General features: G+C 44.7%; 1 protein-coding gene across 4 annotated transcripts; it reads right to left on the reverse strand.

Moving 5' to 3' along the window:
- Positions 1–30,640: 30,640 nt before the first annotated feature.
- Positions 30,641–58,330, reverse strand: LOC135555598 (cdc42-interacting protein 4 homolog). 4 transcript variants are annotated; one of them, XM_064988176.1, is made up of 16 exons: positions 58,053–58,330; positions 47,547–47,662; positions 46,366–46,422; positions 45,753–45,900; positions 45,212–45,274; positions 44,436–44,540; positions 44,114–44,242; positions 41,907–42,053; positions 41,530–41,727; positions 39,430–39,600; positions 35,710–35,739; positions 34,759–34,868; positions 34,425–34,557; positions 32,805–32,914; positions 32,570–32,706; positions 30,641–32,466 (listed from the first exon to the last, which is right to left on the reverse strand). In XM_064988176.1, the coding sequence occupies exons 1-16, from the start codon at positions 58,074–58,076 to the stop codon at positions 32,315–32,317; spliced, it is 1,830 nt and encodes a 609-aa protein (XP_064844248.1). In that variant the 5' UTR covers positions 58,077–58,330; the 3' UTR covers positions 30,641–32,314. The 4 variants fall into 4 exon arrangements, with proteins under 4 accessions (XP_064844248.1, XP_064844250.1, XP_064844249.1 ...); XM_064988178.1 differs by lacking the exon at positions 39,430–39,600; XM_064988177.1 differs by lacking the exon at positions 35,710–35,739.
- Between the last annotated feature and the right edge of the window lie 2,833 nt (positions 58,331–61,163).

Genomic DNA, 61,163 nt, shown 5'->3' on the forward strand with positions numbered 1-61,163 from the left:
CTGACCCCACTACCGTGTTCCCCACCTCTCTGTCGACTCTGACCCCACTACCCTGTTCCCCACCTCTCTGTCGACTCTGACCCCACTACCCTGTTCCCCACCTCTGTCGACTCTGACCCCACTACCCTGTTCCCCACCTCTCTGTCGACTCCGACCCCACTACCCTGTTCCCCACCTCTCTGTCGACTCTGACCCCACTACCCTGTTCCCCACCTCTCTGTCGACGCTGACCTCACTACCCTGTTCCCCACCTCTCTGTCCACTCTGACCCCACTACCCTGTTCCCCACCTCTCTGTCGACTCTGACCCCACTACCCTGTTCCCCACCTCTCTGTCGACGCTGACCCCACTACCCTGTTCCCCACCTCTCTGTCAACTCTGACCCCACTACCCTGTTCCCCACCTCTCTGTCGACTCTGACCCCACTACCCTGTTCCCCACCTCTGTCGACTCTGACCCCACTACCCTGTTCCCCACCTCTCTGTCGACTCTGACCCCACTACCCTGTTCCCCACTTCTCTGTCGACTCTGACCCCACTACCCTGTTCCCCACCTCTCTGTCGACTCTGACCCCACTACCCTGTTCCCCACCTCTGTCGACTCTGACCCCACTACCCTGTTCCCCACCGCTCTGTCGACTCTGACCCCACTACCCTGTTCCCCACCTCTCTGTCGACTCTGACCCCACTACCCTGTTCCCCACCTCTCTGTCGACTCTGACCCCACTACCCTGTTCCCCACCTCTCTGTCGACTCTGACCCCACTACCCTGTTCCCCACCTCTCTGTCGACTCTGACCCCACTACCCTGTTCCCCACCTCTCTGTCGACGCTGACCCCACTACCCTGTTCCCCACCCCTCTGTCGACTCTGACCCCACTACCCTGTTCCCCACCTCTCTGTCGACGCTGACCTCACTACCCTGTTCCCCACCTCTGTCGACTCTGACCCCACTACCCTGTTCCCCACCTCCCTGTCGACTCTGACCCCACTACCCTGTTCCCCACCTCTCTGTCGACTCTGACCCCACTACCCTGTTCCCCACCTCTGTCGACTCTGACCCCACTACCCTGTTCCCCACCTCTCTGTCGACCCTGTTCCCCACCTCTCTGTCGACTCTGACCCCACTACCCTGTTCCCCACCTCTGTTGACTCTGACCCCACTACCCTGTTCCCCACCTCTGTCGAGTCTGACCCCACTACCCTGTTCCCCACCTCTCTGTCGACTCTGACCCCACTACCCTGTTCCCCACCTTTCTGTCAACTCTGACCCCACTACCCTGTTCCCCACCTCTCTGTCGACTCTGACCCCACTACCCTGTTCCCCACCTCTGTCGACGCTGACTCATCGCTCCCCTGTTCCCCACCTCGCTCCCCTGTTCCCCACCTCAGCCACCTCAGTCATAAACTGTTCTCTCTACTACCACATGGTGAGCGGTACCGAAGGCCAAGTCTAAGTCTACCCCCAAGTCTAAGTCTACCCCCAAGTCTAAGTCTACCCCCAAGCCATAAGACTCCTGAACAGGTAATGAAATGGCTACCCAGACTATTTGCATTGTGTGCCCCCCAACCCTTTTTATGCTGCTGCTACTCTCTGTTTATGATATATGTATAGTCACTTTAACTATACATTCATGTACATACTACCTCAATTGGCCCGACCAACCAGTGCTCCTGCACATTGGCTAAACAGGCTATCTGCATTGTGTCCCGCCACCCACCAACCCCTCTTTCACGCTACTGCTACCCTCTGTTCATCCTACATGCATAGTCACTTTAACCATATCTACATGTACATACTACCTCAATCAGCCTGACTAACCAGTGTCTGTATGTAGCCTCGCTACTTTTATATCCTGTCTTTTTACTGTTGTTTTATTTATTTACCTACCTATTGTTCACCTAATACCTTTTTGGCACTATTGGTTAGAGCCGGTAAGTAAGCATTGCACTCTAAGGTTGTATTCGGGGAACGTGACAAATAAACTTTGATTTTGATTTGTTCCCTCCCTAACAACAACCCACTTCCCATCACTTCGCTCTGGCCACTGTCCCGTGTCCACAGGGATGGGATGGATGATCAAGTGGCTGCAGTGACAGAGACATGTGTTGTGAAGCTAACAGCACAGTGCGATCACCAAGAAGCAGGTGGGACTAAACGCTGCACTCACAGGTTAGCGAAATGAACTGCCGGGCCATCGACAGAATACAGGCCGTCGCACACTCACAGAAGCACACACCCCTCCCTCTACTCAATGTCTGCATGCAGGTGCACGTGGATACAACTGGTTCCAAGCAGTAGCAGCCCTTTAACTCAATTACATCAAATAAACTGTCATTACAAATGACTGATTGAGGTTCTTTCTGTTCTCTCCCTCTCCTTCTGTATCTCTCTCGCACATTCTCTCACACACACACACACTCTCTCACACATTCTCACACACTGTCAGCCAAATGGCTGACAGGCTGAGGTCGAAACAACAAACAGTGGCCAGTCAGTCCGTCCTTCAGTCTGTCAGTGCAGGTGGGATGAGGTGACGGACGGGTCCCCCTGGGTTGTGTGTGAAAAAGGCTTTGCAGTTGGTTTCTCCTCGTCCTTGATTTGTGTCTGGGGTGACCTTGGGCAAAAGTGTGGGACATCAGCAAACCGGTTAGCAATCATTAGAGCAATAACTATGAAAACATGGGGCCACATGGAGTATTATGTGCTTTGTGTTTACAACCCTCCACCAGAGACCGCAGAGAAACAAAGACACTAAGAGGACATGAGGAGGAAAGGGGAAAACAGGAGAGAACACGGAAGAATACAAAAAGAGGGGGAGCGGGGAGGAATGGAGGGAGAGAGAGAGACAGAGAGTGGGATAGAACATCTGCAGAGACAGCAGGTGGAGAGGGGAACTGGCTCTATGCAGTGGTTGGTAAGTGGGAGAGAGGAGGAGACTGGGGAGGAATACCAAAAAGAGAGGAGTGTGGAGAAGAGGGGAACATAGTGCAGCATACAAGCTAAGAGCAGTGAGGAGAGGAAGAGGAATGTCCATGGTTGTCTTCTACCTCACCATGCATTTCTCCCCCTACTGTTATAACCTTCATCTAAATTCAAACTTTCTATTTCAATTCTCTAAGGCATGAACTTTACCCTCTTCTCCTCTTCCAGCCCACATATCAGCGTGTACAGGAGCAGCTAGCCTGGCGGCAGGTAAGGATGTCTGTTCAGAGTCCAGGTTGATAAGCAGCCAGGGCCGGAGGAGGTGGAGGAGGTCACTGCATTGAGACATACCGCTGATCAACTCCATTTCCTCAAGGACACATCCCAGTACTGCAATCTGAGCATTTCATATATCAGCGAACTGCTCTAGGCCCTTTATCTCACCAGGGGAAGAGGGGAGAGGAGGGGGAGTGGTGGGGAGGGGAGAGGGAGAGAGGAGGGGGAGGGGGAGAGCGGGGGGGAGGGGGAGTGGTGGGAGGGGAGAGGGAGAGAGGAGGGGGAGAGCAGGGGGAGAGCAGGGGGAGGAGGGGGAGGAGGAGAGAGGAGGGGGACTGGGGGAGAGGATGGGAGGGGAGGGGGAGAAGGGGAGAGCAAGGATCTGCAATGGGCTGGAAAATCTTAATTTCCTGTTTCTGCGATTGTAACCACTGATTAAACTCCTGCGTCACTTCAAGAGAGAACAAATCGGGAGGGTCTGGGAACATCAGAGAACACTTTCACAAACAGATTCAGCAAATATTGAACACCAACACTAACAAACTAACACTGCAGGGACAGGAGCTCTGTGAAGGAGAGGAATACACACAGTGGCTCCCAGTCCCATTCATTATTCAGTCTGATTGGTTTGAATTTGACTTTCAGAGGAACAGCAGCAGTAAACACAGACCCACACCGAGTTTCAAACAATGTTATGCCACAGACTGTCAGAGGAGAGAACTCTGGGAGAATGAGGCAGAGAGAGACAGAGAGAGAGACAGAGAGAGAGAGAGAGAGAGAGAGAGAGACAGAGACAGAGAGAGAGAGATGAGACAGCAGAGACAGAGAGACAGAGACAGAGACAGAGACAGAGACAGAGACAGAGACAGAGACAGAGACAGAGACAGAGACAGAGAGAGAGAGAGACAGAGATGGCACTCCATGACTAAGAGAGAGACAGAGAGAGAGAGAGAGAGAGAGAGAGAGAGAGAGCGATGGCAATGACAGGAGAGCAGGACCCCTGTGGTTACCCGTCATCCAGGAACAAAATGACAGATTTATCGTCCTGGCCTACTTGCAGCAAACACAGCCAAGCATTTCCTTGTTATTTTAACGGCTCCGGTTAAATTTTTAATGCAGGCATATGGTCACACGAAATTCAACCCTCTTGCTCTCTTTCTCTTTTACTGTACACACAATTTCAGTCTCCGCCTCCCCCTCTATCTCTCTGTCCCTCTCTTTTTTTTCCTTTTTTTTCTTTTCTCTCTAAAAGTTGCTCATGTAGAGCTGCTGCTAGTGCCACGCTTGCTCCGGCTCTCCCTCCCTGACGCTCGAGGGCGTCAGGCTGCCCTACATTACGCACTCCTGCCACCATCATTACGCACACCTGCTTCCCTCGTCACGCGCATCAGCGATTATTGGACTCACCTGGACTCAATCCCCGTGTTATTACCTCCCCTATATCTGTCTGTTCCCCAACTCCGCTCCCCACTTCTGCATTCATTGTAATATGTCCTTGTCTTACCCAGTTCTGATGCTGTTCCTGTCCTGTTCCATGTCTGTGCTACATTAAATGTTCAACTCTCCGTACCTGCTTCTCATCTCCAGCTTCGGTTCTGACAGCTATGCTTTGATTAGGCCGTCTGTAGCAGTGGCAGTAGTGTGTTGATCATTCAACTTGTGACTAGCCCATTATCAAGGCCTGGAATGAAAAACAGAACAGTGATGACGGGCCAGATCCTGACAGTTGCAAAGCTGTGGTTTCTAGATTCTAATAAACTTAAACTAAATATACACCAGTTTATATGAACTCTTTAGCAGAAATTGGAGAAACTTTTAAAGCCATGGGACTTCCAATACATAAAGTGCATCACAATTCTTCTAGAGAAAATGGAAGGAAAACATTGACATAGTTGAAAGCTTTCTGATCATTTAGTGGCTGAGCAAGTCAGCGAGAGAGAGAGAGAGAGAGAGAGTAAGAGGCGAGAGCAACACATGGAGTGTATTTGTGTATTTCTCTTCCTGTGGTGCAGACCTGACAAAGAGGAGAAAATCAATGTACAATCCACGTAACTACTTCTACAACTGCTATCAAACTGTACTGCCCATAATAATCACCCAGGTTTTATTGATGCTGCAAATGGAATGCTAATACAACATGAACATTGGTGCAGTCATTTGGTTGATTAAATGAATTAGGTGGATACAGCGGTTTATGAGCTTGTTGCATAATCAATACATTGAGAGTTTTGGCAGCCCACGCAGATGAGCCATGCAAGCCAATGAAGAAGCTCAAATGAAAGTGTGTTTGGATGGAGTGAATGTAGGACTGGGAAAGTGGAGGAGGGGCTAGGAGGGACGGATAAAGAAATGAGTGAATTTTGAAAAGAGGGAAGGTAATTATGAGCGGCCCTGCTGAAGAGAAGAGAGGTTGATGAAATGATTGCAGGGTTTATAGAGGTAGAGAAAGATAAGAGATGGACTCACAGTGAAAGAACCACAGCTCTTTAGGAAATCACTCTTTTCATTCACTAATTTTCTTCTATTCAACAGTTAGACCGCTGGTGCAGGACAACATCGATACTACTCAAGCAAATGGCTAGAATATGTTATCATAAGCATCTTTCTCAAACACACACAGACACACACACACACATTATGATTTGTGATGTTCACCCAACAAAAAGCCAGCTGGGGAGTTGGAAGACATGAGGCCGGTGGTTACTATGGAGATCTTGCATGGATCACTGATAGGATGGCAGGCTCAGGCAGTGGGGTTAGAGGTAATTTTTTATTATATTTCTCAGACAACTGTCATCCCCTTGCTCTGACTCACAGAGTTCACACCACGTCACTCAGTGTGTGTCCATGTGTGTGTGCGTAGGTCAGACAGGAGGGAATTTATGCAGAACTGTGTGTACCTGGTTGCGTGGAGTGTGTGCCTTGTGTAGGAATTGAGAGAGGGAGAAAGAGAAGGAGGGAGGGAGAGGGGGAGAGGGGGAAGGAAAGAGGGGGAGAGAGAGAGAGGGAAGGAAGGAAGGAAGGAAGGAAGAGAGAGAGAGAGAGAAGGAAGGAAGGAAGGAAGGAAGGAAGGAAGGAAGGAAGGAAGGAAGGAAGGAAGGAAGGAAGGAAGGAAGGAAGGAAGGAAGGAAGGAAGGAAGATAGAGACGGAGAGAGAGGCAGCCAGACACACGCAGACATTGTCACTCAGATAGATCCTCTAGAGGTTTATTACCCTGGCAGCAACAACAACTCAGCCATGAGAAAGCAAACATTCTGCACAGGTTTTTCTCCCTTGCCTCACTTCAACATACCTCCTCCTCGCCTTCCCCCTCTTCTTCTCTCTTCCTTCCTCCTACTGCATCCCACCATCTTTCTCCCTCCTCCTACCATCCCTCTCTCCCTCCGTCTTCCTCCCTCATCCTTCCCCTCCCTAGCCTGTAGAGTTTTCTCCCATGATGTCAGTGCTGCTGTAACCCAGTAAGGGTCACTGCTCAGAGGATGAACCACAAACCTCTGTCAGCCTGGCTGACAGGTGACGGGAGAGAGGAGGAGAGAAAGGGAGAGAGGAGGAGAGAGGAGGAGAGAGGAGGAGAGAAAGGGAGAGAGGAGGAGAGAAAGGGAGAGAGGAGGAGAGAAAGGGAGAGAGGAGGAGAGAAAGGGAGAGAGGAGGAGAGAAAGGGAGAGAGGAGGAGAGAGAGAGGGAGAGAGGAGGAGAGAGAGAGGGAGAGAGGAGGAGAGAGAGAGGGTAGAGAGGAGGAGAGAAAGGGAGAGAGAGAGGGAGAGAGGAGGAGAGAAAGGGAGAGAGGGAGAGAGGAGGAGAGAGGAGGAGAGAAAGGGAGAGAGGAGGAGAGAAAGGGAGAGAGGAGGAGAGAAAGGGAGAGAGGAGGAGAGAGAGAGGGAGAGAGGAGGAGAGAGAGAGGGAGAGAGGAGGAGAGAAAGGGAGAGAGGAGGAGAAGAGAGGAGGAGAGAAAGGGAGAGAGGAGGAGAGAAAGGGAGAGAGGAGGAGGAGAGAGAGGGAGAAGACGAGCTAGCGATCCTTCTTGCCCAGCAGGAGATAGAGATAGAGGAGGAAGAAGGGAGTAAGGAGGGAGGAGGGAGGAGGGCAACATGGGGTCTGACAGCGGGTTTTATACTCTGAGGTCTTCACAGAGACAGAGTCTGAGTTCCTACAGTACTGTACACATTAATAGCAGCTTTTTTCTCTGTCACAGCCCTCTGCTTCACTGAAATACTGAACTGACTACAGACATGTGTATGTGTTTAGTGGGTGTACATACCATGCATGAAATATGGTTTACAGACCTTACTAGGCTAAATATGTCTCACATGTTACTTCGGTCATCATGCTAGGGTAGCCTAGTGGTTAAGAGTGTTTGGCCACGTAAACCGGAAGGTTGCAAGTTCAAACCCCCGAGCTGACAAGGTACAAATCTGTCATTCTGCCCCTGAACAGGCAGTTAACCCACTGTTCCTAGGCCGTCATTGAAAATAAGAATTTGTTCTTAATTAACTGACTTGCCTAGTTAAATAAAGGTAAAAAAATATATATATAATTTTTTTTTTGTGTGTTTGTCCATGTGTAAAGGGCGTCACACTGCCTGCTTAGCTCATACCGCTTCCCCCTGAATCAGCTCATACCGAGACTCCAACTATACCCATTTGTAGGAATCTGAAGGTGATATTATCCAAACACTGCCGTGGAGGTGTGAGCTGTGTGAAGTGTGTGAGAACAGTAGACATGACAATGGGAAGGTGTCCCGGTGCTGTGGCTGAGTGAGAGATTGAGGTCGTTCTGCCTCCTGATCTTCATTATGTGTTGGGAGACGGAAGGAAGGAGGCTGTCAAAGCCTGCCACATGCACACGCACACACATACACAAACACACACACACACACACACACACAAATGTTATTATCTATGCATATTCACTTTGATAACTCCACCTACATGTACATATTACCTCAGTTACCTCGACTAACCGGTGACCCCGCACATTGACTCTGTACCAGTACCCCCTGTATATAGTCTCACTATTGTTATTTTACTGCTGCTCTTTAATTACTTGTTACTTTTACTCTTACTCCATTAATTATTATTTTTTTAAACTGCATTGTTGGTTAGGGGCTTGTAAGTAAGCATTTCACTGTAAGGTCTACACCTGTAACGATATTCTTCATGTGATGAGGAGTATGAAAGATCGGACCAAAACGCAGTGTGGTAAGTGTCCATTTTAATTAAATATAACTGAACACTGAATACAAAATAACCAAAGTGAAACAACGAAAATCGAAACAGTGCTGTATGGTAAAACACAGACACAGAAAACAACTACCCACAACCCATAGTGGGAAAACAGGCTGCCTAAGTATGGTTCTCAATCAGAGGCAATGATAACCAGCTGCCTCTGATTGGGAACCATACCAGGCCAAACCCCTAGAAATATAACACACAGAACAAACCATAGAATGCCCACCCCAACTCACGCCCTGACCAAACTACAATAGAGACGTACAAAAGGAACTAAGGTCAGGACGTGATAACACCTGTATTCAGCGCATGTGATGAATAAAATTTGATTTGATTTGACACAAACAAACACACACACAAACACACACACATGCACACACATGCACTCACGCACACCTAAACACACGACAAACCATCTAATCATCCTCTCCCCCACACGGCTGAACACTGAACGGAGACAACATTACTGGGACAGATTCCAATGGAAACAGTTGAATATATAAAGACCTTTTTAATCCTGTTTATCTGACACAGATGTACTGTAGCTATTTGAATTGTCTACATAAACATTTTCCTCTCCACTGCCCCTGGCTGCCATCTCCATGTCATTACTTTGTCATTTGTGTAAAATGCAATGAAGTAATGTGAAGATGGAGGCCTATAAAACATAAGTCCCAATAGGAAGTATTTATTCATCATCTTCTGACCAATGAGTCTGCTGTGTGTAAAGTTGGCGCTCAAAGATTAGCCAGGTCTGGGTCACAGCACAGGGTTGTTCTGGGCTAAAGGGGGAGAAATAAATGATGTGTCAAACTCAGCTTCTGTCCCTGAGGGAGTTCAGAGTGGCAACGCTGTGATTTAAACATGAGCAGCCCCTTACATCTGCTTAGTGTAGTCATTTACATAGAGTCCAGCACTGAGCAGGTCTGAGACCTGTTGGTACCTGCTTTACAGCACCCCAAAGGACTGGTTTACTAGTCGGATACACACTCACTGGTATGGGAGGAACAACTACATTACTGTAGTATCATCAGAACTATGGCAACATGATACACAGTGATTATTTTTTTAAATGTAATATATGCGTCCACGCAAGCACACACAAATGCCCTGAGCCGTGCCGGTCTCCTGTAATGTAGTAATGGATGACAGGTATGCTAGATTTCAGAGTGCCTCCCGGGACGCAGGAAGCTAATTAACCTCCCAGCTGGCCTGTTCCCTCCACGCCGATCAGCAGCTACACACCAATATATATAAATATATCTAAAACACGGGTGTACAGGCTGCCGCTCTTAAAGACAACTTCGTGGAGGATAAAAGACACGCATGGGCTTCAATAGAACTCACTGTTCCTGTTGGGGACAATATAGAACAACATGCAGAACAGCACAAGGGCCCTATCCTGACCTCATTTCCTTTGTGGTTAGCTGATGTGAGGAGACTGATACACACACAATAGGAGAACAGTCCACATTCCATTACTGTCCACCAGCAACGGTCAACACCAAATAAAGATGGGAATGTTAGGAAATATTGTTGGGCCATATATCTTCCTCCTACCTCTTCACTTAGAGAAGCCAGCAAGTGTATCGGCCTGAGACGTTATGGAAAAGAACCTACAGCCGTATCCCCAGCTACAGCACAGAGCATACTGCTCTCCACTTCTACACACATGATTAGAAATCATAGTAGCACCAGTTATTGATGATGCCATTTGTATTTGTGCTCCTGTGAGCAGCTTCCCCCAGCCAGCCAGCTAGCAGCCTATGCCTCCTCGCATGCAGGCAGGTGATTCTAATTGATTCGGCTTATAAATTATAGATAAGAGCTTTCTAATTATTCCGGTTTGTTCCATTCTTTATAGGAACACAATTGAATTGAATGGAAATGGGACATTTCATCAGCAGTTTGAGTTGGGGCGCTTCACCACAGGCACCGAGGAGAATAGGGACACCAACAGAGCCTACCAGAGAATACATGTTTCGGTGAGTACCGGGACGCTGGGCCGGCTCACTGCAACTGATGTGACTTGTGCTAATGTCAGCAGTGGGGATGGAGAAAGGGGAAATAGTCATGTGAAAATGCAAAGGGAGTCTTTATGGGAGTTTGAATGGGGTAAGTGTTTGGCCAATAGGACAGCAAAGCAAGAGCTAACATCAATTTTCCATCTCGTCTCTCATCTCATCTAAAGTTGGTGTTTCTAAATCTCTTAAAAGAATTTGGCAACAGCACGCTGTTTGTTGTGAGTACCAATGCACCTTATTTTAATTACAATTTGGGGCGAACAGAGGGAGAGCAAGGAAGGCAATATGAGTAGCTGTAGCGAGAGGAGTGAGAGAGAGAGAGAGAGAGAGAGAGAGAGAGAGAGAGAGAGAGAGAGAGAGAGAGAGAGAGAGAGAGAGATGGAGAGAGAGAGAGAGGGAGAGAGAGAGAGATGGAGAGAGATGGAGAAAGAGAGAGATAGGAGGGTAAGAGCGCAGCAGCAGCAGCAACAAGTCCAATCAGTCACAGAAGAGAGTAATTTGTCTCAGTCAGAGAGGCACTCATTCAATTATTCTCTAACTGTTTACTTTGGTGGAAACAGAGATGCGCCGGCAAGGCACCTATTGATTAATTCCATTTTTATACGCTGCTAGACTAGGACCAAGCTGGCTTGAATAAACAGTTCACACCTAGACAGTTTGCAACAAGAGAGTGCACTTAGATGTGGACAATATATGAATATATGGCTAGTAGGTGTAGGTTGAAAGTAAATTAGAGACAGAGAGAGAGAGAGAGAGAGAGAGAGAGAGAGAGAGAGGAGAGAGAGAGAGGGAGAGAGAGAGAGAGGGAGAGGGAGAGAATGAGAGAAGGAGAGAGAGAGAGAGTCTGTTTCCTCTGTGTGCATGAGTCATACACTGACTGTACAAAACATTAGGAACACCTTCTCTTTCCATGACAGACTAACCAGGTGAATCCAGGTGAAAGCTATGATGCCTTATTGACGTCACTTGTTAAATCCACTTCAATCAATGTTGATGAAGGGGAGGAGACAGGTTAAAAAAGGATTTTTAAGTCTTAATACAATGGAGACATGGGATTGTGTATGTGTGACATTCAGAGGGTGAATGGGCAAGACAAAATATGTAAGTGCCTCTGAAAGGGGTATGGTAGTAGTTTGTCAAGAACTGCAACACTGCTGTGTTTTTCACGCTAAGTAGTTTCCCGTGTGTATCATGAATGGCGGGGGGTTGTGCAACTCAAAATTAAGAAGGTATTCACAATGTTTAGTATATTCAGTGTCTACAATATTGTAAATGTGCTTTGTCAAGAGGTACATAACGATGCTATCTGTATGTTTATGAGAGAGAGCGAGAGAGAGTTGGGAGATAGAGGGATAGCAAGGGATTGCAGTAAATCGTTAACTTTGAGTACACAGTAAACTGCTGACTCATGTAAAGAACAGGAGCCCAATTACACCCTAGGAATGCCTGGCGCCCCTCCGCCCCTCTGGTGATTGAACTGCTGCTTAGACTTCTCACAGCCATTTGTTATTTCAAGGCTATTTTTTTTAATGTGTACAAACCCAAAGCAAAACGTGGTCGGTTGTGATGCAGAAAGTAGTGCCGTGACAACCGGCATTTACAGTCCAAATTAAGTCCTCGCTCAGGTTGGCAGTTCTGTGTTTTCTTTGTGTTTGTGCCCTTGCATTATCTACAAGCTTTTCCATCACATATTCATCTCTGCAGTAAATAGGTCTCCATCCAAAGCGCCCAACTCGCAAGATATAACAACTGTAATAATTTAGAGGGCCAGCGCTGGGGAAAGACGACAGAAGCCATTTATTGTGAAAATGGGGACTCCGGTATCGAGATCCCTAATAGCAGGAGAAGGGCAGGGAGGAGACTTAAAGAGTAGGAGTGACTGATGACCTAGGAGAAAGGGTTTGTGTCGGGTGAAAAGACCAAAATGTCTGTTTGAGAGAAACATACAAATTGGATATATTTTTGAGACTTTCCAACAGTGGGGAAGCACTTCAGCTAAAAGTGAAGCATAATTAGTAGCAAAAGAGGATTAATTGAGTTTTTATGTTTAGTTTTACAAAGGGGAGTGCTGATTTCAATGGAGAGGCTTCTGTGCTGAGATGTACTGACAGGTTGGAGGGAGTGGAAGCGTAGGAAAGTAGGTTTGTTCCCACATAACCAAAAGGAATAAAGAGAGATAGAGGAGAGGTTGTATGGATATAAAGTGGCCGAATGGGGTATACAGATTGGTCCCACTTTGACACAAACAAAATACTAGTTCTGTATTCATCCACAATGATAACTCCATGCCTGAAATTCAGAAACTGCTAGGGTGTGAAAGCTGTGAGTACGCCCAGATAAGAGCATTGGCTAAAGTAATTTAAGATGGAGAGTAATGTAATCTGTTGAATGGGACAAAGCCTTAACCTAAAACTAATTTCTCCCTCCATGACATTGTGCTTTGTCTGCAGAAAAGAGGATTTGTAGTGAGTTCCCAGACACTAAGAGCTAGTGGCGAAGAGGAGAGTTATAATTCACATCACACCAGATGCCCAGCCCAGTCAACACACACACACACACACACACACACACACACACACACACACACACACACACACACACACACACACACACACACACACACACACACACACACACACACACACACACACACACACACACACACACACACACACACACACAGGCTGAACCTCACATCTCCCCCTTCACCGTTTGCACAAGTGTCCCAAAGCTGAGGGAGTGAAAATTATCAAGGGTGTAGGGGCTAATTAAACCCCCAGATAGACATGAACCAGCAAGGCTGCAGGCTTCAGAGCGAAGTACTATCCTGACATGCACTGCGATATGTTTGGAGTTTATTCAATTACATTTTTTTAAATTGAGAGGCGTGCCTGATTATATTCCACATGTGTTTGTTTATGTCTGATTTCGTGACTTGACACAAATACCTCCCAAATTAAATATTTAACTCTTACTGAGGTTTATATCTTGTAAAACGAGAGGAGGGATTTGTTCATTTGACTTTCATTCTTGTTTTATTATTTAAAAGTGGAACATGAACTGCATCAGTCAGGAGTGTGTCCAGATGTTGATGGGTTTATTGATCTCCTCGCCACTCTCTGGAAGTCACCCTCAGAGTTTCATCAGCAACACGTGACAACGGAGAGCCCTCAGAGCGAGTTGATAGGGGTGAGGGGGTGGTTTGGGTTTCTCAGACACACACCAAGAGGTCCCTTACCTCTGGTCTACCTCCTCATTCATTGCTCTTCAGCTGCTGCTCCATATCAGTGTCTTTAGGACACCCAGTGCAGCTCTAGGCAGTATGGTTACAAGTGGCACAGACCTTGTTAAAAGCCCTTGTTGTATGTTCAGAGACACAGGAACAGTGGAGGAGGTAGGGAGAAGGGAATAGTTAGTTCATCAGTGGGTAGACACAGTCTTCATGATTCACTGACTCAAGACCAGACCACTGAGAACAAGACAGAATGGAAGCAGAACAGAACAGTTAAAGCCAGACCATCAAGGACAACTGGACTATAAGCCTCATACAGTCTAGGCTGTAAGCTGCCTTAAATAAATACTGCTATTATATAATTGTACTTTTCACTACTAAGAATAAATGTGTAATTACATGTATCCACACAGTACAGGGTAATGGAACAATTCTAAGTAGGAAATGAGAAGGATGGCCACATTCATGAACTTGCTAATAACTTCCTGACCTCTCAGCACCAGAAATAACATATACAGTGGTTCTCTCCTTCCTCCATCCCTGAGGAACAGGTGTGTGTGTGTGTGTGTGTGTGTGTGTGTGTGTGTGTGTGTGTGTGTGTGTGTGTGTGTGTGTGTGTGTGTGTGTGTGTGTGTGTGTGTGTGTGTGTGTGTGTGCGTGCGTGCGTGCGTGCGTGCGTGCGTGCGTGTGTGTGTGTGCGTGTGTGTGTGCCTGGAAGTGTAGTGGAAGGTGGACATAAGTTACAGGAAATTTGATCAGAAGTGATGGAATGTTGAATATGAGATGAATCATTAATGATTTAAAGGACTCGAATGAAAGATTCAAATTATTAATAGTAGCTATTGCTGAAAAGTTCTAAGCATGATGAGGAAATATTCAACTTTCATTTGGATTGTGGTATTTGGTAATTAATGTAGTCATCAGGTTTACTGCAGCAGGTATTTGCTTAATGAATATATAGCTGTTTCCAGATGTGCTTAATAATGAAACAATAATGTCACTTCAGGTAGCCCTTTCTGCCAGATTGTAGTCCTAGCCCCGAGGCTTAGCGGACTCACCACCCCTCATACAAAACTGAGCATTAGGCTATGCATATTCTGAGCAGAGGCAATAGCAGCCACATCACTGTGGAAACCAGAATTGGCTGGGAGGGGATCTATCAGCATGGGAGCGGAGGAGGAAAACAAACTCATATGCAAAACAGAGGCGGGCAGAAATAAATATAAAAAGTCACAGCCAGTAAATCTTTGATGAGTCCCAAACTATTCCTCTTTCGGCAGGAAGGCTTTGGGGTATTTTAACCGGTGTGTTGTTGTTGTTGTTGTTTTTTCCATCTTGGTGAAGGCCTGGGTTGATTTACTTTAATAGATGATGAAAATAATGAATAGAAGAGTTTGGAGGCAGAGGAACTGAGGGAACCAGGGGATGTGTAGGGGAGAATTATTATTATTTTACTTCACCTTCATTTAACCAGCTAGTTGAGAACAAGTTCTCATTTACAACTGCGACCTGGCCAAGATAAAGCAAACCAGTGCGACACATACAGCAGAGTTACACATGGAATAAAACATACATACAGTAGAAAAATGTGTCCATATACGATGTGAGCAAATGAGGTGAGATAAGGGAGGTAAAGGCAAAAAAAGGCCATGGTGGAGAAGTAAATACAATATAGCAAGTAAAACACTGGAATGGTAGATTTGCAGTGGAAGATTGTGCAAAGTAGATATAGAAATAATGGGGTGCAAAGGAGCTAAATAAATAAAGAAAATCAATACAGTAGGGGAAGAGGTAGCTGTTTGGGCTAAATTATAGATGGGCTATGTACAGGTGCAGTAATCTGTGAGCTGCTCTGACAGCTGGTGCTTAAAGCTAGTGAGGGAGATAAGTGTTTCCAGTTTCAGAGATGTTTGTAGTTTGTTCCAGTCATTGGCAGCAGAGACCTGGAAGGAGAGGCGGCCAAATCATTCACAGCAGGAGACAGGCGCAAAGTGTTTGATCACGTGGGTCTGCATATCCCCCCCCCCCCCCGAAACATGATGGAACTCATTGGCAAGGTAAAGTGACAGCCATGTTTAATTTCGGTGCAATAACTGAAAATTGAACACAGTGAGAATGGAGAGCGACATGGCTTTTCATCAAGAGCCCCAGACAAATAAACACAGTAGAGCTAATATACTACAGCAAGACTTAGACACATTCCGATTTCTCTGGCAGCTACGTCCCATAAACACTACATGGAATCTTATACAACAATGCGAACTCTAATAAGTATAGAAATGTCATGAATCAATTATTTTGTTCGGAATCTATACAGGACAGAGACTATGCCTTCATATCAGTCAAACAGCATAGGAGATGTTGTCTTTTGCAGTTACAGTATCTTGACAACCAAGGCTTTATCCTCTCATGTACTGTTTCATGTGGGCCAGTATTCCCATAAACCACCAGGTACTGCATATGCCTGTAGCATGAATAAAGACCCCGGTAACACTGACAACAACTCTGTTCCTTATCAAGTCTCATGGATGTACAGTTGCGGATCCTGTCTGCTGTTTAGAGCAACACCCAGATCTATTTTCTGAACCTCGGAACGCAGAGATGAAAGTATGTCAGCTTGTTGACGCAGAACAGTGAGGATAATTATTTATACCCAGGCTCATATGGGACTACTTCACTCAGCAGCTCCGAGCCCCAAATGCAACCGACTCACCCATCTCCCTCCTCCAGTCCAAACAAACATCCTCTCACTCAACCCCCCACCAAACACACAAAGCTCAATCCGCTCGTTGTACTGTAGAACGCCATGGGTCCTTCACTCGTCTTTCAGCAGCCCTGATCTAGTCCTAATATCCGCTCTCCCTCCTTGAAAACATTATTTTTGTCGAGTCAGAATGGGTCTCTCCATCCAACGGGTGTGAGTTACATAAAGCCCAGTGCATTCAGTGGATATGACACAGCTTTGGTGTTTATCCTCGGACAAAGAGGCTGCAGAATAAGAGGGAAATTGAAGTGCTTAGTGGGCCTACTGAGAGGACCCTTAGCCAGGACATAAATGACCTCACTCTGCTCTGAACTAACATGGAGAGAGTTGTCCTGAAATGAGGCGTAATTAGAAGCCACTTCCTTACAGTGCATCTCTAACTGAAATACTAGACATTCTCTGATTTGATGACATATATGAATGTGCTTAACTCGAAAACATGTGGGATTTGATTGGTTGATAAACGGTTGGTGCTGAAAACGTACATGAATTGACTGGAATGTACCATTTTCTGTAAGTCAGAAGCATAAACACTGAGTTGACCACAGTCTAATTTCCTACATGCAGTGAAAGTGCCCAGATATACTGTAGGTCTGTCTGCAGTGCTACAAGGCAGATCACAGCACACACCTGCTGTCCACTCAAAATAATGGTGAGTTTGATGCTTTTCACAGTCCAGCTTGCCAAGAGGTTTGTCTCATATGATCACTTTATGTTCATTAAAAAAACTAAACAGCCGAGACGTTTTGAACAACTGTGGCACTCACTCCCCCATGCAGTCCCTTTTCCCAGAAACAACTTAGGTCTGGGCATCCCTCCATCCCATCCTGACACGCATGCATGCACTCACACACAGAGAGAGACAAGAGACAGACACACACTCACACACAGAGACAAGAGACAGAGACACACACACACACAGAGTCACAGCACACGTCCAGTCACCCGCCACTCTGCTCTACTCCCCTCGCCATCGCTGCCAGACAAACTAGTACTCCCCAGGCGAGAGCTGGCCTGTCTCATCAAACTAGCAAGCAGCAGAAATCTCTGCCCTCTCGTTCCATCTCAGGGAACAACCGGCAGCTAGACAACATCATCTATATCTGCAGAAGATATTTTATGTCACCGCTTCTGCAACCTTTGATGGAACTGTAGCTAAAACAAAAAAATCCCGCCCCAGTGATAATAAAATGATGCTATGTATGTATGACAGGCTGCTTGGGGACTTTAAATGATGGATGGTAGTCTGTGCACTAATTTATGCTAAGCTGGTTCACATGTTTTCTTCAACAGAACAGTAATGGGTCCTCTAGCCCCTGGGTGGTTTGCGTGCATGCATGTACGTGTGCCATTGGAACGGAGGTTACTGTATGACTAGAGGAGAGAGCGTGGAGCGTAGAGGAGCCAAAGGCTGCGTTTACACAGGCAGCCCAATTCTGATACTTTTTTCACTAATTGGTCTTTTGGCCAATCAGATCAGTTCTGACAAAGATCTGATGTGAAAAGATCTGATGTGATCGGTCAAAAGACCAATTAGTGAAAAACAGATTAGAATTGGGCTGCCTGTGTAAACGCAGGCTAAGTGTGTGGCCAATTAGTAATTTCAGCAGCTCTGTGTTAAATTGCCACGGTGCAGAGGTCGGTTTTAAACACTGAAACAATTAAGAGCTTATACCAGGTATGTAGCTCCTCTAATAAGAGGGCAACTGGTAAATCACATGACATCTACATTCTACACAGCATATAATTGCAATTATGCCCCTGGAAAAGAGCAGAGAGACGTCAAACGTTGGCTTGATGAGATAGAGCCGCATGGGAAAACAGACCGTATAGCCTGATCCTCCAGAGACGCGGGTGTCAGGCTCTACTCTACCCTGTCTAGGGTTAGGAAAACACACAGATTCAGGCCCTCCATAAGTGAATTTCTGATGTGATTTCTTCTTCATAGAGTTTTGTTTGATAGCCTTTCATGAGGGAAATCATCCTGCCTGGGGGCAAATGAGCAGAAACAGTACTCTCCCCTATATCCTGTCCAAACACACACATTCTCTTTGGCCCTCTTGATCTATAGTTCTCCTTTTTTACTGTCACCCCATCTCTCATCTCTCCCCCAAATCTCACTGTCTGCTTTCTCGTTCAGTTGAACTTGGTGTCAGAAAAGAACACATTTACCTTCCCGAAAAACATCAGCTCCTCAATTTACACTATATATTCAAAAGTATGTGAATGCAGCTATTTCAGCCACAACCGTTGCTGACAGGTGTATAAAATCGAGCACACAGCCATGCAATCTCCATAGACAAACATTGGCAGTAGAATGGCCCAACGTGGCACTGTCATAGGATGCCACCTTCCCAACAAGTCAGTTCCTCAAATGTATGCCTTGCTAGAGCTTCCCCGGTCAACTGTAAGTGCTGTTATTGTGAAGTGAAAAGGGTAGAGGAGAAACAACGGCTCAGCCGCAAAGTGGTAGACAACACAAGCTCACAGAATGGGACTGCCGAGTGCTGAAGCGCGTAGCTCTTCGGTTGCAACAGTCACTACCGAGTTCCAAACTACCTCTCGAAGCAACATCAGCAAAATAACTATTTGTCGGGAGCTTCATGAAATGGATTTCCATGGCCGAGCAGCCACACACAGGCCTAAAATCACCATGTGCAATGCCAAGCGTTGGCTGGGGTGGTGTAATGCTTGCTGCCATTGGACTGTGGAGGAGTAGAAACGCGTTCTCTGGAGTGATCCATCACGTTTCATCATCTGGCAGTCCGACAGACAAATCTGGGTTTGATGGATGCCAGGAGAACGCTACCAGCCCCAATGAATAGTGCCGACTGTAACGTTTGGTGGAGGAGGAGGATTAATGGTCTGGAGCTGTGGTTCATGGTTCAGGCTAGGTCCTTTTGTTCCAGTGAAGGGAAATCTTAACACTACCTCAACCCCATCGAACGCCTTTGGGATGAATTGGAATGCCGACTACAAGCCAGGCCTAATCGCCAAACATCAGTGCCCAACCTCACTAATGCTCATGTGGCTGAATGGAGGCAAGTCCCAGCAGTAATGTTCCAACATCAGTTGGAAAGCCTTCCCAGAAGAGTGGAGGCTGTTATGGCAGCAAAGGGGGGACCAACTCCATATTAATGCCCATGATGTTGGAATGAGATGTTTAACAAGCAAGTGTCCACATACTTTTGGTCCTGTGGTGTATCTTTCTTAAACACCGCTATGTTGCACTGCAGCTCTTCCCAGTGTGAGGATAGAGGGAGGCGGTAAACGAGATGGATAAGATGGGCAAAGATTTGAGAAAAATATTTAGTTAGAATAAAAAAGTTGGTTCAGCCAACAGTGGTGGAGACACAGGCCTCTCCAGCAGCAGCATGGAGCCAGAGACTTGGACTACTGAGTAAGAGGATGTTGGCCTAAATCCACGTTTAGTGGAAATATGCTGATGTGGATTCTGTATGCGTGTTCTCTGTCTTGTCCGTGTGCCTGGGGACGGCAAGTCCAAAAACATTAAGCTTGTTTAGATAAACAAGCAATTTTGCTAACAAATTGTACATTTAGCACAGTTCTGGAGAAGCTGAAACATATGTTGGGTCAAGCTTAGAGTGATCAGCCAGATGCACCAACTCTCTGTGATGGGTAAAATCTTGACAAAAAAAAGGCAGGGAGAGTTTTGTGCTGAAGCTTGAAGAGCAGTGACTGCAGATAAGGTTTGCTGGATCAGAGTTCTCCAACTCATCTCACCTTGTATCTCTGCTCTCTCCCTCTCTCTGGGACTTCTGCAGCAGGCTTTGCAGCCAAGAATGAAGTCATTTTCTGATGATTCATCTTTCTGTCCCTCTTTTTCTCTGCTTTCTGTTTGAAAGCAGTGGTCCTCCTGGCCCCTGTCACTTAAAATCCGCTCCCTCTCCCTCTCTCTTCCTCCCTCCTGGGTGAATGGCCCCTTCATTCCCTTTCTGCCCTGTCCATGACTGCTGAAGATAGAGCTGGTGAAAAGGAACAGACCAAGCCAGGATGAAGGTTGCTGCCGCGTCTCCCTACCAGGTGCTGACATTTAATCCATGCAAATGTATCACAACTTTGGCCCACCGCAGCACACAATATTGGATGGCAGACGAGTCAAAATTGACTGCAACCACAGACATATTGCGGATGAGAAGCTGTGTGTGTGTGTGTGTGTGTGTGTGTGTGTGTGTGTGTGTGTGTGTGTGTGTGTGTGTGTGTGTGTGTGTGTGTGTGTGTGTGTGTGTGTGTGTGTGTGTGTGTGTGTGTGTGTGTGTGTGTGTGTGTGTGTGTGTGTTCATGTGAGAAGTGGGTGTTTTGTATTTGAATAAAAAATACAGGCGCCTCTTCATAAAGAGCTGATTCTTGTAACTGTAAAAGGAACAAACAATGTGGCCGTGGTTAACCGCGGTACCAAGACACATTTCTGAATCTATTTGAATAGCAGGATGTAATGTCGCAAAGTTCCCTCCATCAGACATTCGTTAGCATATTCTTTGCTGCATTGAGGAGATTGCCAGGAGACCCCTTGGGACTTCCTAAATAGTGCAGCAGGTCACTGTGGAAGCATCTATAATGTATTCATCAAAGGTGACGTCAGCATTAACAGGCAGTAGGACTCCAACAAGAGCGAGGTGTTTATGTACACAGAGCTGGAACTGTCAGGACTAATACAGTACCTCCCACCAAACTTGTCTCAGAGCCTAGGGAGTGTTTTCCCCTCCATCTCTTGAGATAATAAAAACACAGATTATATTAATTTTCTGTCAGGTTCTACCCACACTCTGTGCATCACTATGATTGATTTTCAGCTTATTCGCCACAGTGAGACGATCAGCCCGGGGCTTCAGAGAGGAGGAATGGTTCTACCAACAGATTAATGTCTGTGTGTGTGTGACAGTGTGGATTCTGTCTCTCCCACACAAAGCAATGTTCCGGCTGATGTTGACATTCAAGGTGTCACGCATTCACTGAGAAAAGCTCATAGAAAAGCCCCCCCCCCTGTATATGTGGATACTGCAGGGATAATGCAAAGAGTCAAGAAAGAGGAGGACACATTTCTCTGACAGCCAATTTATCTGACATCATTGAACATGCTTCCTCCCTGGTTGTAGAACCACATTTACAAACAATCCCTGTCATGCTGAAGTTTTATCCGTAATGATTTGAAGCACATGATGGATGCGACTGGTGGTGAGAAAGACATTCACCTGCCCTTTCAAAGTGTGGCTGACTGGGCAGAACTACTGTCTAACTAACTGACCTGTTGCTGCTGCTACAATGCTGTTCAGTCAAGTCTTTATTAACCAGAAGCTGAGTAAAAGTCAACATGGTCTGCCTGATATTCCTGCATAGTCCCGAACAATAATGTATAAAGGCTTCATGAAGTATTCATAAGCACTATAGAGATACCTTCTAAGCAAGGTCATACTTTTGTACATTCATGGTGATAAAAGATCCTTAGTAAGGACTCCCTACAGCTGCTGTTTGCTCTGCTGCATTCATAACAGCACCGATGAAGTCTCAGCTTGGTGAGAAGTGCCAATATTACGGACTGCTTGTTGCCTTTTCCTCCACCTCCCTCCCTCCCTCCCTCCCTCCCTCCCAGGCAGACAACAGTGGGCTCTCTCTCTCAGGCCCGTGGCCCATCAGTCCAACCCAGAGCATAGCTGTGAGGGGCCATCCATCACAAGGCCCGCCCCGTAGCCAGGGGATAGATTTCCGCTTCCCCGGCCCACTCATCAATCACCACGTGCTCCCCTGCATACCCAAGCAGCCCAGAGAGGATAGGGTGGGAAAGACCAGGTAATGTCACAACTACTAGTACGAACCTGCCAGGCAGCTTCCGCTAAGGTGATAAACATATACAGTACATACAGAACGCTGCTTCTGAGGAGACCTCCATGGAAAACGGGATAAACCAGCATCTTAAGAGGACTTGCATTTCTGTACACTGTTCCATTTTTGCTTTGGATTAAATGAATACCAAGTATTTACACTGTCAAACTCCACCACGGTTGGAGATCTTCTCTCTAACTGTCTAAAATGGGATTCTGTGATCAATGCAGTGAGTGAAAACGGGTGGAGCCAACTGACTGATGCAAGGAAGAGAGAGACCTGAGACAGTGCACACTACAGTGGTGATAAGAAAGAAAAGGAGGGAGCTGATGCAACAGGATAGAAAGAGCAAGATATGGGGAATGGGGGCAAAAAACAAAGCTGCTGTGTGGGTGTGTATTGTGGGTTACACCACTTCAGCACATCAACGGTAGTGGAGTGAAAGGGAACATATAAACAGTACTTACTGTATGGAGTATGAGTCCAGCTGCTTCTGGTACTGCTGCTGCTACAGGCACTCTTGCAATTAAAACCTCTAATTAATCAGAGATATTTAAAGAATCCCATTCATCCCCCTCCGCAGGCAGAGCAGGCAGGCAGACAACCAGGCAGGCAGACAGACAGCCAGAGAGCAGGCAGGCAGACGACCAGGCTGGCAGACAGACAACCAGGCAGATAACAAGGCATGCAACACAGAGCAGACAACACAGAGCAGACAACACAGAGCAGACAACACAGAACAGGCAAGAGGGAAAGATTAACTGAATGTTCTCTCTAATTTACCTTCTCTCCCTCCATCCCCCACTTTTTAGTTCTGCTGTTCCCGGTTTTCTTTCAGAGGCCTTGCAGCTGCTTTCAGAATTATTGCATAACGAGAGATTGTATATGCATTTGTTTGAGGAAAGGGCTGGCCCAGAGCATAAAGATGTGGACTATTATAAGCAGAGCAAAGTTTGATGTTTGTTTGTTTACAGTTCCAGCATAGCATTCTCGGAATTGCATAGTGTTCTGGAAATACATTGTGCAATACAGTACATGGTCTCTATGATTGAGAATCCACTGACTGAAGTTCCAACACCACACACAGCTATACCAAAAACCTGAAGCTTTTCTATATTTTCTCCAGTGCCTCTTTCTCCAGGAAAATGGAACTGATGGTGGACCTGGTTGTTGAATCTTTAATCACCAGCGCTGTGCTCGACACAGGCATGATATCTTGTTTTGTTGGAACATTCAGGAATAAAGAGCGAGTGTGATAGAAACAGGCTGATGGTGGCTGACGGAGACAGATTTCTACTGAGGATCAACTTGTTACTCATAATATCTACAGTGTATATACTCCCATGTAGCTCTACATTTACAGTGACTGATCAATAATCAACAGTTATCGGTTGTTTAATGGATACTCGGATATTTAACAGCTACCGACAAAACCACAGGACATCTCAGTTGGGAGTTGAGGTTGTACTCTTCACCTGAATTCAAAAGCTTCCGTTGGGTGTTGCTCCATGATCTGCCCCTGATACAAACACTCCCTATCTACATAATGAATATGAACTGGGTGGGCTGAGATGATTAAATATAAAGCACTAAACCTCTCTCTAAAAGCTTTACTTGTACAAATGTTTTACTTGAACCCTAAATGGTTCTCAAGTAGATTACTAAGAAAAGCTCATCCGTTGTTTAAAAATGGCCTTTTTTATATCTCATTTTCGATTAATTGAAAACTAAAACATTTTCAAAGTATCTCTCTTTTTCAAACAAGCATTGCAGGGCTGGCTACAATTTCAATTTCATCCCCCTGAAAAGATAAAACAAATATTATGGCTGAACTCAAATGTGCTGGTTGATAAAATACCTGTATTTATGGAAAAGGGTATTTTGTTGTTAAATGATATTGTAAATTGGAACGGTAGAGTTATGTCTTTCATGGAGTGATCAGAATTGTACGGGAAGGTCTGCTCAATCCAAGATTACAACCAATTGATTACAGCATTACCCCAAAAATGTAGGAGGCAGGTGGCAGCGGGAGGAGGAAGGGAACTGGTCTGTCTGCCCAATATAAAGGATCAAAGCTGGCGGAGGAATAAGAATAGAAGAAATAGGAAAGTATACCAGTTTCATCTGAGGACCAGGATGTTGAGAGCTGTGCCGTACAGATTGCAAAATAGTTGGGAAGAGATTTTGGGTTCTGATTCCATGGCACAGGGTGTATGAGTCGATATATAAAACGACGCAAGATTCAAGACTTTGTGCTTTTCAGCTAAAATGATTGTACATGATTCTTGTCACCAACAAAATGTTGAATATCTGGGGTGTACAATCATCGCAGTTCTGCAGATTTTATTGTGAGGATACAGAATGAATAGATAATGTCTTCTGTTATTGCCCTCAGGTAGCCTGTTTCTGGTCTCAGGTTCAGGAATGGCTGAAAAAGCATAATAGTAATCTAAAATGGTTGGCAGATCTGGACAGACCTGGTCAATCAATTACTAAAATACTAATACTCTTAGTGAAAGTATTTATCTTCATCTCACAATCTGTGGATTCTATTTGATTAGATAGAGTAAAATTGTATGTTAAACATCACAGGTGTCACGACTGCCGCCGAAGTTGGTCCCTCTCCTTGGTCGAAGCCACCAACCTTCTAGCCATCGCTGATCCACTTTTCATTTTCCATTGGTTTTGTCTTGTCTTCCATCACATCTGGTTCCAATTCCATCAATTACATGTTGTGTATTTAACCCTCTGTTTCCCCCCATGTCCTTGTCCGTAATTGTTTCTTGTAGTGCTTGTGCACGGTATGCTGGTATTACCGGATTTCGTTTAACCCATTTATTGTATTGTTCTGTTGAAGATGGTTTATGGAAATGCCTGTTCTTCCAACAGTCCATCTCCTTCCTAGAGTATCGCATTTCCACCTCAGGGGTGGAGATGGAGAGTGATCGCATTTCAGTCAGGCATAATTGGCCGACTCCCACCACGGTAAAGGAGGTGCAGTGGTTCTTAGGGTTTGCCAACTACTACCGGAGGTTTATCAGGGGTTTTGGTCAGGTAGTGGCTGCCATTACCTCACTGTTGAAGGGGGGCCCGGTGTGCTTGCAGTGGTCAGCTGAGGCAGACAGGGCTTTTGGTCACCTGAGGGCTCTGTTGACCTCGGCTGCCGTGCTGGCCCATCCGGATCCCTCTTTGGCGTTCATAGTGGAGGTGGACGTGTCCGAGGCTGGGATAGGAGCTGTGCTCTCTCAGCGCTCGGGTACACCACCGAAGCTCCGCCCCTGTGCCTTCTTCTCAAAGAAGCTCAGCCCGGCGGAGCAAAACTATGACATGGGGGACCGGGAGCTGTTGGCTGTTGTCAAGACCTTGAAGGCATGGAGACATTGGCTTGAGGGGGCTAGACACCCTTTTCTCATCTGGACTGACCACAGCAATCTGGAGTACATCCGGGCAGCAAGGAGACTGAACCCTCGCCAGGCAAGGTGGGCCATGTTTTTCACCCGTTTTCTGTTCACCCTTTCCTACAGACCAGGCTCCCAGAACGTGAAGGCAGACGCATTGTCTCGGCTGTATGACACAGAGGAGCGGCCCATGGATCCCACTCCCATACTCCCCGCCTCCTGCCTGGTGGCGCCGGTAGTGTGGGAGCTGGACACTGACATTGAGCAGGCGTAACGTGCAGAGCCCGCTCCCGTCCAGTGTCCCGCTGGGCATCTGTACGTCCCGCCTCCTGTTCGTGACTGGTTGGGCCCACACGTCACTCTCCTCTGGTCATCCTGGGATCGGTCAGACAGTGCGCTGTTTGAGCAGGAGGTACTGGTGGCCTACCTTGGCTAAGGACGTGAGGGTTTATGTTTCCTCCTGCTCGGTGTGAGCCCAGTGTAAGGCTCCTAGGCACCTGCCCAGAGGTAAGCTACACCCCTTACTCCTTCCACAGCGGCCTTGGTCGCACCTCTCGGTGGATTTTCTGACTGATCTTCCACCCTCACAGGGTAACACCGCGATCCTGGTCGTTGTGGATCATTTTTCTGTGTCCTGTCGTCTCCTCCCTCTGCCCGGTCTCCCTACGGCCCTACAGACTGCAGAGGCCTTGTTTACACACGTCTTCCGGCACTACAGGGTGCCTGAGGATATAATGTCTGATCAGGGGTCCCCAGTTCAAGTCTATGGTATGGAAGGCGTTCATGGAACGTCTGGGGGTCTCGATCAGCCTTACTTCAGGGTTTCACCCAGAGAGTAATGGGCAGGTGGACAGTGTGAACCAGGATGTGGGCAGGTTTCTGCGGTCCTATTGCCAGGACCGGCCCGGGGGAGTGGGCGGCGTTCATGCCCTGGGCCGAGATGGCACAGAACTCGTTTCGCCACTCCTCCACTAACCTCTCCCCCTTCCAGTGCATACTGGGGTACCAGCCGGTTCTGGCGCCTTGGCATCACAGTCCGACCGAGGTGGACGACTGGTTCAGGCGCGCGGAGGAAACATGGGAAGCTGTCCGTGTTCACCTTCAGCATGCCGTTATGCGCCAAAAGGAGAACGCAGATTGCCACCGCAGTGAGGCCCCGGTGTTCGCACCAGGGGACCGGGTCTGTCTCTCGACCCGAAACCTACCCGAAACCTTGCCTTATGCTGGGTCCACGGTTTGTGGGGCCATTTAAAGTCCTGAGGAGAGTGAACGAGGTTTGTTATAGGTTACAGCTTTTACCCGATTACCATATTAACCCCTCGTTCCTTGTGTCTCTCCTCAGGCCAGTGGTGGCTGGCCCGCTCCAGGAGTCTGAGGTGCGGGAGGTTCCTCTGCCCCCTCTGGACATCGGGGGGGGCCCCGGCATATTCCGTTAGCTCCATTCTGGATTCAAGGCGTCGGGCGAGGGGCCTTCAGTACCTTGTGGAGTGGGAGGGGTACCGCCCGGAGGAGAGGTGCTGGGTTCCGGTCGAGGACATGTTGGACCCTTCAATACTGCAGGAGTTCCACCGTCTCCGTCCAGATCGCCCTGCGCCTTGCCCTCCGGGTCGTTCGGCGGTCGAAGTCACCGGCCTGCTAGCCATCGCTGATCCACTTTTCATTTTCCATTGGTTTTGTCTTGTCTTCCATCACACCTGGATCCAATTCCATCAATCACATTGTTGTGTATTTATTCCCCCCTATGTCCTTGTTCATAATTATTTCTTGTAGTACTTGTACACGGTATGCTGGTATTACCGGGTTTTGTTTAACCCATTTATTGTATTGTTCTGTTGAAGGTGGTTTATGGATATTAAACGACACCCCGTTGTAAATCAGTTTTTGCTCTCCTGCGCCTGACTTCTGTGCCGCCAGTACGCACCTCACTACAACAGGATAGTTGAAAGATATACATCGCGTAGAAATCCGATAGGTTGGATGGGCTGAGCGAAGCTGAGGGTTGGGATGTGGAGTGGAGTTGCTGGGCAGAGGATAGCATGACGGATAGCATGACGGTCAAAGATTTAAAAAAATAGATTTACAAAATAAAGTATGTTTGAATGACATTGAGGGGCAGTATTGTTACAGACAATGCCGGTTTGCCTGAGGCTCAAGTGTTCACAGACATGCATATACACACACTCTCATTCAAATGCACATAAACGGACACACACATGTAAAAAGTGGCATTAATGCACTCAAACATATTCATTTGGCCTTGCTGTTATGATTTGTATTGTCCTTGATGTCTCTTTGTTTTTTGTATTATTGTTTTCTGTTATCCTTTGTCTTTCTCTTTTGGTCATTTTGTTGGTGCATTGGGGGATGTGGCGGAGGGTGTTGGAATGGAATTATTGTATTGGGGGCGTTGAGGGATAGCTCTTGGGGAACTGTGGGGGAACTTGGAGGGCTGGTGGCCTGGCGATCGGGAGTTTGGGCCGGTGGCTGAGAGTGACAAACATCTCTAGAGAGTGACAAACATAGTAACCAGGGCACAATACACTTAAGTACCTAAAATGTCCACATAACTGAAGCCTGTTTTGTTCATTTTCTCTGACAATTCAATCTGCATCCTAACATGAAACTAAATCTATTGAATTCCCATGAAGAACTCATCCATCTCAAGGAGAGCAAACATCTATGATAATGCACACATGGACATCTGAGAGCATGAACATCAGTGTTGACATTGAGCCCAAGTACAACAAATGCACACGCATCGATATAAATCCCTTATGCAAGCAGATCGCCTTTCATACATTACCTAGTAGATCTCCAGCTATCTCTGGTCATGTCTCTCCTATTTACTTTTCCTCTGCCTTGGCACTACATCTCTTGTTCCATCAGTCTCACATGCCTGTTGAGGAATCCACCATCCCTTCCTGTCATTTAGTCGTTGAACATCTTATTTTTAGAGGAAGAAGGGATCATTCAGTTTGTTTTAAGTGCAGGAGCTTTTCTTACTCTCCCACCTTATTGATTGATTAATAATGTCTTGAGGAGATGTATTGTTAGTACCTTTTCACAGAAAGAGCAGTACAGGGAAAGGATTTTGTTGACTGTTTGTCCAGATGCATTGGTGCAATAGGCTTAGGCTACATGAGAACACAGACTACAGGTTGGCACTCTGCCCATGTTGAGCACCCTTATCTCTGACAAGCGCTGCTGCATGCAGGGAGAGATTTTAAATGACAGAAGTTTTAAAATACTAGGCTATCCCTTGACATTGCCTATCCCAAGGCAAACAACCGGATGTTCCTTTCTGATTGGAGGAAGCCTACACCGTATAGCTTATCTGCTTGGTTTCTTAAAGCCACAGTCTACATCTTCCAGCGCCTAGTTTGAACAAAGAAAATAAACTTAAACCATCCAAAAAATTCTGAGCATAGCCCAAACTTTCCAACCTAGTGGAGCGATTCAGCCTCCCACCTCAACTGTGAGGACAGTCTTCATTAATGCATCAGTAATGACAACAGAGGAACCATCGGACCGTTTATCATTTGCAGTGAGGATGGCTTCTTTACAGGAGCGGCTGATGCCGTTACCCAGGCAACCCCCCAATGCGAAGACAGGCAATTTTATGGACCATCTGACCTTTATCGTTCCGGAGAGTAAGACTAGTGCATACAAATGACCAAGCTCAATCAACTGACCGGTCAACGCTGCCCGGTGGTCACTTGGCCTTGAGCACAGCAGCAAGCCAATTAGGTGTTAGAAAGGTATCATTTCCTCTGTGAGGGCCCCCATACAGAGCATCGTTATTATTTTCTTTGTTAAAAACTGACAGATTTTTTTGGGATGTTTCGATCTATCAGTTTTTGAAGGACTTTTAGATCAGTGAAAAAGTCCTGGTTTTGATCAAGCAGAGGCCAATGTTCGGAATGAGCGCACAGTGATTAGTAGGACATGCGTGAAAATCACCTCTGTAGCTGGTATGTTTTCAAGTGAATAGTTGTTAATAATGCATGTAAATGATTGTACATAATAATAAACAAGTTTAGGAAGGCTTAATACATTGGTTGAATACCCTGTTCAGAGAGAGCAGGATAGAGGACAAGGCTACTTGGATATCAGATGACAAGAAAATATACACTACAGCAATAGTGCCATCTGCTGTGACTCTGCTATACACTCTAAAAATGAGGGATTCAACAAGGGTTCTTCTAAGATCCTCAAAGTCCTTTGAAGAACCTTAGGGTTCTTGACACTGAAAATTGCCCCCAAATGTTTCTTCCAAGAACCCTGTAGGAGGTGGGGGTCTTTGAGGAACCTCCTTAGTTGTTAGGGGTTCTTGCAGGAACCTAACTGCCCAACAGAAACATTTGGATATTAATTTGAAAGGACAAGGGCAGTCACTTAACAGAAAAATGTAAAGATCTCAATTGAAGTTAAGGTTTGTCCCCTGTATGTTCTAAATGTATATTGTTTTGAGATACCATTTATCTTTTTATATTTGTGCAAATCTTTCTAAAACAGAAAATGGGCAATTCAATGGATATCAACTGACAAAGAGGCAATAATATGTAGCCAATAAGAATATGTTGTTGGCTAGCTGTATTGGGTGCAGATGACTGAACTGCTCACTTTTGTGTCTGCAGGAATACAGACAAGGAGACATGCAAAGGTATGTCAATTGGTATGCAGATCAAGTTAAAAAATGTACCCCAAAAGGTTCTTTGAGGATCTTATAGGGCTTCCCACAGTTTCAATTTGAAGAACCCCTAAGGAGACTCCAACAGCCTTTCCCTTCAAGAGTATGGACATGCACTTGACATTTCTAGACATTTCCTCATCTCATTCAAATGCATCTTATTTCTTGGGGACCAACTTGCTCGCTAATAAATAATACAACGGTCGGCTCTACGCCAGACAAACATTAGCGATAAAAAAACATGAATAAATGATACAACCACTTGAACTTTGAAATGCGTGTTACATTTATTAGTCTTAAAAACAGAAGACATTTGCATGTTAGGTATACACACACACAATGCTTTCAACAAGAAAGGCACCTGGACATGGAAGTGAGTTTTTACGTTAGGAATATTCCGGCGTGGCTCAAAACTGGAGCGTCTATTAAACTCCAGACAAAATGGACACATTCACCTCACGAAGATACACATCTGCTCTCAACTTCAATCTTTATTCATCAGGTTAAAAAGCTAATAAGACAATAGTGGTGTAGTGATAGCTAAAATATATTATTTTATAACATAAATATGATCGTCTTAACGTTGCACATATTCTGTCTGCAACAATTTATTGGTATCGCTCTCGCCTCTGGATACAGACAGTCCACCATGTTTGCAGGGAAAAGTACAAACGGGAGTCAACTCCTATGATATAAACCAAAACATGCCTTAAACTTTAACTCTTAAATGTAGCAACATACACATACTTAATAAATTATATTCTCAATACAAACAATTCATTATTTACCATCCAGAATCGAGAGCTATAGAAGAGCTCTCTTATAGGCCATTTATGTCGATGGCTTGAAACTGAGCTGTAGTGAAGATACGGCTGTGATTGTCTGAAGCATTTCTTTATTGCCATCAGTATGTGTCAGTCTTTGGCCTTGTGGGGGGCTAATCTATTTATACATCAGAGCACAAGGAAATAAAGTCACGCTAACTGGTGAGTATATCTGATCTGAATAGTGGCTGTGTCAACAGGGCTTTCCTACTGAAATGCAGTGCTCATACACCTGTGTTGAGACACTTCCTTTCTCTGAGCAAATGTTCTTTGTCCAAAATGCCGTGTGCAAACATGAAGAAGAGCAAGAATGTGATCAGTTTACATTCTGGCTGCATGGGAGTGAGAGAGAGAGAGCAGGTTATGCTTCATGTGTCAGAAACATCCTCTTAATCCTGGCTCCTGTTCAGTAGGGCACACTGGAGTAGGGCACACTGGAGTAGGGCACACTGCAGTAGGGCACACTGCAGTAGGGCACACTGCAGTAGGGCACACTGCAGTAGGGCACACTGCAGTAGGGCACACTGCAGTAGGGCACACTGGAGCACTGTGTTCTCATTGGACAAGTTCAGTACCTCTGTTTCAAAATGTTTTATCCTTACTGAAAACGACCCTGATGTCAAATGCTCCAGTACAGCACTTCTAATCCTCCTCTCACTGTGAAAAGGAGAAGCCTTCCCACAGTGAGGTGAGGGCATATGTTGGTTGGTGCCGCATTGTAATCTATATCATCAGTCCTGCTATGATATCCACTACTAAACCACAACCGCACTGTGATAATATCAAGAAGAACTACGATGAAAATGTGTGGCTTGTGGTAAGTATAGTGACCTGGTACAGACATGCAAGCCAGGAGGAGCCAAAAGCACAATTGACTGCATCTTCTCTGGCCAGCAGGGGAAAGAAATCATGGGTGCGCATCTCAGCGAGGAAATCAAAGCGACTCGATTGGCCCTAGTAGTCTCCTTACGGACACCCATATGGTCCTGCCCACAGTGCTTTGTTTCTCTTTCTGATTGGTCCCATGAGAGAGCTGCCACAGTATTTTGGAATCATCATCAGTGATGACTGGCCATTCCCTCGGGCCTCGTGTGGGTGGGATGTGTGTCGGGTCACTTGCTGAGGCTGATGCTGACGTAGGATGTTGGGATGTAGCCCTCGTTCCCGTTGGCCCTGCGGACCCTGGTCCAGCCGTCACCTTTATCCTCCTCCACTACAGACAACACCTCCCCCTCCTGCATGGTGATGGTCCCCTCGCTGGCGCCTAGCAGGGACGTGACAGCATGTTACACTATCGCCATGTCCAAGTGTGTTATACCATAATAGTGTTGAGTACATTGGTGTCATTGTGACCCATCCACACCTACCTGGGAAGTTGTACATGGCTGTACATTGGCCGATGGGAGCGACAAGCTCCTCCTCCTCCTCAAAGTCGTCGTCAAACTCGGCGTAGATGGCCTGAGAGGGATCTGGGGTGCCTTCTTCAGAGTGGGTTCCGTCAGGGCTGGAGGGAGAAACATATGCTTAATAATAAATATAGATATATGACTACAGTACATTTACTGACAGCCATGAGTGAAGTCTCAGCGTCTGGTTTCTAACCTGTATGGTTCGTTGTTGTTGGAGTGAGACCTGTAGCTCAACGCATCCTCTGGTAACGTATCTCTCTTGAGCATCAAATCCCCTCGCCTTCCTGCCTCTGTCAACCATGACTACGAAACAAAGCACAGAGGAAATATACCAATGTTTCCTATCGACTGTGCTCGTGAGAAATTGTGAGTGTCACCAAGTCAAAGAGAGGAACGGGTTGTATATTAAAATCAGGAAAACATGAGGTCTGTGTTTACAAATAACTATGAAGAGGTAACAATACAGTTGAAGTCAGAAGTTTACATACACCTGAGCCAAATACATTTAAACTCAGTTTTTCACAATTCCTGACATTTAATCCGAGTAAAAATTCCCTGTCTTAGGTCAGTTAGGATCACAACTTTATTTTAAGAATGTGAAACGTCAGAATGATAGTAGAGAATGATTTATTTCAGCTTTTATTTCTTTCATCACATTCCCAGTTGGTCAGAAGTTTACATACACTCAATTAGTATTTAGAAGCATTGCCTTTAAAATGGTTTAACTTGGGTCAAAAGTTTTGGGTAGCCTTCCACAAGCTTCCCACAATACGTTGGGTGAATTTTGGCCCATTCCTCCTGGTAACTGAGTCAGGTTTGCAGGCCTCCTTGCTCACACATGCTTTTTCAGTTCTGCCCACAAATTTTCTATGGGATTGAGGTCAGGGCTTTGTGATGGTCACTCCAATACCTTGACTTTGTTGTCCTTATGCCATTGTTCCACAACATTGGAAGTATGCTTGGGGTCATTGTCCATTTGGAAGACCCATTTGCAACCAAGCTTTAACTTCCTGACTGCTGTCTTGAGATGTTTCTTCAATTAATCCACATCATTTTCCTCCCTCATGATGCCATCTATTTTGTGAAGTGCACCAGTCCCTCCTGCAGCAAAGCACCCCCACAACACAACGGTTGGGATGGTGTTCTTCGGCTTGCAAGCCTTCCTCTTTTTCCTCCAAACACAACGATGGTTATTATGGCCAGACAGTTCTATTTTTGTTTCATCAGACCAGAGGACATTTCTCCATAAAGTACCATCTTTGTCCCCATGTGCAGGATTTTTTATGACAGTTTTGGAGCAGTGGCTTCTTACTGCTTATTCTGAGGTCTTTCTTTTGATTTTCCCATGATGACAAGCAAAGAGGCACTGAGTTTGACGGTAGGCCATGAAATACATCCACAGGTACACCTGCAATTGACTTAAATGATGTCAATTAGCCAGAAGCTATCAGAAACTTCTAAAGCCATGATATAATTTTCTGGAATTTTCCATGCAGTTTAAAGGCACAGTCAACTTAGTGCATTAAACTCTGACCCACTGGAATTGCGATACAGTGAATTATAAGTGAAATAATTTGTGTGTAAACAATTGTTGGTAAAATTACTTGTGCCATGCACAAAGTAGATGTCCTAACCGACTTGCAAAAACTATAGTTTGTTAACAAGAAATGTGTGGAGTGGTTGAAAAAAATAGTTTTAATGGCTCTAACCTAAGTGTATGCAAACTTCAGACTTCAACTGTATGTATTCTAGCTTGTATATGGGAACATGACATGCAGTACATGACTGTGGCCAGTAGAGGGGAGTCCATTACCTCATACTTGCTGAGCTCTAATCTCAGTCTCTCCATGTTCTGGGCTGTCTGGTTGATCTGGGGAGACAGGCTAGCAGGGTCTCCCATCTGGGGGTTCTTTTCATACACATCCTTCATCTTCTCCAGGGCCTCACTGGAGAGACACACACAGAGACAGAGCAACGGAGAGGGAAAGAGAGACATGAGAGGTGGATTGATTCTCTGTGGAAATGCATCCCCTGTGGAGTGCAGTAATTGGTAAACAACACACACACACACCCACACACTGTTGGGAGAAGTTGTCAGCAGTCACAGAGATGGTTGTCAAAGCAGTCAGTCAAACTCCCCCACACACCTCTGGTCCACTTCTTTCTGCAACTCCTTGCCAATGTCATGTAGTTTCTGTTGTAACCTCTTCCTGCGCTGCTCAGGGGGGAGATGGCCGAAGTCCTCTGTCACCGTGGGCTGAGAAAACACACAGGGAGGAGCAGTCACTTTAACACGGACGCACGCGTACATTCTCCATCACCATGGCACGTGGTAGGAGAGGAACACACCCCGCCACCCACAACCACCTCTAGAGAAACCGCCGGTCTGTGGTTATGGTTCAGCTCAAGGGAAATGGTTGATGACAAGAAAATATATTTAACCTCTAGTAATGACATAGTTTTTGCTTTAGAGTGAACAAACAGATATGCTTCATTTTTACAGTGAGCTGAACCCAAGACCACCACCATTATCACCCATATAATCATTCCCAATACCATTCCATTGGCAGCACACCCACCCAAATAAGAACCTGTTTTTAGGAACTGTTCCCATTGGGTTTTATAGTGAACGTTTAAAGGAAGGAGTTTATCAGTGACAGACCAGTAAAACAATGGAGGTAAACTGAAGCCAATATAAAAAAAAAATCGGTCAAATTATACAAATTAGATAATGTTGCCACATTGCTGAAGTGACTTGAGTTATGTGTTGTTACAGCCCTAATCCACCAGGTGGCCACCTCTTCAACTCTAACTCCAAACGGAAAGACAGACAGGGCATGTTTTCTGCCCTCTGCTTTGCATGCAATGTTGAATTTGAATCTGGCTGTGTTCCAGTTCATGTGCTAGCAGCTAAACTAGAGCGTGAACATTTCAGCATTGATTTGAGAAGGTAAACAAGAAGACTTTAGTGTGACGTTTGAGACCAAGATGCTTGTCCAATTGTACTGATGGAGAGGTGGTCATGTGTGAGATTCCCCGTCAATGTGAGAGGCTGAGACACCCTTTAACACCCCACACAGACACCACTCTAGTATTACCATTACTATGATCCTCTCTGGAGTGAGCCTCTGAGGGAGAAAGAAATAGACAGACAATGTGTGTGTGAGAGAAAGAACTGGGTGGTTCGAACCCTAAATGTTATTTGGCTGAAAGCTGTGGTATATCAGACCGTATACCATGGGTATGACTAATTATATTTTTACTGCTCTAATTACATTGGTAACCAGTTTATAATAGAAATAAGGCACCTCGGGTGTTTGTGGTATATGGCCAATATACCACAGCTAAGGGCTATATCCAGGCACTCCACATTGTGTCGCGCATAAGAACAGCCCTTAGCTGTGGTATATTGGCCATAGACCACACCCTCTCGGGCCTTATTGCTTAAATATACAGTCGTGGCCAATAGTGTTGAGAATGACACAAATATACATTTTCACAAAGTCCGCTGCCTCAGTTTATATGATGGCAATTTGCATATACTCCAGAATGTTATGAAGAGTGATCAGATGAATTGCAATTAATTGCAAAGGCCCTCTTTGCCATGCAAATGAACTGAATCCCCAAAAAAACATTTCCACTGCATTTCAGCCCTGCCACAAAACGACCAGCTGACATCATGTCAGTGATTCTCTCGTCATCACAGGTTTGAGTGTTGACGAGGACAAGGCTGGAGATCACTCTGTCATGCTGATTGAGTTCGAATAACAGACTGGAAGCTTCAAAAGGAGGGTGGTGCTTGGAATCATTGTTCTTCCTCTGTCAACCATGGTTAACTGCAAGGAAACACGTGCCGTCATCATTGCTTTGCACAAAAAGGGCTTCAAAGGCAAGGATATTGCTGCCAGTAAGATTGCACCTAAATCAACCATTTATCGGATCATCAAACTTCAAGGAGAGCGGTTCAATTGTTGTGAAGAAGGCTTCAGGGCACCCAAGAAAGTCCAGCAAGGGCCAAGACCGTCTCCTAAAGTTGACTCAGCTGCAGGATCGGGGCACAACCAGTACAGAGATTGCTCAGGAATGGCAGCAGGCAGGTGTGAAGACAAGGTGAGCGCTACCATCAGTCCTGTGTCATGTCAACAGTAAAGCATCCTGAGACCATTCATGTGTGGGGTTGCTTCTCAGCCAAGGGAGTTGCCTAAAAACACAGCCATGAATAAAAAAAATGGCACCAACACATCCTCCGAGAGCAACTTCTCCCAACCATCCAGGAACATAAGGCAAAAGTGATAACTAAGTGGCTCGGGGAACAAAACATTGATATTTTGGGTCCATGGCCAGGAAACTCCCCAGACCTTAATCCAAATCAAATTTTATTTATCACATACACGTGGTTTGCAGATGTTAATGCGAGTGTAGCAAAATGCCTGTGCTTCTAGTTCCGACCATGCAGTCGGAACTAATCCCATTTAGAACTTGTGGTCAATCCTCAAGAGGTGGGTGGACAAACAAAACCCCACAAATTCTGACAAACTCCAAGCATTGTTTATGCAAGAATGGGCTGCCATCAGTCAGGATGTGGCCCAGAAGTTAATTGAAAGCATGCCAGGACGGATTGCAGAGGTCTTGAAAAAGAAGGGTCAACACCGCAAATAGACTCTTTGCATCATCTTCATGTAATTGGCAATAAAAGCCTTTGACACTTATGAAATGCTTGTAATTATACTTCAGTATTCCATAATAACTTCTGACAAAAATATCTAAAGACACTGAAGCAGCAAACTTTGTGGAAATTAATATGTGTCATTCTCAAAATATTTGGCTATGACTGCATATACAAAGTGCATTCGGTAAGTGATTCAGACCCCTCCATTTTTTCCACATTTTGTTATGTTACAGCCTTAATCTAAAATGTATTAAATAAAACATTTATCATCAATCTACACATAATACATCAAAATGACAAAGCAAAAACAGATTTAGACATTTGCAAAAATGTTTACATAAGTATTCAGACCCTTTGCTAAGAGACTCAAAATTAATATTAGTTGATTGGAGTCATCTTGTTGTAAATTCAATTGATTGGACATGATTTGGAAAGGCACACACCTGTCTACATAAGGTCCCACAGTTGACAGCGCATGTCAGAGAAAAAACAAAAAAAACAAGCCATGAGGTCGAAGGATTTGTTCGTAGAGCTCCAAGAAAGGATTGTGTCGAGGCACAGATCTGGGGAAGGGTACCAAAACATTTCTTCAGCATTGAAGGTCCTCAAGAGCAAAGTGGCCTCCATCATTCTTAAATGGAAGAAGTTTAGAACCACCAACACTCTTCCTAGAGCTGGCCGCTCGGCCAAACTGAGCAATCGAGGGAGAAGGGCCTTGGTCAGTGACCAAGAACCAGACTGTCACTGACAGAGCTCGGGAGTTCCTCTGTGGAGAATCTTCTCGAAGGAGAACCATCTCTGCAGCACTCTACCAATCAGGCCTTTATGGTAGAGTGGCCAGACGGAAGCCACTCCTCAGTAAAATGAACATGATAGCCCACTTTGAGTTTGCCAAAAGGCACTTAAAGAAATCTCAGACCATGAGAAACCAGATTCTCTGGTTTGATGAAAACAAGATTTAACCTCTTTGGCCTGAATGCAAAGCGTCACGTCTGGAGGATATCTGGCACCATCCCTACGGTGAAGCATGGTGGTGGCAGCATCATGCTGAGGGGATGTTTTTCAGTGGCAGGGACTGGGAGACTAGTCAGGATCGAGGGAAAGATGAATGGAGCAAAGTACAGAGAGATCCTTGATAAAAACAGGCTCCAGAGTGCTCAGCATCTCAGACTGGGGCACAGGTTCATCTTCCAACAGGACAAAGACCCTAAGCACACAGCCAAGACGACGCAGGAGTGGCTTCAGGACAAGTCTCTGAATGTCCTTGAGTGGCCTAGCCAGAGCCCAGACTTGAACTTCTCTGGAGACCTGAAAATAGATGTGCAGCAACGGTCCCAATCAAACCTGACAGAGCTTGAGAGAATCTTCAGAGAAGAATGGGAGAAATTCCCTAAATACAGGTGAGCCAAGCTTGTAGCGTCATACCCAAGAAGACTTGAGGCTGTAATCTCTGCTAAAGGTGCTTCAAAAAGTATTGAGTGAAGGGTCTGAAAACTTATGTAAATGTAAACATTTGCGTGTAGATTGAGAAAAATTTTAAAAAACGTAATTCATTTTAGAATAAGGCTGTAACATAACAAAATGTGGAAAAAGTGAAGGGGTCTGAATACTTTCTGAATGCACTGTGTATTCAGAGTATAAAAAACATGAAGGACAACTGCTCTAAGCTTAAATGCGGATTTTAAAGCCTTGAGACAATTGAGACATAGATTGTGTATGTGTGCCATTCAGAGGGTGAATGGGCAAGACAAAAGATTGAAGTGCCTTTGAACAGGGTATGGTAGTAGGTGCCAGGCACACTGGTTTGTGTCAAGAACTGCAACAGTTTCCTGTGTGTATCAAGAATGGTCCACCACCCAAAGGACAACTGTGGGAAACACTGGAGTCAACATGGACCAGCAACTCAATATTAGAAAGGTGTTCTTAATGTTTGCTATATTCAGTGTCTGACACCATCAAAGATTCTGTCTTTCCACTCTGAAAGGTCAACACCTGAAACCTGAAACATTTTGCTCAATAATTTAGTCCGTTTTGATTGGACATATTCAGTCATTTCCTGGAACAATAAGAAAGAACAGGTTGATCCACCAAACAGGTTAACAGAGGCCTTTGCGAGGAGACGTTGTGGCCCCTGACCCTGATGACTCACCATTCGCCCGAGGGTCCGGAAGGAGGATATTCTGGGTTTGACTGTCTTATTGATCTCCTTCAAACAGTACGACAATGGGTCCCGGCCGAACTTGGGGGAGGGGGGTCCGTTAGCGGGTGAGGAGGCGGGGGGCGTGGACAAGGGGGTGAGTGAGGAGGGGGAGGGAGAGAGCTGGGGCGGGGTGAAGCACAGACACCCAGGGAGGGGGTGGCATGGAGGGAGAGAGGGAGGGGAGGACAAGGGAAAGAGAGAGAGACACCATCAACACCTTAAGCACACCACACAGAGAAGACGACACTGCAGCAGTTACCCCTGCAGAAGCCCACAGCCACCGGATCATTCACATAGCGCCACAACAGCCGCACTACAGCCCCAACACCAGCAATGCAACAACAACAACAAAACACAAGCCACGATGAAGGGTAGAGTAGAGTGAGCCTACGTGAGGAACAAGGTTGACAGATTGGAGCGGACCAACGGGAGGTTCCATTGGTTAACAGCAATCTGTTCACAGATACATAGGTAGACTGAACTGGGTACAAAGTACACCCTATAGGTCTGGGCCTGGTATACATGCTTGTAATACAGGTAATAAGAAACATGGCAGGTCTCTACGCTGGTGGGAACTACTGAATGTTGGCATGATGGTGTAACCACATGACCAAGTGAGGAGCAGTGAGGGAGAATATAGTCAACTCTACAGGCTGGTTTCTCAGTCACAGATCAGCCTAGACCTACAGGAGTCCTGGACTAAAAAACACTAACTAGGAGCTGTTTGAGTCAGTGTTGTGCAGTGGGGAGTGGGGGGGCTTTTTACAAATGACATCCAAAGCTCTTTCTCACAGGCCAATATGAACGTTAACTCTGATCATTACTGAACCACTTCTTTGGGGAGAGCAGGAGCGATGATACAGACCGGTGCATCACATAGACAGGACGGGAGGTAGGCTGGGTGTATTAGAGGAACAGGATTGGACAGCAGTCAGCAGGGTAAGCCAATCAGACATGCAACAGGAGGAACGTGCTGGAAGAGACAGGAGGGAGGAGAGAGAGAGAGATACAGCAGTGGGTAGAGGCCGGCCATGATGTAGGTTAGCTAGGTGTTGGGTTGCTGTACTCTCAACATTCATGTCTAGTTTATTTTTAGTCATTTCAGAGTGGCTCAGGAGGCCTGTTTAAGGGACATCCGATATATTCTAGATCTAGACGGCCTCTAGTGGTCCAACGTTATCTATGATCTCCAATGATGGTGTAGAGAGAACACAGCAAAAATGAGTTCACCTGGAACTAGTCATCCCTCCCTGTCCCAGTATCATACCTGATGGTTGGCATTTCCCAAAGGTGTCATTGTGGTGGTTTGACTGTTAATGTTATAGTCTAGGCCAGTATAATACAGTATAATAGCAGTGTGTTTGTAGCGGAAAAGTCAATGTGTTTGTGCCTGTCTGTGCTGATGAAAGCACAAGCTCTGCAGATCGCTGCCTGCCAGTAGAGTTGACCTATTGGAAACCAGTCAGTCAGTCACACGTTGCAGAAAGTCAGAGGGGGCATATTCACAGACAGGCCAGGGACACAGCCATGCACATACCAGTTCTAGAAAGGTGTCTGTGTGTGTGTGTGTGTGTGTGTGTGTGTGTGTGTGTGTGTGTGTGTGTGTGTGTGTGTGTGTGTGTGTGTGTGTGTGTTAGAGAGGGGGCCATGCAGTATGTACATGCAGAGCTCTGGGAACAGGAAAGATTGTGTGTGAGACCACAGCTTCAAGACCATAGTGACAGAGGGAACATCCCTCTAGGGACCACCAGATGCTGTCTCCCTGATTCAGCCCCTCTGCCTCAACACTGACACACACACACTGCTCATGGTTTATCTACCTGCACCTTGGAGCACTGATCATTTCAAACACTAAGAAATCCACTCATGGGATTAGTCATTCATAGGAGGGAAACAAACTGATTAGGGTATGAATTGCAGATTAGGATAATAATGTCTATTCCTAATTCAGAAAGTCACTCAGCTAGTCAGAACTGAGTCATGGGAGTGGGATGTACCAGGGGTGTAGACTTGTCATTGTGAGGAGGAGTGGTGGTACTGTCAGCCTACCTTACTCTTCTTGCTGAACAGCCAGAACGGTTTGCTCCTGTTCTTGCCCAGCAGCTCCAGGGGGCCTTTGGGTGTACCGAGGGTGCCCAGGCTGCTGTCTGAGGAGGCACGGTTGATGCCCTGACTGTAGTCCTCAAAGTCCAGGTCCCCAGGACGCTCAAAGCCTGACTTGTACTGCTCTATAAGAGCAATGGAGTCCTGCAGGGACAGTAGGTTGGATTACGACAGTGAAACACAGACCAACAAAACCAAAACGTTTCAAAGCATGTGTGTTTCATACCCATTTCCCGAACATTCTTTTGAACTTCATTGGACCGCATGTATCTACGTACGTTACGTTTGTTTTGTATACATTCAGTACACTACAGACGACTCACATTCCTCTCATTGACATTAGTGCCCGCTTTGGTGACGCCCTCCAGACACTTCCCGATAATGGGCATCACGTGCCTCTCCGTGTCTGAGAACAAGACGTAGCCCTGCGCCAGCTTCCTCACCCGCCTCTCATCCATGTCCTGGAGTTTCTATAGGGAGAGGAGGCACATATGGGACGTCACTCAATCAGATCTGCCATGTCTTGGTGCCTGATTAAAGAATAACAACCTGCAGGCAGTCACTGATTCTGAGGTGCTAGAGGAGCTCCTGAGACTTGACCCCCAAAAAACATCTGGGTCAGTCAATTTAGACCCTTTCTTCTTTAAGGTCGCTGCCCCTATCGTCGCCAAGCCTCTCGCTCCTTTCTGGGGAGATTCCCATTGCTTGGAAGGCAGCCACGTTGTGTCCTTATTTAAAAAAGGGGGAGATCAAACTGATCCTAACTGTTACAGGCCTATTTCTATTTTGCCCTGTTTATCAAAAGTGTTGGAAACACTTGTCAATAACCAACTGACTGGCTTTCTTGATGTACTGTATATAGTATTTTATACCAGTATCTCTCTGGTATGAAATCTGTTTTACGCTCAGATTATGATGTGTCACTGCAACCTTAAAAGGTCCTAAATTATGTCACCATTGCCCTTGATTCTAAGCAATGTTGTGCTGCTATTTTTATTGACTTGGCCAAAGCTTTTGATACGATAGACCATTCCATTCTTGTGGGCCGGCTAATGAGTATTGGTGTCTGAGGGGTCTTTGAGAGGTAGTTAACAAACCAGGCCAAAGAGTGAAGTGTATAAAGCCAGAAAATCTGCTATCTCAGTCACTGCCTGTCACCAAGGGAGTACCCCAAGGCTCGATCCTAGGCCAAAAGCTCTTCTCAATTTACATCAACAACATAGCTCAGGCAGTAGAAAGCTCTCTCATCCATTTATATGCAGATGATAGTATTATACTCAGCTGGCCCCTTCCCGGATTTTGTGTTAAATGCTCTAGAACAAAGGTTTCTTAGTGTCGAAGCTTTCTCTATCCTAAACCTTGTTCTGAACACCTCCAAAACAAAGGTCATGTGGTTTGATAAGAAGAATGCCCCTCACCCCACCGGTGTGATTACTACCTCTGATGGTTTAAAGCTTGAGGTAGTCATCTCAAACAAGTACTTGGGAGTATGGCTAGACAGTACACTGTACTGCTCTCAGCACATATCAAAGCTGCATGCTAAAGTTAAATCTAGACTTGGTTTCCTCTATCGTAATCTCTTTCAGCCCAGTTGCCAAACTAACCCTGATTCAGATGACCATCCTACCCATGCGAGACTATGGAGACATCATTTATAGATCAGCAGGTAAGGGTGCTCTCGAGCGGCTAGATGTTCTTTACCATTCGGCCATCAGTTTTGCCACCAATGCTCCTTACAGGACACATCACTGCACTCTATACTCCTCTGTAAACTGGTCATCTCTGTATACCTGTCGCAAGACCCACTGGTTGATGCTTATTTATAAAACCCTCTTAGGCCTCACTCTCCCCTATCTGAGATATCTACTGCAGCCCTCATCCTCCACATACAACACCCAGTCTGCCAGTCACATTCTGTTAAAGGTCCCCAAAGCACACACATCCCTGGGTCGCTCATCTTTTCAGTTCGCTGCAGCTAGCGACTTGAATGAGCTGCAACAAACACTCAAACTGGACAGTTTTATCTCAATCTCTTCATTCAAAGACTCAATCATGGACACTCTTACTGACAGTTGTTTGTGTGATGTATTGTTGTCTCTACCTTCTTGCCCTTTGTGCTGTTGTCTGTGGCCAATAATGTTTGTACCATGTTTTGTGCTGCTACCATGTTGTGTTGTTACCACGTTGTTGTCATATTGTATTGTTACCATCCATTGCTGCCTTGCTATGTTGTCGTCTTAGATATCTCCTCATGTCATGATGTCTCTCGTTGTTATATGTTATATATAATTTTTAAATCCCAGCCCCCGTTCCCACAGAAGGTCTTTTGCCTTTTGTTAGGCCATCATGGTAAATAACAATTTGTTCTTAACTGACTTGCTTGGTTAAATAAAGGTTAAATAAAACATTTAAAAAGTCAGCTGTGTTTTTAGTGTCTATTGAACCAAATGTTAGAATTTAAAATATTTCCAGCATAAGGAAGGAAAGCTAGGTTAAGGTCAGGATGGATGGGTTAGAGGCTCTGCCTTACGTTGAAGATGAGAGGCATGTCACTGAAGTAGAACTGGCTCTGCTCCTTGTTGTATTTCTGCAGCTGGGCTGCGTAGTCGTTCTTACACTCCTCCGCTATATGTGTCCTCATGTTGGCCTGCTGTTTGGCCTGGACACAGGTAACAAAACAAACACACAGGTCACACACAGGTCGGTCTGGTGGCTCACATTCCACTGTCTAAGGGGAAACAGGACAAGTAGGACAGCTGGATTGTGTTCCGTTCAGGCACACCGTAAGAAAACCTTTTGCAACGGAAAATGAAAACCTGTGTTCTTTTTATTCTGCGTTTGTGTCCTCCTACCTTCTCGACGTCGGCCTTTGTGGCGTTGATGTCCTGGTCAGTTTTCTCGGCATACTGAGCAGCTTTGTCCGCTTCCCGCCACTCCCTCTCAAAACGTTTCTTACTCTAAAACACAGAGAGAGACAGAAACACACCATGTTGATCTTAGCTTACCCAATACTGTGTTCTGTGGGCATTCTTTGAATGGAATAGAATAGTCTCTACTATTGTGTACAAGCAAGACATCTGCTTCACCCAAGGTTAGTGAACACTTGCCCAATGGCCACTAACACCTGACTTTACTGAATGGGGCTGGAACATCAGTGGTTTAAGTCAGTGGTGCTGAGCCATACAGCGATGAGCAATGGGCTGGAGTGCTGCTAGTTTCTGGTCTCGTTTTGGTTCCCTACCCCTGCTTTTAAAATGAGCTCCTCATCTCTTTTTACTGTATATTACAAATACTGGTCACCTGAATCACCATACACACAACTAGTGAACAAACATCCCTTTCACTGATGTAACAATGACCCCACTTACAGCAGACAAAAAGCAGACAATATGAGAGAGCATTCAGAAACATTTGTCAGCTTTCACCACATTAGACAATGGAGGACAGTGACTGGACAAAACATTGCCCTTTGACTGAACAGAAAGACAGACAAGTTGTTCCCTGACAAGGAAAGTATTGGCCTACTGTATAGAGAGGATGTATACATTCGTATTCTAACAACAACGTAGATTTTCCCTTTGGAAGAGGGGAGTTATTGGCAGACGGCCTGACATGTAAACAAACTTACACTGTCGAGCTGCTTATAGGTGCTCTCCAAACTCTGCTGGGATTTCTTGGCCTCTGACAGATGCTGCAAACAGACAAACAGAGAGAGGACACATGAGACACCAAGAACACTAGAATGATGACATGACTGTCCCTACTGAGACAGGGCCATTGGTATTGGGTACAGAATAAACAACGGCCACCAAAAACCACTGAACAAAACAGATGGTAAACAAATAGCAGTCTGTCTGTCTGTGGGTCATGTCTACTGGGAGACTTTAAATGTTTGTGTGTGTTCTATATTCCATTGGGGTTGGACCAAGGCATTCCTCTCCTTTCAAAGGATGACAACATGACAGTTACCACCCCCCTACGAGAGAACCCAAGTAAGGCGACCTTCGTGCCATAACAGAGGAACCTACAAATCTCTGCTAGTCCTTCCTGTCTCCTTCATACTCTCCCTCCTTTTCCCTAGATCCCACCAATCTTCACTCGCCCTCACTATAATAATCAGAGTTTTGAAATCTTCCATCCTTCTCTCTCAGTGTGAATCCCTCTCTCACCGTCTTACGCTCCATCTTGAGCTCCTGCAGGTACTTGGTGAGTTCGATGCAGATGTTCATCATCATGTTCTCAGCAATCAGCTCCCTCTGTCCTGCGTAGTCATTCATCTCATTCAGGATGTCCAGGAAGGACTGGTGGTTGGAGAACCTATGGGAGAAGAAGGGGAGTGAAGAGGGGGAGGGACGAGGAAGGGAGGGAAAGGATACAGAAGAGATGAGATCTGTAATGGATTTGGGCATTGACAGGAAGTTACATACACGGTAGCTTAAATAGCGGTGTTAGCCAGGTAATGATAGGTCCACTACTTCCTTATTCCCGTTTCCCTCTCAGGGGGTATAGTAGCAGTCATTTGCATTGCTCTGCAGGTGCTGGCATAGCCTCTCCAACTACAGTACTATAGACAGGAAAGCAGTTTGAAAACACGTCATTGAAATTACGTCATGTATTGTTGGTGTATTATTTTAGTCAAGCTTTGTTTTCCTTCTCTATGTCTGATTAGGAACTGAAAGTCATGTTGAAGATCACAGCTGGCCTGGGCAGGTACAAATAAAGCACATTTATTTTATGCACACACACATTCATTCACACACACAAAAGCCCACAATAGCTCACCTGCATTCCTGTTCCTCTTTACAGCCTCGTTTAGGATTGTATTTCTTTGTTAGATTTCTGTCAATATTAGGAGAGGGGGAAGATATGGTAAGTAGTCTGGAAGATAGAATATGTCAAAAGCACAGATGCAAACTTAATTATCCTAAATGATAGGAAAACACAATGCATCAAATGAGGGTGTCTATTCAAATCTCAATAAACAAGTTCAAACCTAAATTGGTTACGGTTTGTGTTTAATAGAAATTATTCAATTTAAAAATCAATCCACACCTCTAAGAAACACAATATTTGCTTCTTATAGGCAAGACTGCCCCGGTCCACTGGCACAGTTGATCTTTCCTTTTTAATCTCAATATCAAATCATTTCTAGGTAACAATTACTTACTGTAAATGTTTTTAATTAAAATGGTCAAAAAGAAACTAGCAAGAACTCTGCTAAGTCTGTGAGTGGTCTGTCTGAGAGTGGTCCGAGAGGAGCCTAATGTGAAGGATGTGTAACCTGAAAGCTAGCTGTTATTGGCCTATTATTAACATCGAGGTCTAAAAAAAAGCACCCAGCCAAACAAACTGAAATTTCAGGCAGCTCTTACACTAAAAGGGCATTATCATAATTGTCACAATTTCACTGTATTCTTCCAACCTCAGTGGACAGATGTGTGTGTGTGTGTGGTGTGTGTGTGTGTGTGTGTGTGTGTATAGATAAATAAAACACAGGAAATCATGTTTGACTGCACTGCCCCTTTAAGGGAAAGCCAATGCAAAACTACAGTCAAGAAGAACATTATGTTAAAACAGATCCACTTCTCCTATTCTTCCTTCTTTCATTAGAGCTCTCGCTGACCACATCCTGTCCATCATGTGCCAGTCTGCTCCCACTTCCTCTCCTCTCCACCAGAGCCCATCAGCAGATACTGACAGACACACTTGGAGTGAGAGTGAGAAATAGAGAAAAAGGGAGGCAATAATGCAGGCTCAAGCTTGAGAATGATGGCAGTGTTTCTGGGACTGTCTGGGCTGGGGCAATGCCAACAGGGGGAGACAAGTTCAATTCTGCCCCAAACTAGTCATAAGACACCACATACATTTCATAAAACAGCTTTTGAGCACAAACATCAACTGCTGTGGGCACACAGGCAGGAATGAGGCCTGAGGAATGAGGAACCATGAAGAATGAGGCCTACCTCAGCTGCTTGGCATAATTCTGCTCTATCTCCGTCCTCTCCTTCACAAACTTGACATACTTCTCTACCAGTTCCAGCCCGGATTGCGTGTGCTTGTCGATGATGTCATATTGGTCCTGGGGAGAAGGAACACGAAAAGAGAGAGAAAGAGATTATGCACGATGCACACGAGATGGATGATATCTAATGGTGATGAGCTAAGAATGACAGGGCATGCTCCATCGGATGAGTGACGTCATCTAAAAGAACGCTGGATATTAATCAGTCTGAAGGAACATGTCGTTTACAGACTGTTGATACTGAATCTCAAGTCACCATATCTACCCAAATGTTATGGCTTCCAAGAATTCTCTACATATGCACAACCCTTAACTCCCGGCCTTGAGATGCTAAATCATCCTGCTGCTAAAGAGAGGGGGAAGAGGGGGAAAAAGTTGGAAAAGGGCAAGAGAGAGAGCAAGAGGACACAGGGAGGACAACCTTTTACCGACAGGAAATAGGAAACCCTCCACTCTTGCACTTCCTGTAGTACGTAGACTCAGTAGAAACATCCCAAATATGAATTGCATATAAATTGCATACATCACCTTTAAAAGGCCAAAAATTGGCTAAAAGAAATCTTCATAAATTTAAAAACATACCAGTTTAATTTGAGGACCAAAATGTTGACAGCGGTGCCATACAGATTGTAAAATAGAAAAGATTTGATGTACTGATTCTATGTCACATGGTTTTGAACTGATACAAAAAAAAAAAAAAAAACAACACTTGATTCAATAAGAAAATTATGTCTAAAATTCTTGCCACCAACAGAATGTTAGGTATATAGGGCATACAATCATCTCAGCTCTGCAGATTGTGCTGCGAAGAGACAGTATCATTAGATTATTCTGGTATTGCCCCCATTGTTTCTGGTCACGGGTTCAGGAATGGTTGAAAAATCACAACATTTACCTCAAATTAACCCTACAAATAGCACTGTTGGGAGATTCGGAAAGCCATAGTCAATCAACAATATAATAGTTTCAATAAAAATATTAATCTTTTAACTTACAATCTGTATATACTATGTGATTAAGAAGGTTCAGAATCTAGGCGAAACATCACAACACAGTTGAAATCAAGTTGAGGGCGCATGCAATTAGCCTGCTGACTGCAGAAATGTCCACCAGAGCTGTTGCCAGAGAATTTAATGTTCATTTCTCTACCATAAGCTGCTTCCAACATCATTTTAGAGAATTTGGCAGTACGTCCAACCGGCCTCGCAACCACTCCAGCCCAGGACCCATCCAGCTTCTTCACATGCAGGATCGCCGGGTGTGTGTTGAGGAGGGGGTGCTGAGGACTGTTTCTGTCTGTAATAAAGCCCTATTGTTTGAAATACTCATTCTGATTGGCTGGGCCTGGCTCCCCAGTGGGTGATCAAATGGCCACTGGACATAACACGGACACCACCCCCTCCATTTGTTTGTACATTGCATAGATAATAAACAGCGAGTAGCAGCATAGCCACTTCACACCTGCCTATAATTCACAAATGACCTCGACTAACCTGTACGCACACTGACTCGGTACCCCCCGTATATGGCTTCGTTATTGTGGTACTTGTTATTATGTTTTACTTTAGTTTACTTGGTAAATATTTCCTTGACTCTTCTTGAACTGCATTGTTAGTTACAGGCTTGTAAGTTAGCATTTCACGGTAAGGTCTACACTTTATTCGGCGCATGAGACAAATGAAGTTTAATTTGATGCCCTCCCAGGCCCACCCATGGCTGCACTACTGCCCAGTCATGTGAAATCCAGAGATTAGAGCCTAATGCATTTATTTCAATTGATTCACTTCCTTATATGAACTGTAACTCCGTCAAATCTTTGAAATAGTTAGAATGGTGAGTTGATATTTTTGTTCGGTGTATATTCTTGCTGTGTAACTACTGTGAAGAAAAGAAAAGATGAGTGCCATGTATGTGTATATAATGTACAAAACAAATCAAATGCTGTAAAAACAATGTTTATTTTTGTCATCGGAAGAGGGTGATGGATGGGCGAAACAAAAACGCACTAAAACGTAACGCATCGTTATTTGGTTTTCCCTACACTTCAAAAGCAAAAACACAGTCAACTCGCAGAAGAAAAAGGAAATAGGCTTGCTACCACACATATCATGAACAGAAATTCCCACACTTTGATATGCAGTGAGGAGTCTTCGTCTCTCTTCTCTTCAGTTCCTTTTTTGGCTGGGTGCTTTATGGCCACTTCAAGCACAGACAAGCCTGTTAGAGAGTGAGGATGATATCAAGGAACAGCCAATCCTCCCTCCGAACACCTCCAAGCCCTCTGTAGTTACAGTATGGAGGCGGGCCGTCTATGGGAAGAGATTCCTGTCATGTTGGGCCATGTTCTTGACCCATCCTACCCCTTCAAAGGGCACACAAAAAGAGAGTGAACAAATAACACCTACAGCCTTTTATTTGAGAAGAACACGTAACACATGAACATGTGGGCTTGTATGAAACATTGCGAGCAACTTGCTGTATGTGTGCGTGTGTGTAACAGGGAGGACTTATTTTTAGAAGTCTGATCAAATGTTTTGGGGCAGGAAAATGAGGGCCACAGCACACAGTGTGCTCTTTTTGTGTTCACCCTAAACACCACCAAGAGACAAGGAGAGAACATTGGTTTTCATTCCAGTTTCACAAAGTTCTCCTGTCTTAGCGGTTAAGATCCAATATAAAGTTTCAGTAAGCTAGGACATTCAGTTGGGCTTTTCATTAGCATACTGTGAGCTTCATGATAGCATTTAGGACACACGGACACAGCAAAGAACAGTAATCTTCCAAAGACTGTAGGCCTATCCATCCATGTTGGCCCTGCCTCAAACCAGCAGCCTGTGTCTTCTACCTCCACCCCCCAACTACAGACAGATTACAAGTTAAAGGCATCACCCTGTACATGGGAAGTCATCCTGCTCAGTGGTGGCAAAAGTACCCAATTTTCATACTTGAGTAATAGAAAATGACTCAAGTAAAATTGAAAGTCACCCAGTAAAATACTACTTCAGTAAAAGGTTAAAAGTACTTAGTTTATCAAAAAGCATCAAAAGTAAAAAAATAAAAAAATACAATTTTAGGAAGCAAACCAGATGGCACCATTTTCTTGTTTTTTTAAATGTATTTACTTACAGAAAGCCAGGGGCATGTGCCAACACTCAGACATAATTTACAATTGAAGCATGTGTTTAGTGAGTTCTCCAGATCAGAGGCTGTTCTCTTAATACATGTGTGAATTAGTACTTTTGGGTGTCTGGGAAAATGGATGGAGTAAAAAGTTCACATTTTCTTTAGGAATGGAGTGAAGTAAAATTAGCCAGAAATATAAATAGTAAAGCACAGATACCTCCAAAAACTTCTTAAGTAGTACTTCCAAGTATTTTTACACCAATGATACTGCTCCACGACCATGAAGAATGTTTCCTGCCTTAGTCACTGTCTTTCATGATCTTTATAAAAAGGGCCCGCCTGCCATGCTACATTTTTTTACAGTCCTGGATTGTGGAACACACACAGAGCCTGTCCTCACTCAGTCACACTGATCTTACACACTGAACACTAGGTGCCTAAAATAACTGCTGGATTAACGGCAAGGAAAGCAGGGGACAGATGCCACAGATCAGGCAGCACAGTTGGCCACGAACGTTACTGGCCAAACACAATCACAACCAATTAGGCAGTCTGGACAATGTGGCGAGAGAAGGAATGAATGTTTGCCAATAGTCTCCCTCACACATAAATACAAACATATGAAAACCTGGTTAGATCTGTGTGCAAATTGAACTCATTCTCTCACAATCAATTTCACTAGTAGTATGGTCTAAACCTGAGAGAAGGTACAGTAAACTACCAGCTAATAAAATCTGTTTTCAGAGGAAAGTAGAGGTTTGAAGAAATGTCTCTTGGGTTAAAAAGTGAAACAGATGTGACAAATATATCCATATAAATAAATACAAGAGCATGGAGAGATGAGATGTTTTGAGTTCATTAAATGAGGTCAAACCTAATTAGGTTGCTGGTGCTCCATGCAGCGCAGCACTGAGGATGGAAAGGGGACAGGAGGAAGAGAGAGAGGCCCAGGGGGAACATGGGTAATGAGGTCAGAACCTACCGTCCCACCCTCCTCTCTGTAATGCTCCATTTACATACTCACTATGTGGGTGTGGGTGGGTGTGTGTGTAGGAGGTCAGATCACTGGGTGGGTGGTGGAGTAGCCATAGCCTAGCTCTCAGATAAACAGTGTAGCAACATTGAGGGGCAGTGTGTTCTCGGCCTGATTTTCTAGTGAAAAGACTGCTTGTTTCTCTGTTTGTCTTGTCCATTGTGTCGCCTACCAGCTACCACTGTAACTCACTCTTGTGCACATTGGCTGGGGAATCCATGACAACCGGTGGCAGTCAAAAGAGGTTGAAATCAACTCATTATGCTCATTAAAACCATGTGAGATCGATGAGCGAGAGCAAAGATCCATCCAGCTATCTATGTTAAAAAGTGAGCTATTGCTTGTTGTCACACAGTACTTTAGTGGGCACCAATCCTGGTCCTGGAAAGCAAGTGTACACTACAGTGTTTTCCCAGGCTATTTTAAACTCCTCAATGAAGGTATTGGTTGTCAGTAATTAGCCTAGTTGGCAAACCCTCTCTCCAGGACTAGAGTTGGGCTGGTGACCTCTGGCATGCTCAGTACAGTGCATTGTTGAAATGTTGAAAACATTGAAGGATCTGGAGTAAATGTGCCATCATGTAACTGATATCATTCAATATGTCAACTTCAAGTCAATGGTTGGTGACAATATAAGTTGCAGAAGAAAATGTATTTGGAGCAAAATGACTACAGGGCTCAAGCAGCCATGCCCATGAGACTGTGCTCCATCCATGCGCGCAGTGGGCAGCAAGAGGCAAAAGGGTCCTATTTCTGGGAATCAAGTAACGCCCAACTGTGGGACAAAATGTTGCGGGCATAGCCCTCCCAAAAGTGGACACTTCCTTAGGACAAAACTAGTCTTGGGGCGTCAATGAAATTCACGTGAGTAAAAAACGTCCTCGGCCCTAGACCTTCTGAATGTTTGGCAGTTTGTGCACAACAATCTGGGTCATAAGCTTTTTCTTGAGAAATTAAACATTGACTTGAACTTGGCTAGTTAGTTAATAGCATAATGATCTGAGAGACAAGACACCAGCTGCTTTGTTCTTCAGGGTCCCCAATGACAGCAGTTTGATTTGAGTTACAAATCGTGCTACAACTTATGTACCTGCATTTACACAGACAGCCCAATTCTGATCTTTTGCCCATTTATGGAAGGGGGAGGGGGGACTTATATGCAGATTCAGGAATGCACACATGCAGGAACACCACAAATTGCGTGCTGCAATTACACACACTTAAAATTATGGGCAAAAAAAAAAACTGATCTGATTGTGCAAAGGACAAATTAGTGAAAAATATCAGAATTGGACTGCCTGTATAAACAGCATCACATTTGTATCTGTTCAGAGAGTGACATGCTGGTCCAACTCAAGGTGTCAAAAAAATAATATGGACCCATCCAATTGGCGACAGATTTTCATGTGAATATTCTAAAATTAGGTAACATTTTTATTTACCAGACATTTGAGAACTTTAATGGACATCCTTATGCATTCAGATCCAACCTGACGCAGCATCAATAAATGAGGGATGCTGGCCAAATTAGCCACATTTACAAGTCTTTAAAAACCACCCTTTAAGCAAATTACAAAAACACTATTCCTTGTGTTTTTGATGTGTAGCATATGCAAAACTTTATAGACTACTTTCCTAATACAATTGTACACCTCACAGTTCACCTGTCAGAGATGAGCACTAAATGCATTTGCATGCAAAGCCTTTGGTGTCCACAGTATGATTTTCATATTTTAACAACTTATTTCTTTAAAAATTGTTGTGCACAAATTTGTTAACATCCCTGTAAGTGAGAGTTTCTCATTTGCCAAGATAATCCATCCACCTGACAGGTGTGGCATATCAAGAAGCTGATTAAAACAGCATGATCATTACACAGGTGCACCTTGTGCTGGGGACAATATAAAGGCCACAGAATTACGACAGTGGAGTATCCAGCAACTGCGCACAACCATTGAAGAGGAGTAGGACAGCATTCCACAGGCCACAATCAACAGCCTGACAACTCTATGCGACGGAGATATGTTACGCTGCATGAGGCACGCTGACTAGTTAAATAAACAATTATATCACACCAGATACTGCCTGGTTTTCTGATCCACGCCCCTACCTCTGTTTTTAAGATATCTGGGACCAACAGATGCATATCTGTATTCCCAGTCATGTGAAATCCATAGATTTGGGCCAAATGAATTTATTTCAATTGACTGATTTCCTTACATAAACTGTAACTCAGTAACATGTTTGAACTTGTCGCACATTACGTTTATATATTTTTGTTCAGTATGTATGCATGCGTATGTGTACATTGTATACATGGTATTCAGACCCCTTGACTTTTTCCACATTTTGTTGCATTACAGCCTTATTCTGAAATTGATTACATTGATAAGGAAAACAATCACACATAATTCCTCAAATCACAAACAAAAACAAATTTAGAAAATGTTGCTAATTTCTAAAAAATAAAAAAAACGTATTACATTTACATAAGTATTCAGACCATTTACTCAGTACTTTGTTGAAGCACCTTTGGCAGCGATTACAGCCTCGAGTCTTCTTGGGTATGACGCTACAAGTTTGGCACACCTGTGTTTGCAGAGTTTCTCCCATTCTTTTCTGCAGATCCTCTCAAGCTCAGTCAGGTTGGATGGGGAGCGTCGCTGCACAGCTATTTTCGGGTCTCTCCAGAGATGTTCAAGTCCGGGCTCTAGCTGGGTCCCTCAAGGACATTCAGAGACTTGTCCTGAAGCCACTCATGTTGTCTTGGCTGTGTGATTAAGGTTGTTGTCCTGTTGAAAGCTGAACCGTCAGCCCAGCCTGGAGGTCCTGAGCACTCTGGAGCAGGTTTTCATCAAGGATCTCTCTGTACTTTGCTCCGGTCATCTTTCCGTCGATCCGGGCTAGTCTCCCAGTCCCTGCCGCTGAAAAACATTCCCACAGCATGATGCTGCCAACACGCTTCACAGTAGGGATAGTACCAGGTTTCCTCCAGAGGTGATGCTTGGTATTCAGGCCAGTGTTAAATCTTGGTCTCATCAGACCAGAGAATCTTGTTTCATGGTCTGAGAGCCCTTTAGGTGCCTTTTGGCAAACTCCAAGCGGGCGGTCAAGTGTCTTTTACTGAAGAGTGGCTTCTTCCTGGCCAATGTACCATAAAGGCCTGATTGGTAGAGTGCTGCAGAGATGGTTGTCCTTCTGAAAGGTTACAGAGGAACTCTGGAGGTCTGAGAGTGACCATCGGGTTCTTGGTCACCTCCCTGACCATGGCCCTTATCCCCCGATTGCTCAGTTTGGCCAGGCGGCCAGCTCTAAGAAGAGTCTTGGTGGTTCCAAACTTCTTCCATTTAAGAATGATGGAGGCCATTGTGTTCTTGGGGACCTTCAATGCTGTAGGAATGTGTTGGTACCCTTCCCCAGATCTGTGCCTTGACACAATCATGTCTCGGAGCTCTATGGAGAATTCCTTCTACCTCATGGCTTGGTTTTTGTTCTGACATGCACGGTCAACTGTCGGAACTTATATCATGCCCAATTAATTGAATTTACCAATCAGTTGAATTTACCTCAGCTTGTAGAACAGGATGCACCTGAGCTCAATTTCGAGTCTCATAGCACAGGGTCTGAATACTTATGTAAATAAGGTATTTCTGCTTTATATTTGCAAATGTAAAAAAAAAAACTTTTCACTTTGTCATTATAGGGTAGTGTGTGTAGATTGATGAGGGAAAAATGAATTCAATCCAGTGTAGAATAAGGCTGTAATGTAACTTAATGTGAAAAAAGGGAAGGGATCTGAATACTTTCCGAATACACAGTGTATGCTTCCATTAATTTCTTTCAACTGGTGCCGGGCGACGTTCTTGTGAGGCCTGTGGGCGTCCTAGAGCAAAACAACCGACATGTACATGTTCGTGAGTCTAACCTTTCCACAGAGGGGTCATATTATTGTAGCCCAGACTGTTAGGATGCTACAAACAGAAGTTGGAAGATGGGCTGTACCAACTTCAGACGTGTCCCATGGAGCAATCTTTCCATAGAGGAGTCATAACAGTTTGTAGGCCAAACCGTTTGGACGCTAAATACGGTTTTGTGAGAAGACAGATTTTCAGGATGTCTCATGGTCTGACAAACCCTACTCTAGTTCTGCCACCTTTCACCGCAGATGCGGAACTGCAACATCAGACGATGCGGTGGATTGAGACGCATCCAATACAACAACAAAAATACTGCCCTCTCGCTTGAATTCACAGATGTATTATTATGCTAATTAGAGTTCCGCGTGAACATCGACTCTAGGGGTTTTTAAAGCAAACTTAAAGCAGACTCAGAGCTGCAAACTCTCACGCATTGGCCCTTACCATGTAGGTCCATTGCTTGGTCAAGAGTTGTTGATATCTGATAGATATTTGCATAATACATCCCATGCCTCAACTGGATTTGCCGGAGCTTTATTCATCACGGCCACTGATCACTCTATACGAACAATATCTTGAAAATGTTTGAGCTGAGAGGATTGGAGGGGTAATCTAAGCACTAAGGATAACCTTTTTTTGCTGATGTCAACCCCACATAAATGATTCATTTTCTGAACCAGTTGCAGTACAAATGCAGAGTCATTATTCAACAAAAACAAAAAGTGGATCTTTGTTCACAGGGTAACCCAAAACTTTTGTAAGGCAATTTAAAACATGTAACCAGAACGGGGACACTACAGGACATTCCCAAAACATGTAACCAGAACGGGGACACCACAGGACATTCCCAAAACATGTGCATTAGTGTTCCAACAGCATTTATATGGCATCTATCACATATTGGACTAGGAATCAGCTTGATAGAATGCAGCCTTTAGACAGCATGTACTAAAGTCGATTTCATCCACACATTAAATAATTTTGTCAAACAGATTGTGAACCCGAAAACTGTATGTTTGATTCTAGAGGGGGAGCAATGAATAGAACAATTGTTTGGTTAGGATGTAGGGTTGGATTTATGACATCTTGTCTTCAAGAGATTTTATTATCAATTTACTTCAGTATGATCAGTGGAACAATTCTCATTCTCAACAATGGGCTAAAATATAGGGTAATTACTGTGCTTGTCAGCAAGAACACGACTGACATTCCCCACACATTTTATTATTCCACTTCTTCCCAATTCTGCCACTGTAATCACATATTTGAAGTCTGATATGGCTACTTGTGTCTGTGAAAATGAATGAGGCTATGTATTACTGCAGCTATTCATGGACAGTTTTGAATAAATTATACAAATAATCATTGATATTCAATGCTCCAGGAATCAAATATTTTAGTATTGTGCACAAGCTAGGCAGATATGGTAGGGGGACTATGTAGAGTAAGATGACAGCAAGGATCTTCAACTATATAGTAAGCATAAATTGTAAGTATCCTGGCACGAGCCTTGGCTTGCACGAGCTGGAACGGCTCATAGGGCAGGAGCCCATCTACTGTTTCTGTTGCGTGAGGCAGCTTGAGGTAAAGTATAGGACGCTAGTCTATCGCAGGGCCTTACCCTCAATCTATATCCTTAGAAGGCATAAACCACCTGAATATTGATATTAATTAGATTTTTCATCAAGCTTGGGTGATTTTAAGACATTTTTCAAACACCCAGCACTTGGGAAACATAGATCAGGTGTGGCCAACTCTCCTGGAAACCAAGTAGGATTTTCTTCCAGACCCATAAAAAAAAAAAAGTGTTACCCACTTCCATTAACATTAAAAATTCCTGTGCCGAGCATACAACTTTCCACATGAGAACCGGGTTTCAATCCCTGCTTACAACCTTCCCACTGTTTCTAGCATTTACCTGTGTCCCGATCTCATTTCATTACTGTCTGAATAAAGTGTCAAACCACAAACAAACAACAAAAAATACTTAATCCCCCCCAAAATCTCAAAGTAACAAAGTCATCAAATTGTGAGTTAATTTAAATGTTCAAAGCATCCTAAATACACCTAACCTGTGGTCTACATTTTTTCCCCACCCCGGTCATAGAACTACGCCATGTCAAAATACATAGAATTGCATGAAATGTGTTTTAAACAGTAACATTATCTTGGGGGAGGATCTCCCCCCAAAAAAAATATTCTTAATAATTCTCAGTATTGTTTGACTACCTCCATCAAACCCAGTCTCTTGTTATGCTCATAGTCATAGAAGAAGCTACATGAAACATTGAATTAAAAGTGTCAAAAACAATACTTTGCAAAACTTCACGAGAGCTAAAGCCCTTGGCAGATCCCAGACTGCTCGCATACTCACCCAGAGATCCGTTCCCCAGTCCATGTTTAACGTCTTCTTATCAGCGGATCCCTGAATACAAAGAACTTCTTCAAAGTTATCCCAATTTGGATGACGCCTCAACCCTGAAATATGAATTCCGAGGACGCTCAAATACCCCTTCTGGTATCCTTTCCGTTTCTAAACAGTGAGAATCATTTCTCCCTATAATTTAGCTAGTTATCGCTAACTAGTCTAGTTAATCTAAACAATATCCGTTGCAAAGGAAAGAGGGATAAACTAGCTTTCATATCCGCGTCACTCCCAAATCCTAATTCTTAAAGGAACAGTTCCCTAATGTATTTGCCTTCAATAAAATGTTCACTGGCATGTCATAAGCAGTGACGCTTGTTTATTTACTTTTAAAAACAGTTTTGAAAATAGTTCAAGGAAAATTAATGTTCAGATTCTACTGTAATTAGACTACAGCAAGCAATACAATTAAGCATTGATATAGAAATATGAACATTCTTATTATATTCCTTTGTATGATGACAGATGCAAGACAATTGAATAGCCAAAAATCTAAATCTAAAAGCATTAACAAAACGCTAGTCACACAAAAAGCTCATAGTTAAGATTGTTTAAACACAATTCAACAAACTGTACCACTGAATCAAGGCCTATGTATTGACAGTTTTCGGAGTCATTTTCTAGACTGAGGTAAGCACACACACATAGCTACTTCATACTTACATAAATCCTCACATTTTACAACACTATTTGTTCAAGAGGGCAGCCAGCACATGGCAGTAATACATTTCCTTTTGTTATTTTCTTATGCAGTGTAATTCCTAGCAGGGGCGCAACCTTCACTGGGGGTGGGGGGCATGTCCCCCCCACATTCTGAAATTGCATTTTTGTCCCCCCCCCACATTTTGAAATTGCATTTTTGTCCCCCCCCCCCCCCCCCCCCCCCCCACACATTTTGAAATTGCATTTTTTGTCCCCCCCCAATTTGAAATTGCATTTTTTTCCCCCACAGTTTATCATTGGAATGTGATACAAAACGAGGCAACGGTGTGCTTTAAGACATGCAGTTGTCTCCGAGCGGTCGCATAGGCTGTTTGGAGTGTTTATCCAACTGGATATTTAAAAAAAAATGTTGTTATGTCCACCCACCAAAGTTGCAGCCCTATGTGTCTAATCTACACATAGTTGACATTGACTCCAAATCCAATACAAGTACATTAACAGTGAACTCACATAGATTTGTTACTGAAAGTCACATTCAAAATCAAGGAAAATACACTAGTCGGATTGAATCCCCACCTTAATCTTACATTTTAAATATTTTTGGGGGCAGATCACGCAGTCTCATTGTTGTTTGAAAAAAATTATATTTAGCTTTTCATTCAGAATGAATTGTTCAATGATGTGGATGAAATGTATTTGGGATTTATTAAATCCCATTGTTGCTTGTAGACCAAATAATTTTCATGTCATACAAAAAGGTTACTGCGTGAAGTTTAAAATACATTCTGTCATTACTAAATTGGGAATGTGATATATTTTAAACTTTTTAAAAATGTACACACAAAAAAAAAACATTTCATGAATAAAAGATTGTCATCCTAAAACGAAGTGGATGTTGACGCAATCTTTATAAACTGGAGGGATTCTTATTTCATTGGTCCTCAACTCGTGGCTCAGTCGTTTCATTCAGTGTAAGTGGAGTTCACAGGAGGTTGTGGCACCTTAATTGGGGAAGACGGGCTCGTGGTAAATGGCTAGAGCGCAATCAGTGGAATGGCATCCACGCTCCGTTCCAGCCATTATCATGGGCCGTCCTCCCCTCAGCAGCCTCTACTGGGCTGGAGTTAGCCTGCTCAGGAGAAGATTCGTTCTGAAATGTACCTGGCTAAAGGGTGAGACACTTTCCTATGAATGGCTATCCCGAGTTGAACTCAGAGTTGATCTAATTTACCTCGGTAACTCCTCAAACCTTCGTAGGATACCCCTCTGGATCAGATTTGCCTACCCATGTTGTAGACAGTGGCATCATTGGAACGTTGTTTGGCTGGTTGACGTCTGTGGTGTTGATTGTTATGAAATGATAATATCCTCGTCTTTTCCTCAACATACAGAAGACTTTCAGGAGTATCAGGGTACTGACCAAGATAACTAATGTAATCGTTACAATAATTATAATTGTGGGGTCATCTGAAGAGGAAATAGAAGGAGAACAGGAGAGTTTAGACATGATTCAGACCAATTCTGTTTATAAATTGATTCAGGCTAGCTTGTGATCTAGGATTTCTGTTTCACAATTCAGCTCTTTAGAATTAAATGTGATTCATTCATTCATCTTACTGAAAGAATATGAAGTATGTCTTATGACAACATGGATCACTACATCAGGGTCAGCTACGTTTCTACCATAACATGACCCTCAGTCGGTCAGTTATAATACCTTTCAGAGTTACTGTTGTTGTTCTGGTGGCTGTCCCAACTCTATTCGTGGCAGTGCAGATGTAGATCCCAGCATTGGTAGACGTGGCTGTGGTGATTCTAACAGTCCTCTGGCGCCCCTCAGTGGACAACTTCACATTGCGTGCAGCGGTGTAGTTCCACTTCATCTCAGGAGAAGGGTTCCCATCAGCACTGCAGTTCAGAGACACATTACTGTCTGCACTCACCACTGTCTCATTCCCTAGAAGGAACGTAAGGAGCATCCAAGGAGAAAGGAGGTGATTTTAGAGTAGACCACTCAAAACTATACAACTTATGGGATTTCAATTGGAATTGGAAGCCATACCCGTCAAGTGTTTTTGATTTATGAAAAAGATCAAGATTAATAGCCAACTTACAGTGCACAGTAATGTTGAGAGGTTCCTATGTCACTGTAGGATGGGGTTGTGGTCCCTCTGGTCCCAGGTCCAGTTCTGCTCTACATCTATACTGAGCTCCATCATCATCTCTACAGGGGCTGATCATCAGAGTATCTGACACATCCACTGGTGTCTTACTGACAGTACTGTAAGTTACATTATCTAAGGGTTCATTCCCTTTGTACCACTTCACAACCAGGTTCTGTAGAGGAGCGATGTTCTGGATGTCACACTGCAGCTGGTACTTTTTCCCTTCCACCAT

The sequence above is a fragment of the Oncorhynchus masou genome, chromosome 15 (assembly GCF_036934945.1).
Source record: "Oncorhynchus masou masou isolate Uvic2021 chromosome 15, UVic_Omas_1.1, whole genome shotgun sequence".
NCBI lineage: Eukaryota > Metazoa > Chordata > Actinopteri > Salmoniformes > Salmonidae > Oncorhynchus > Oncorhynchus masou.

Coding starts and splice junctions, on each gene's coding strand:
- LOC135555598 (XM_064988176.1), bottom strand. CDS start 58,076: ATGGACTGGGGAACGGATCTCTGG. Junction 44,541..45,211: donor CCTATAAGCAGCTCGACAGT/GTAAGTTTGTTT, acceptor TCTGTGTTTTAG/AGTAAGAAACGTTTTGAGAG. Junction 34,558..34,758: donor CAGAAAGAAGTGGACCAGAG/GTGTGTGGGGGA, acceptor GTGTCTCTCCAG/TGAGGCCCTGGAGAAGATGA.